General features: G+C 33.4%; 2 protein-coding genes, 2 long non-coding RNA genes and 1 pseudogene across 6 annotated transcripts; 3 read left to right on the forward strand and 2 right to left on the reverse strand.

Moving 5' to 3' along the window:
* Positions 1-6,984: 6,984 nt before the first annotated feature.
* LOC145046260 (uncharacterized) lies at positions 6,985-9,596 on the reverse strand (annotated as a pseudogene).
* A 16,519-nt stretch (positions 9,597-26,115) lies between these two features.
* Positions 26,116-27,832, forward strand: LOC144998296 (uncharacterized). 2 transcript variants are annotated; one of them, XR_013660235.1, is made up of 3 exons: positions 26,119-26,202; positions 26,958-27,073; positions 27,466-27,832. It is a non-coding gene; the product is annotated as an uncharacterized LOC144998296 (long non-coding RNA). The 2 variants fall into 2 exon arrangements; XR_013660236.1 differs by lacking the exon at positions 26,958-27,073 and having other exon boundaries at positions 26,116-26,202.
* A 2,445-nt stretch (positions 27,833-30,277) lies between these two features.
* Positions 30,278-31,173, reverse strand: LOC145046262 (uncharacterized). The gene is made up of 2 exons (XM_078994557.1): positions 30,688-31,173; positions 30,278-30,613 (listed from the first exon to the last, which is right to left on the reverse strand). Exons 1-2 carry the CDS (start codon positions 31,171-31,173, stop codon positions 30,278-30,280), a joined length of 822 nt encoding a protein of 273 aa, XP_078850683.1.
* Positions 31,174-45,417: 14,244 nt separating this feature from the next.
* LOC145044890 (threonine synthase 1, chloroplastic-like) lies at positions 45,418-47,151 on the forward strand. Its single transcript, XM_078993236.1, has one exon. The coding sequence runs from the start codon at positions 45,490-45,492 to the stop codon at positions 47,002-47,004; it is 1,515 nt and encodes a 504-aa protein (XP_078849362.1). The 5' UTR covers positions 45,418-45,489; the 3' UTR covers positions 47,005-47,151.
* Positions 47,152-69,377: 22,226 nt separating this feature from the next.
* Positions 69,378-71,286, forward strand: LOC145046950 (uncharacterized). Of its 2 annotated transcripts, none has more exons than XR_013682092.1 (4): positions 69,378-69,714; positions 70,227-70,342; positions 70,424-70,483; positions 70,857-71,286. It is a non-coding gene; the product is annotated as an uncharacterized LOC145046950 (long non-coding RNA). The 2 variants fall into 2 exon arrangements; XR_013682091.1 differs by having other exon boundaries at positions 69,379-69,714; positions 70,227-70,301.
* The last annotated feature ends 803 nt before the right edge of the window (positions 71,287-72,089 follow it).

Raw genomic sequence — 72,089 nt, forward strand, 5'->3', positions numbered from 1 at the left:
TTATTTTGTTTATCAGTTTTTCAACTTGTTTTTTAAAATTATAAAAAACTTGTTTTTTAAAATTATAAAATTGTCCCACGTCGACCATAACATGGTGTACTTTATTTTGTTTATCAGTTTTTCAACTTGTTTTTTTTAAATTCTAAAATTGTCTCACATTTTTCAGAACATGAAACATAACTCATATACATCTGTTATATAAACAACACAAGCTTCTCAATTCTCAACAAGTTAAACTTTCGAATGAGTTTGGGTTTAAACCCAAAACCGAGAAAACGAACCCATCGGTTTGGAATACCATTTTACTTTAACCCTGACACCGCCACATTTCATTACATTAACATATTCTTACATCCTAAAATGACATTTAAGCATGGCAAAGGATCTTTGTAACATACCTAGATAATATAACCTTGTGTTTTATTAATCAAGTTAACAAAGCCACGATGATCAAAAGAAGGCCTGAAAATTTTGCATGTCGTAGAACGTCATGCATGTTTATTGGGAGCCGTAGAAGGTATATTTTGGAGACAGTGACATCCAAACAATCAATGTGTGGTTAATTATACAAAAATACATATACATAGATACAACAGAAACATAAGTCACAATAATATATATATATATATATATATATATATATATATATATATATATATATATATATATATATATATATTTGGGAAGGTTCAATTGAGAAAAAAAAAATATTGAGAATGGGGGAATCATTCTCAGCCAATCATTTATTTTTGCCGCAAAATGCTCCAACGTACCGGCGGAAATGGGAAACGAATGCACATGTGTTTTCCAACATAACATATCTACTTAAACTATGCTAATCATTACCTTAATATATACAAAAACATAGTTTTTTTCATTTTTTTTATTTTTATAAGCTATTTTTATCAAAAAATGATTTTAAATATACCAAAATTCATAATTTTTTATTCTCTACAAATATACATCCATATTGATATAGTTTTAAGATAAAATAAAAAATTTATTTTTTTTATATTTTCAGCTATCGTTATTCATAAATGAAAAACAATGCATCAGGTTTTACTATAGTACATTCGTTATTCACTTATGAATAAAAAATATGATTTTTTTTGTTTTACAATTTAAGTATCATTCATATATGAATATCGCATATAATAAACATAGTATATTCATATTTTAATATTGGACGATGAATTCACTTGTGAATATTAACATAGTATATTCACTTCTGAATATTAGATGGTATATTCACTTATGAGTATTAAATGATATTTCATATGTGAATATTACATAGTATTACATGGTATATCACATGTGAATATTACAGAGTATATTCACTTGTGAATATTAGATGATATATTCTCTTATGAATATTACACAGTATATTCACATATGAATATTACAAGGTATATTCACTTATGAATATTTAAGGTATTTTGACAAATATATATAATTTTTATATGTTATTCACATATGAATAACATACAGACTTGCATATTTGTTTTGTGTTTTTAATAATCATATACTGATTCAGGTGAGAAAACATATTCATATGTGAATATAACGTGGTAATTTAGTTTATGCATTTCATCAAGCAGTTGGAGTTCAAACAAGTTAACTATTTTAAAAATGTTAAAAACATCAAGTTATCAATTCCAAATCATCATATACTTCCGATTTCGACTTCAGATTCGACATCCTATCTCTGATCGATTTCTCAATTTGATTTTGATTCCCGAAAATCCGATTGGGAACCTGTGAGTACGGATTCGAAGTCCCTCAATGTCGACTGTAATTGCGAGTCCAGAACTCCGATTCCAATTTCATGAACATCGAAAAAATTCTGGTTTAGTTGAAGAAATCTGGATGATTAGTGAAGGTTGGAGAAAATTTTTTGATGATGAACGAACAGTTATCGAATTCTCTATAGTTACGTATTTGAGATTGAAGGTTATTACGATATTTACAAGTTTGCCACCGTATCTTTTATGCTTAGATTAAATGAGTGGTTAAGAATGATTCCCCCATTCTCAACTTTTTTTATTTTCTCAATTGAACTCACATATATATATATATATATATATATATATATATATATATATATATATATATATATATATATATATATATATATATATATATATATATATATATATATATATATATAACGAACCAGATAATTATTTTGCTTACCTGAATTACATATTATTTTGAATGAATACTTTATAATGAATTAATGATGTATAGTTTGTTATGAATTAATAATAACATCTTTTTAATGAGGGATAAATGACTATCATTTTGAATATAGTTTTAATGGCCAACTAAAACAATTAAAATGGTGCAAAATGAGGATACGGACACAAATTAGGTCATAAAGTTTCGTAGATGTAAAGGGATAAAGTGAAACATAGAAAACCCTCGTCTAACAAAGGAAGGTTGCCTTTTTGCACATTGGGCCTATTAGAAGTAAAGCATTATAATGCCATGGCCCTCTTCAACCTAACATGCTTTTAAAGCGGTCATTTTCTATGGCCACTTTGTTGTCGATGTATATGAGCATACGCATTTTAATTACGTATGTTGGAGAAAATGGAAAGCATGGACTAACCCTTTATAAGTTTCTTTAAAAGGGTTCATCATGAATAAAAAAATATCTTTCCTTTTATAAAGAAACAAAGTTAGTATAAATTGACTCCATGAAAGTTTTGCATAAAATTCCAAATAAGTCATTGAACTAAAAAAAGTCGAAAGATACCCAATATTTAAATCCTTATAATTTATACCAATTGGGCCAAAATACTTTAACTACTCGAGATGCAAAATGTTTGATAATCAAAACATAAAATGTAAAGCTTTGATTGACAAAAGATTTTAATTAGAAATTTTAAATTTATTAAAAAGTTTAAAAAAAAATCATGCTAATAACCTGAAATGGATGCGTGGCTAGGTTTTCTTCAAAGTCCACTTGTAATAATGGTGGGACTTATTTAGGTTGTATTGTCCATATGTTAAATCATTATTTATTGTATTGAAATTGATCAAGTTTTTAATTATTATTATTATTTTTTCATAATAATTAGTTGTTTATCATTTGATGTTTCAATAATTTGGTAATCAATTGTAGCGATCGAAAAATTTGGACTATATTCATGGATTGATAAATACTCAGGATAAAATTTGTAATTTATTACTTCGAAATATCCTTATTTAGTAACTAGAGGTGAGATAGCCACATGAACAGTTGATCCTATTCTAGAACCACAACCAAACAAGGAACAAGAAAGAAAACTTAGATCAAGAGTTCACAAGCTACCCTACATGACCACATAGAGTCCCTAAGGCACACCACTAGATGATTACCAAGAAGTACATGTAGACATATAGATCTAAAGATCACTACTGCATAGCAACATCCTATATATCAGAATACAAATCTAACAAATCATTACAACATAGCAACGTCCTATATATCAGAATACAAATCTAACAAATCATTACAACATAGCAACGTCCTATATACCATGATATAGATCGAACAGATCATTATAACATAGTAACATACTAAATACCAACAATCCAAAAAACGAATAACCATATATACTCAGAGGTGAGATAGACATCTGGACAGGTGATCCTACTCTAGAGCTACAACCAAACAAGGAACATGCAAGAAAGCCTAGATTAAGAGTCCTAAGTGTATCCTACATGACACCCTTATACTAAAGATAACCAAAACTAATGGACCAGAATTGGTGCCTTCGACCCACGGTAGAATGAGCCCAAACTCACCTGAATCGAAGAACTTTGAAACACTGTGATATGATCTCTTTTCCGCTCTACTTGCCGCGAATCCACTAACACCAAAACCAGATAGAATCTCAATCAACAACCTAAAATCCTCAAGTTTAACCCAAAGTCAAAGTTGGTCAAAAAGTCTATGGACAATGAAAGTCATCAGTCAACAGATATTCACGACGTGACCATCTATGGCTCATGTCATGATCCACTACATGAGAAAAATAGTCGAGTCTCACAACCCTCACGACGTGACATGCATCTCCTAAGGTTGTGAGATCCATCTGAATGCCATTTTGATCCAAAAACTTCTTAATCCACTAAGCCACTAATCCATATTTTCCAGGAGGCTTGCTAACACTCCAAGGATCATAAAAATCGATGCTTTAAGGTCTTGTATGTCCAATACAAGACTCGGTCTCAAACTAGGCCACTCATGAAGAAAAAGAAGATAAATTCTCAAGCATGAACTCAAACATGATCCACACTTCGCATCTATAACATATAAGCACCAAGGGACCCTAAGGACCCATAAAGTTGCTAAATTTATTGAGTCCCAACACTATAACTCTTTATCCATGGCTAAACATGTATAAAACCTTAGATCTAGCAACCAGGAAACATAAAGTTTGGATCTTGGTTACTAACAATGGTCCAGAAGTGTAGGCAAAGGTTGCAAATGAAACTTCCATGCTGAAACTATGCTTCAATGGTGATATCTTCTCCTTCAAACCATTAAAACTCCTCCAAAAGTTCAAGAATCACAATGAGAGGCTAGGGTTACGGTTTTACTGAGCTTAGGGACGAAGGAGACTGTTTTGGAACCCAAAAATGAAGTTTATGAGGTTTAAATACGAAGAAAACCCTAAAAGATCATGGATTTGGGGTGCAACACATCTCACGTCGTAAGCTCTTATTGCTCCCGTCGTGAGTTCATCATAATTTGGCATCTTTATTTAATCACTCCTCATGTCGTGACCCTTCTATGGTCATGTCGTGAGCCTTGTTTTTACCCAAAAACCATGTCGTTGACTTCTTGAAGCCCTAAATCGATCCGATCTAGAAACCGGGTGTTACAATAACTTTTCATTTATCACATATACACAAAATTTATTTATTCTCTTTATTTTTTACAACTTTAGTACTTAAAATACTTAAGTGATAATGGGCGTGTTTAGCACGGAGCTTTTGGAAGCGTTTAGGAGCTTCTAGCTTTTAGCTTTTGACAAAAGCCTCTAATTTAAACAAAAAACTTCGTTTGACAGTACAAACTTTTAACTTTTAGTTTAAACAAAACGTTACAAATCTAAAAGCTACTTCATGTAATTTCATATATTTCAAAAGCTTCCAGCTACTTGTGTCAAACACTCATTTAACAAATAAAAATTACAGCTTCCCGCTACCAGCTACCCGCTACATGCTACCTGCTACCCGCTACCAGCTACTAGCTACTCGCTAACCGCTTCCAACTAACAACTACTTTTACCAAACCCGCACAATGTCTTACCAAATCATTTTAACTTTCAATGTTTCATTACCATTTTCAAACCACTTTATGTTTACATTAATAAGAACCTTAAAAATCTATTACCAATACTTTTTATAATTACTTCATTAAAACCCATGAAGTCAAAATATCCATTTTTATACCAAGTTAAGGATAATAAACATGTAATTATCAAATACATTCATGTTTCAAGTTATTTCAGAAAATCACCAAATATGATTTGACAATGTATAGTCATAATTTATGTAAAAATACAACTAATTCTTATCAAAATGAAATTATACTTTCATCGTTAATCCGTTAAAAATTCCTTACAAAAATCGGTTAATAAGAATTTATGCTATATTCATCGCTAATTCGGCTCTTTTTTTTTTGAACGGCAAATCAGACCTCCTTCTATATTTCTCTTGTTGATAGTGGGTATTGTTGTAGTAAAATCAAAATTATGAAAATTAAATATTCACATTTTATTTGGTGGTTTTAAGATGTAATTAATATACACAATGTCGGATATGAAACTAAATCATGGTTTTAGTCGTAACAACATATAAGTTACAACACTTATCGTGTAACAAAAGCTGTAGAATTGAAATTATCATCATTTGGATCTGATCTCTAAGCTTCTTAAAATTCCATCTTACTATCCACAAGTTCAAAACCAAATAAAAAACCATCAAAATTATCAAGATTAAATATTTACATTTTATTTCGTAGCTTTTAGATGTAATATCACAATGTGGGATATAAAATTAAATCATGGTTTTATTCTTAACAACATAAAAGTTACTAACACTTATCTTGTAACAAAAGATTGAAATTATCATCATTTGTCTGATCTCTACGCTTCTTAAAATTCAACGTTAGCGTGCACAACTTCAAAACGACATGAAAAAAACATAAAATAAAGCACTTCAAATGGTTTTCTTATGTTCAATTCTCACAAGCTTCAACTTTTTTTTTTTTCTTTTTTTTTTGGAAAACAATTCCATTCAAGAAAACAACCAATATATAGCAAAGAGCTAGAGGGATCGAGAGGACAAACACAGATCGCATGCTTCAACTTGTGAACATGATCGTTTGTAAGGTATTGCTTCAGCCCGGAATTCCTTTGCGAGTTTAACAAAAGTTGGCTCAGCTGACAGCTGGAGAGATTAATTATAAGCGTCATTGAATAAAAATTATCAGTGTCATGAACTTCAGGTAGAAAAGGGCAACCTTGGAAAGCTTTGGGACGGAAGCGACATATGTCTTATTTAGCGACCTAAAAGTGATAGGATAGACCCTCGATTGTCGCTAATCGCAAATAGCAAAAAAACTAGCGATAAGCCACAAATAATTTGATATCGATAACCTCCAACTAAACTCTTATATGGATGCAATTTCTGGCTATCTTTGTTTTAAAAAGTACCGTCGCTAATAAGTGACAGATAGCTTCCCTCGCTTAGTCTATTGTTTTTACATGCTTTTTCTAATAGTGTCATCGGCTCACAGTCATATACAAAATTAACGAACGTGCAACGAGATGAAGAAAGAATGTTTAACTTAATGACGGATGGAAGTTATATATATAGTTTCCGGTATCATGAAAGGTTCTTCATTTTCTTATTAATTCTTTATTACACCATTAACGACGTAGTAAAAATATAAGCATTGTAATAACAAGAACATGAAAATTAAGTCTATCTCTTGCATACGACACCTCGCCCTTCTATACCGTTTTCGCAGCTCAAGCTTGGCAACTGCAAGCTGAATGAGGAACCGTCTTCCTGGATACTCTTAAACTTTGCAACAGAACAATCAGTCGCAAATGAATTTGTACTCACAAACTTACTATCTCCTCCCATCACAGGCATTAACACCCCCATCTTCACCTTGCTCACATAGTCATTCCTATAAGTCTGTCCCAGAACTCCGTCCACTTGGTTACTCAAGGAGAAGAACTTGAACTTGAGATCAAGATGGGCAAAGCAATCATCGTTGGTCATATCATACTTATGGATTCTTGATTCTTCTTTTGTTATCGGAACCACTTTGGCTATGATCTTGTAGAGGTTTTCAACTTCAACAACGATATGATTGGTGTCATGTGTCCTAGTAATTGATGTCGTAGAAGATTGCCATTTGGCACCTTCGGTTTTTGGGAGATAGATGTTTTCCCCATCAAATGTAATAGAGATTCGGTCAACGGTGTCATCCCAAGAGGAAGTCTTTTGCGCACTGATTTGTACTTTGTGGTTGTCAAAAAGAACCCCAACAGATTGGACCCAGGTAAAGTCTCTACCCATGTTTTTGTTTCTCTTGCCAATGAAGTGGCCATTGATGTGGAGGTTGTTATCGGTAACAAGGCAGAAATCTTGATCCTTTTTTCCATGAAAGTAGAAAGTGATGCCGTCACCACCAACGAAACGAGGATCTTGACACACTGCTCCAGGCATATCGCAATCTGTAATTTACAAGACAAATATGCAAGCACTTGTGAGATTAAATGATAGCTGTGTTAACGTAATATTTAACCATAACATGCATTTGTAAATGATGGAATTAAATCTCAATAATTTGTTGTCAAGGTGACTAGAGTTATTTAACCATAACATGCATTTGTAAATGATGGAATTAAACCATAACATGAGCTTTTAGTATTTATAAATAAAATGAAAAAACTAGAGTTAATTAATTATGAAGAACTTACTGCAAACTGGCTTGCAAGTAACACAGTCAACTTCACACCGACCAGGACAAGAAGCAGCACAGACATGCTCCAAGGCATTGGGTAGTTGTGGTTTTTGCACTTGACTTTTTTTGGTTTAGAAGGTGGAGCAGACCATGTAGGAGGCGCTTGTGAGGATGGTGTTGGTGGTGTTGACTCTACAGGCGGTGCAGAGGTGGTGGGAGGTGGTGAGGATGGTGTTGTTGGTGTTGATTCTATTGGCGGTGTAGGGGTGGTGGGAGGTGGTGAGGATGGTGTTGGTGTTGTAGGTGTGGACTCTGTTGGTGGTGAAGGGGTGGTGGGAGGTGGTGTGGATGGTGTTGGTGTGGGAGGTGTGGACTCTGTTGGTGACGAAGGGTCGGTGGGAAGTGGTGAGAATGGTGTTGGTGTTGTAGATGTGGACTCTGTTGGTAGTGAAGGGGTGGTGGGAGGTGGTGTGGATGGTGTTGGTGTGGGAGGTGCGGACTCTGTTGGCGGCGAAGGGTCGGTGGGAGGTGGTGAGGATGGTGTTGGAGGTATGGAAGCTGGTGGTGAAGGGACGGTGGGAGTTGGTGTGTATTGTGTTGGTGTTGGAGGTGTGGACCCTATTGGTGGTGAAGGTGTGGTGGGAGGTGGTGAGGAATGTGCTGGTGTTGGTGGTGAAGGAGTGGTAGGAGGTGGTGTGGATGGTGTTGGTGCTGGAGTTATGGACTCTATTGGTGGTGAAGGGTGGGTGGGAGGTAGTGAGGATGGTGTAGGTGTCGGAGATGTGTATTCCGTAGGTGGTGAAGGGGTAGTGGGAGGTGGTGAGGAGGATGTAGGTGGTGAAGGGGTTGGTGGAAGTGGTGATGACGATGTTGGTGTTGGAGGTGTGAGCTCTATCGGTGGCGAAGAAGAGGTGGGTGGTGTGGACTCTGTTGGTGGTGAAGGGCTGGTGGGAGGTGGTGTAGGTGTCGGAGGTGTGTGTTTTGTAGGTGGTGAAAGGGCAGTGGGAGGTGGTGAGGATGTAGGTGGTGAAGGGGTTGGTGGAAGTGGTGATGACGGCGTTGGTGTTGGAGGTGTGTGCTCTGTCGGTGGCGAAGGAGAGGTGGGTGGTGTGGACTCTGTTGGTGGTGAAGGGCTAGTGAGAGGTGATGTAGGTGTCGGAGGTGTGTGTTCTGTAGGTGGTGAAGGGGCGGTGGGAGGTGGTGAGGATGTAAGTGGTGAAGGGGTTGGTGGAGGTGGTGATGACGGAGTTGGTGTTAGAGGTGTGTGCTCTGTAGGCGGAGAAGGAGAAGAGGGTGGTGTGGACTCTATTGGTAGTGAAGGTGTGGTGGGAGGTGGTGACGATGGTGTTGGTGTTGGTGACGGAGGTGTATACACCGGCGGTGATGGAGTAACAGTGGGAGGTGGTTCTATTTATGGTGGTGATGGTGCGGCGTCGCTACCACAAATAGGTTTGCACGATTGACAATGAACAGTGCAACTATCCGGACAAAACTTAGGACAAACATGCACCAAGTTGTGACATTCTTTGTAACTCGGGTCCTTACAAGTTGCATGGCTAGGATTGTTAGCGATTCCCGGTGGAGTTGTTGCCTCACCAAATTCCACAAGGACGAACATCACAAGTGTAACGCCCCAAATTTCAAATATAAATATAACTTAACATAGTCCCAAAACTTCCAAAAATCAAGATTCAAATACTAATGTAATTATTAATAATAATAGCGGAAGCAAATAGAAATTTAATTAAACACTTGGTGCGCTACGTCTTCCTCAAAACTTGTCGCCTTCTTCAAGTCTGAACTTTATCCTTTCCATTCCCGCTGCCACTTGCTACGTTATTTCCTGGGTTGCGTGCATTTAAAGATTCTAATGGGTAAGCCTAGGGCCTAGTGAGTTCGTGGTTTTCATGCATATTGACGTCAATAAAATAAAAATAATGCAACAATTTATCAATATAAATCTTTTCATTTCTTTCCACCCTTGATGACATATTAGGGAACTACTGTCATTTCCAGGGAACGAGTCCCTCCGCCGGGCACAACAAATATGCTTACGGCTAGATAAACAGAGCGTAAGCTCTCCGCCGCGTACTAACATCCTATACGACGACTAATAATAAGACCGTGTAAATACACCTGTTCCCTATATGTCACCCACCATTTTCACCCTTTTATATGAAATAATTCACAAAATTTCACACACATATTCATAGCAATAACAACGGTAACATATAATTGCAAATAATTTAGAATCAACTTTTCATGCAAGCAACCACAAAATTCACACGAAACTCACCTCGTTGGCGTTAGGTCTTAACCAAAGCTTGTCATGCTACACGCTCCCTACATTTAACCAACATATTTCTAAGGCAACAATCCTAGAAAAACATCCTATGCGATCATTTTGGTTCCGATATCCACATATCTTGTTCGACCCACTAATAGTTATTTACTAACATATTTACGACATTTGTAAAATCTTACTTAAATATATGCCAACATTGCATAAATCGAATATCTAAACATATGATGTCATATTTTGATTTAATTTGCTAAACTAATTGAATTCCACTCTCAGAAGAACATATAAAATAAATAAATACATAAATAAGTGAATAAAAATAAATAAATAAACTTTCACAGCGTTCAAAAATACGACCATGTGAAGTTGCCGTATTTAACTTTTGAATAAGATCCCAATTCATAAAAAAATACTTCAGGGACTAAAATTAAAGTTTCATGAACTTAACTTTTCTTTCAACAAATGCATGCTTATTAAGCACAAGGTTAGATTCAACAAACCTTTCAAAAGGTAAGGATCATTTGTGTAAATATCTTTTCAAGCAAGTAAAGGAACACCATTCATTTTGCCCAAAAAAAAAACTGAAATAAAAGGAGACGCGCCCAATGATTGATAACACGACCTTGAGTACAATCACCTTTATTGACCAGTAAGCTCCTACTATATTTTGGTTTTAAAATTGTAAATAATTTATTTTAAAACACTGAAAAACAATTCCGCCCACCCAAAAGAAATATACCCGGATAGTCATCTTCTTTACCCGCAAACAAATTTATATACTGCCATTTTTAGAATATAATGCATCTTCGAAAAAGTATGTAAAATATTTTTTTAAAATTACCACAAAGCATCTCCACCTTTTGTTGGCATATTCCCGTAAAAATTTAGCAATAATTCTATAAACATACGAGTTGCAGGTTTTATTTTCAAAAACTCTATTTTTAGATTTTTGTCAAATTACTATTAGTGTGGATCGAATCAAGACAACATGTGGAACCAAAATACACCTATCATGCATGTAAATCTATCCAAACAACAATATCAAACTTAAATCACGTAACTTTACCTCAATTTCAAGAACCACTCCGAAAATCTTCAAGAAATTCAACACTCGATTTCTCCCTTGATTCTTCGTCTTTTTCATAATTCCAATGGGGTTTCCACTTGATTTTTCATGCTATATATAATGCCTAAGTGTATAATCGAAACCCTTTCATTTGCTCGCATTTAACTAGCATAATCAAGGTGACGGTTTTGATCATTAAGCCTCATAATTTGTATATAATTAACCCATTAATTGTGAACTAATCCTCTTTCTTTTAAATTGATATAATCAAATTATATATATTACATATATTTTTTTGACACAAGTTATTACAACAAGTAACATAATATGACAAACCATTGACCGAGCCATTGCAGCCCAAACTTGGAAGAAACTCGAAAACTTTTGAACTGATATGTACTGCTAAGTTGTACTCAATTGTTACCTTATCTATGTATTGAATTGGTGTTTATTGAAACTCGTAGTGTCTGTATTTATATTAAAATGAATCCGTGAACCTCCAAAACCAGTAATGTAACAGTTAAGTAGCTTTAGTTCAAGGTATCTTTAAGACCCCCTTTATATTGCTTTTTGTGTAATTTTGGCATCTCTTGGCACATGCAACGTGTGGTTACTCTAGCAACTGTTTAACCAACATGCATATAGGATGTCACAATTGCGACTTGCATCGCAAAATAGCATTTAGTAAACAAACGTTTAAAGGGTGGTGAAAAGATGTTTTGAAAGGGAAACAAATGAAAGAATTGACAATGGAAAGTTAAAAGATGAAACAGGTAAGAAAAGTGTTGAAGTGTTGATTAAGCAGTGCAGCTTTACCCTTCCTCTTCGTCACCTTTACAATACATTACTTGAAGAGAAAAAAATGGCATATGAAGTATCATCACAAGTAACATAAGATGACTTAAAACCGAGTACTCCAAAAAGTATCAATAAAATGAAGTAAGTACTAAGTTGTATAAAGATACCCTTTTTTGTGTATGGTTTGACTTATATTAGTAGGGTCTCCAAGAACCGGCCATCCCATCTTATATTGATCATAAATTTTGTTCCTTAATTATAAGGCATCTTAGTTTCACGGACTCATCAAAGGCAAAGACTAGAAAAAGACAAACTATACATTTATTGACTTTTTTTTACTTTTACATAAGAAATATATTTGGCTAAAAATACAGTTAGATCACTCACAACTTATATTCACTACAACAAAAATTATACCCGGTTAAATCAATTAAATAAGAGGGTCTTATCGACAGAGAATTCTATGTGAAAAAAGAAATAGAAACCAGATCCTATAAAAAAAAAACAAGACATATAACGAGATTAGAATAGAAATAACAGGACCACATAAGAACATTGGGTTGCTGTTCTACCACACAAAACCAGATCATATAATTAAAATAGAGCCTGTTTCCTTTCAAAAAAACTGGGACGTATAAGGTTTGTAAAATACTGTGTTTTTGCAAACAACCGGACCTATAATATTTAGAAGACCACATCTTTATACACATATCAAGCCCACTTCATACACACAACACAGGTAACAAGATCCTTTTGCATACATACAAAGTATTATAAATATAAATCCTGTTTTAAAAATAATTGACGGAGCTAATTTTTGATAATTTTGTATTAAAATTAATTACAATTGTTATTTTTTGCATTTAAACTAGGTAAAGAAGCTGTGATGCTAAATTTTGTATACTCCTATATGATCTAATTAACATGAATTATTTGTTAAGGATTGCTAGAGTGTCATAAAAATCAAACTTCTATATTTGACTACTAGTAGATGTGCTGCTACAGATTAACATCGCCTCTTGGGCACACCGGTTGCTGAAGAAATAGATCCATGCACCTGTTCATGCATGGCTTTCTAACAAACATGTCTTCGTTTGATGCTCCAGAAATCTCCTTTGGCTGCACAACCACAAACATGATCAATAACCACAAGTTTGTCTCAATGTTCCTGAATACTAGCTAGTATTACGGATACTGGATCACCCAAATCCATTGGGCCAAATACTTCATTATAATCATGTTAATAATTAGTCAAAGATTGTTGTATGTAGATCCTATTATATCTCATGTAGAATAGATTTCAGTTGCTATTGTATAATTGCCTATTTAAAGGCACTCATCTAATAACATTACGCAGAGCATTCAAATCATATCTTCATAACTCTACATGGTATCAGAGCAGATTGTGCTCCTCTGAGTCCTTCGATCCCCACCAACTCACTCTATCATGTCTTCAATCATTGAAGTTACAACCCACACACACACTTCCCTATCAAACTAAATGCAACGAATTTTCCTGTCTGGCGCAAGCAAGTGATGGCAACTCTGATCGGCTTAGGTCTTGAAACCTATGTCGATGGCTCCACGACGGCTCCTTCCAAAACCCTAGCATCCGATGCTACCAAACCCAATCCTGAATATCGCCCTTGGCAGCGACAAGATCAAATCATCCTAGTTCATAGCCACAAATTACCAACAAAGGAAACAAGAAATTAATGTAGAACTAGAAGTGATTTGAGGAGATATTAAAAGCTAAAGTTAGGAATAAGTCTTTGTTGGGTAATCTTGAGTTAAGTCTATTGGATTTATATTTATCTTGATTGTGTTTTCTTTTATCTCCTACTTGCTATCTTATTATTCCTTTTGTTTATCAACCTATTTAAGGGCTTCTTTGTAATTGTATTCTTCAAGTTTTGTTTATCAGCCTATTTAAGGCCTTCGTCAAATATGCCAATACTGCTTCAGAAATCTTGTGAAAGATTCGAGAAGGAAAGCGCGCCCAGGGTTTATGAACTGAAGAACCAACTCACTATCATTCGCCAAGATGGAACATCATTCTCTGCATACTACACCCAACTTCGATCTTTATGGGATGAGATCCGATTTTTCTTTCCCACCTAATTAAGTGCACATGTAATGGTTGTACTTATGAATTCGGTAGACGGCTTATGGAACATCAAGAAAAAGAAAAGCTCTATGTCTTTCTCATAGCTAGGGATCGATAACCTACGACTTTAATATATGTCATCAAGACTCAAATCCTCGCTACAACTCCAACACCAGTGCTAGGAACAGGTTATCACCAGCTTGTTGTTGAGAAATGAGGATGAATGCCAAATAGCCGTCACTATTGATGAAAGACCCACCATAGAGACTATTGCTTTCAAGTTTCAAGGCCTTCGTGCCCACCAAGCGAAATGGAAACGAATCGCAACAGAAAGCCAAACTAAACCCAAAACTCATGAAACGTGATACCTTTTGTGATAGAGATGGTCACAATCATGACGGATAAAGTTTTTTAAAGCACATTGGAGAAGGGTCCAAGCTTGAAGATTGAGAAATGGTACCAACTGCAAACATCACACATAGATTGAATGATGAAGATGATTGGGTCATCGATTCAGGTGCCACTGATCATACAAATTATTGAGCCGACATCCTCACGAATAAAACGAAACATGCATACGAGAAAGCTGTCATGATTCCCAATGGAGATGCCATTCCGGTTTAAGGGAGAGGCTATTATCACTACCAGAATACAAAGCTAAGGCGACGACACCTATCCCGACGCCGGCAGTCGTCGCTACAAGTCAACCTATGCCGACGACAAGTTGTCACCATAGCTTTTGGAACGTTTGACCAACTTTCTTTAACCGCTATATCTGTGTAGACGACAAGTCGTCGCCATAGGTCTCGCGGGAACAACGAAAATATTCGCGGTAATATGAAAATATATACGGACGACGTGTCGTCGGTATAGGTAACAAAAAAAGGATTTTTCATTTATTTTTATTCTGGTATGAAATATTAGTTTGTGAATGACCATTGGATTCTCCATTTCTCCCATAACTCTCCATCATTATTTAGCATTAGTAACAACCATTTCAATGTGTTTTATGAATGTAATAATACACCATCATAATGTGCATTCATATTATAGCTCATCTTTCATCTTATTTAGATAGTATAAATAGTGAGCCATATGTATTAGGCACTTGATGATTTCATCACAAATATTGGAATACAAGTTCTCTTTATTCTCATGTCTTTCTTTACTCTATAATTTATTTTTTTATTTGATCATATTTTATAACACGTTATCAGCACGACTCTACCATAGAGCTATAACTCCTTATTGTTCTTGTCATTTTCAGGTATGTATTTTTTATAATTTTACATGTACAATGCTTTCAACTTATTTTATGGAATTTCTTAACTAACAATTCCTTAACATACAAGTCTTTATTTTGATTTCTATTTTCATTATGAAAAACTATGTTATGCTAGAGAAAATTTTCTCTACTTTCCAAGCCACCAACATGCTCCTGCAGCAGTAATATCACGAGAAAGATTTAAAAAGAATATATTATGAATTAATCTCATTTCTTCTTGTGGCTGAATAAAACTATGAACTATTGATGAAAAATCACCAATCAATCCCGACCGATCCTAGTGTATTCCCTGAAGTGAATGCAATATCATATAATCATAATAGTCATGGGTATAATCGAGGTTGTGGAGGTTATTATCATAAAAAATAACAAGATTACAAGCAACCACCAGAAGTTGGAAAATAGCAAAAATCCACATCCTAATGATAAAGTGGTGAAGGCCAAAACAAAAGAAAGTTGAAAATGTTTGTCATTGATGTGGAATGACCGATCATTGGTCTTGTACTTTCCGCTTATCAAAGCATTTTGTTGATCTTTATCAAACTTATCTAAAATCTAAAGAAAAATAAAATATCAAAACAAATTTTATTCAAAGTGATATCCATGAAGATCAACCAGAAATGACACATTTGGATGTTGTTGATTTTCTTGTCTACTCCGAAGGGACAAGTGGTGATATGGATGGTGATTGATCAGAATAAATGTGTAGTTTTGTTTCATGACATTTATTATGTTTTTATGTCGTATTCGTTTCATGAGAAATGATGACGTCACAATCTTCCCAAATTAATAAAATATGACTTTATTTCTCTAAGTCGAATATTTCTTGTATTTTATTTATTTATTGAAAAGAAATATAGATATTCGCAAAAGAAATAAGGAAGATATGTTTCTTGCAGACAATGCAATACCACATAGCATTTTTAATAATGAAAAGTGTTTTGCTTACTTATCAATTAGATAAGCAAATGTAAATATAATAACAGGTAATGCAAAAATGATTGAAGGCTCCGGAAGAGCGAATATAATATTACAACAATGGACACTAATTACAAATTAGTGATGCATTATTTTCATCTAAATCACCAAGAATGAAGGCTCCGGAAGAGCGAATATAGTATTACCACAAGTGGTAATAATTACAATTGGTGATGCATTATTTTTATTAAAATCACCAAGAAATTTATTAAGTTTTAAGGATATTCAGTCTAACGGATATCCTATTGAAACAACTAATGATGGTAATAAAAATTATCTCAACATTACAAAAATGATATCAGATAAGAAAAGTTTTTTGGAAAAATTACCTGTATTGTCCTCCGGATTGTACTATACAAATATTACAATGATTCATGCTATTGAAAATATTACAATAATTCATGATATTGAAAATAAAAAAGGTATGATATTACCTTCATAGTTTGGCATGACCGGTTGGGCCATCCCGAATCAATTATGGTATGTAGAATAAATGAAACTTTAAGTGGTCATTCCTTGAAAAACCAGAAGATTTTTCAAGATAATGAATTGTGTTGCATGCTCTCAAGGAAAATTAATTTCCAGTCCATCATTGAACAAAGTTGGGTATGAAAGTCTTAGTTTCTTACAAAGAATTCAAGAGGATATATATATGGACTAATTCATCCAACACCATGTGGACCATTTAGATATTTTATGGTTTTAATTGACGCGTCAACTAGATGGTCACATGTGTGCTTGTTGTTTAGTCATAATTTGGTTTTGCAAGATTACTTGCATAAATAATTTGCCTAAGGGCACATTTTCCTTATTACCCAATTATGAAAATTTAACTTGACAATGTTGGAGAATTTACATCATAAGCTTTTAATGATTATTCCATGTTGATTAGGACAACTGTTGAACATCATGTTGCATATGTTCATACACAAAAATGTTTTAGGTGAGTCGTTAATCAAACACCTTTAATTAATTGCAAGACCATTGCTAATGCATTATAAACTTCCTAATCAACATAAGGGCATGAAATTTTACATGCAACATCACTTATATGCATAATGACAACTAGTTATCATGAGTTCTCCCATATTCAACTGGTTTGCAGTCAGTAACCAATTATTTACCATCCAAGGATGTTTGGATGTATAATTTATGTACCCATTTCTCCACCTCACTTCACAAAAATGGGTCCTCAAGAAGAATGAGAATTTATGTTGGATATGAATCTCCATCTATAGTAAAATATTTAAAATCATCAATTGGAGATTTATTTACAGCTATATTTGATGATTATTATTTTTATGAATCATATTTTCCAACATTAGGGGGAGAAATAAAGAAGCTGGAAAATAAAATATCTTGAAAGGAATTGTCACTTTCAGTTTTAGATCCTCGTTCAAGTCAATGTGAACTTGAAATAAAAAAGATAATTCATTTACAAAATGTAGCAAATCAATTTCCAGAAGCATTTACTGACCCTAAGTGGGTAACAAAGTCTCATGTACCAGCTATACTTACTCAAGTTAGAATTGATATCCCAGAAGGAAAAAATACAACTACAAATGAATCAAAGGCACGCCTGAAGCGTGGAAGACCAACCGGTTCCAAAGATAAAAATCCTCGAAAACGAAAGGGAGCAAATATAATTGATGGTCCAAAAGAGAAAACATAATCTTTTGAAAAGATTAATGAAGCTCCAGAAGAGCCCAATAACATAACAAAAGAAACCGAGGTACCTAAAAATTATGAAAATGAAGAGATCTCAATAAATTATGTCATGACAGGAACAAGATGGAACCGAAATAAGATAGACGCCGACGATAATTTTTCATATCATGTTGCGTGCGAGATTATGGAAGAAAATGAGGATGTTGAACCTAAATCTATAGATGAATGTAGAAATAGAAAAGATTGGCCAAAAATGGAAAGATGCAATAAACAAAGAGCTTAATTCTCTTACTCAACGAAAAGTTTTTGGACCTGTAGTCCGTACACCAAACGGAGTAAGACCAGTGGGATATAAATGGGTATTTGTGCGCAAAAGAAATGAGAAGAATGAAGTTGTGAGATATAAAGCAAGACTTGTTGCACAAGGTTTTACCCAAAGGCCCGGAATTGATTATGAAGAAACATACTCTCTTGTGGTTGATGCAATTACATTCCGTTATCTAATAAGTTTGGCAACACATGAAAAATTGGAGATGCGTCTGATGGATGTAGTTACCGCCTATTTATATGGTTCACTTGAGAATGATATTTATATGAAAATCCCAGAAGGGTTTAAGGTGCCAGAAGCACAAACTCCTAATTCTCGTGAAGTATATTCGGTAAAATTAAATAAATCTTTGTATGGATTGAAACAATCTGGCCGTATGTGGTTCAAATGTTTAAGTACATTTCTTTTAAAAGATGGCTATAAAAAATGATCCATTAAGCCCATGTGTATTCATAAAAAGATCCGGATCAGAATTTGTGATAATTGCTATTTATGTAGATGATTTGAACATAACTGGAACTCCTGGAGAATTGGAAAATGTCACTTCTTGTTTGAAAGAAAATTTTGAAATGAAAGATCTTGGTAAAACGAAATTTTGTTTGGGTCTTCAAATTGAGCACACTAAAAATGAAGTTTTTGTACATTAATCTAGTTATCTAGAAAAGGTGCTTAAAAAGTTTTATATGGATAACTCACATCCATTGAGTACCCCGATGGTAGTAAGTCATTTAGATGCCAAAAAGGACCAGCTTCGGCCTTGTGAAAAACATGAAAAACTTCTTGGTCCTGAAGTACCATATCTTAGTGCTATTGGTGCACTAATGTATCTTGCTAATAATACGAGACCTGATATATCTTTTGCTGTGAACTTATTAGCAAGATATAGTTCTTGCCCAACAAGAAAACATTGGAATGGAGTCAAACACATTCTTCAATATTTTCGAGGTACAATGGATATGGGCTTATATTATTCAAATTCATCAAATACGGAGTTAATTGGTTATGCAGATGCTGGATATTTGTCTGATCCACACAAAGCTCGATCCCAAACAGGTTATTTATTCACTTGTGGAGGTACCGCAATCTCTTGACGTTCTGTTAAACAAACTTTAGTTGCTTCTTCTTCTAACCATGCAGAGATTATAGCAATTCATGAGGCAAGCTGTGAATGTATTTGGTTAAGAAATTTAACTCATCACATTCGTGAGTGTTGTGGTCTAACTTCTAACAGGGACGCTCCAACCATACTATATGAAGATAATGCGGCTTGTATAGCCCAATTCAAGGAAGGGTTTATCAAAGGAGACATAACCAAACATATATCACCAAAGTTTTTTTTATTCATGATCTTCAAAAAGAGCGTGACATCAACATCCAGAAAATTCAATCAAGTAACAACTTGGCAGATTTGTTCACTAAAGCGCTCCCTACATCCAAATTTGAAAACATGTTACGAAATATTGGAATGCGACACTTTAAGGAAATCAAGTGATGTGATGATCAAGGGGAGTTGGAAACATATTGTACTCTTTTCCTTAGCTATGTTTTTCCTACTGGGTTTTCTTAGCAAGGTTTTTAACGAGGCAATTGTTCCAAATATCTATTATTAATCATGTACTCGTTTTCCTTAATAAATGGTTTTTCCCATGAGGTTTTACCTATTAAGGTTTTAACGAGGCATGATACAATCGTCATTCAAGGGGGAGTGTTATGAAATATTTGTTTGTGAATGACCATTGGATTCTCCATTTCTCCCATAACTCTCCATCATTATTTAGCATTAGTAACAACCATTTCAATGTGTTTTATGAATGTAATAATACACCATCATAATGTGCATTCATATTATAGCTCATCTTTCATCTTATTTAGATAGTATAAATAGTGAGCCATATGTATTAGGCACTTGATGATTTCATCACAAATATTGGAATACAAGTTCTCTTTATTCTCATGTCTTTCTTTACTCTATAATTTATTTGATCATATTTTATAACATATTCCAAGTGCCAGAAAAAAAGAAAACGACGTAGTTTTTGAACACCCTATCCCGACGACATGTCGTCGGCACAGGGTTTTTAATTTACATTTATATTTTTATTACAGGATTAAATGATACGACGTCGTTTATGTCGACCCTATGCCGACGACATGTCGTCGGCATAGGGGTATACCCTAAACAGATACGCAGCTTTCTTTCATTTGCACACAACGACGATTTTTCTGCATCCTCTCCCCCCAAGCGACGAAATCGGCTACCCAGCTTCAATTTCCGATGATTAACCCAATCCAAGGTTGTTTCTACCCCTAATTTGTTTTTTTATTGTTTTTTGATATTGATTTTTACCCCTAATTTGGGTTTTTTTTGTGTGTAGCAACCGGTGGTGAAGCTCCACCGATCTAGTGACTGCCTCACCTTCCACCACCTAGTGTTGCCGCCTGAAATCACCACCAGCCACCACCTTGCTTCTTTGAGTAGCAAAAAAAACAGAACATCACAAGAACAAAAGGTTAGTTTTTTTTTCTAATTTTTTTTGAAATTGAATTTAAATTGTGTTGAAATTGTTTGTTGTTTGTATATATATATATATATATATATATATATATATATATATATATATATATATATATATATGTGTGTGTGTGTGTGTGTGTGTGTGTGTGTGATTGTGTTGTATATATATGTGATCGTGTTGTTGTTTGTTGTTTTTTTCTAATTGTATTATTTGTTTTATATCTTATCTTACTACTTTATAATATATACATCCTACATAATTTTAAGAGAGTCTTAAAAACAAGGAAATAACATCTTGACCTTTAATTTTCATCTTAACTAATCTTAACCTTTAAAATAGATGGATCCAAGTGAATAGATTTAGACCAATAAAAAGACTGGTTTTGAAATACAAACACAAGTAATATTGGTTTCCGATTGCGTCCCTTTCATTGCGTCTCTTGGTTTCCTACCACACTAACATAAACCTCCCACTGTACCTCTTTCACCCACTTTTTCTCTCTAAACCCTCACTCACAGCTCCATCACCACACTCATCCTCTGTTACAATCATATTTTACCACCTCTGCCACTACGCGATCACCCACGTTCTCAATCTCTCTTAATTTACGAATACATAATCAAACCATAGCCATCATCAGCCACCATGCTTCAAAAAGAATCCCAAAACCCCTAAACTTTCTTTGTTATTTTTAGCAAGACATATCAGATTTCCTTGGTGCTCACCGTTTCTAATGAAACCTTGGTTTCCTATCTGTTTTCGATATGGAACATGAGGAATGGTATGTTTTATTATAGCCTCCTATGTGTTGTTCTCGGTTTTTGTTGGTATCCTGTCAAGGTAAGTGATGATTCCTATACCCAAACCTTCCTCTCTATCTCTATTTCAATCTCTAAAACCAACTCTCAATCTTGATGTTGTGCATATAGGAGACACTGAGACAACCTACCGGTTCAAGTTCAAACCTCAACAGCGAGCCTTTTTTTTTTGTTTTACTGCCTTTATATATTCAAGGTACGTAACAACGATTTCAACCCCTAAATATAACTTGATAATGATTTTAAGCCCTAACCTCTTAAACAAAACTTGCAAATGGTTTGATTTCCTAATATGGTTGATTGAATAGTACAATGACAGATTCAAACACGTTTCAGGTTTTCCTGTATTCCACCACCTAACATCGGCACCAACTTCGCCCCATTCAACCACCAATCGATGAGTCGACTCTTCTTTTCTTTTGTGTTTCTATATCCTCATCTTATTTACTTTTTTTTTCTTTCTGAATTGCTGGTTTGAATCATTTGAATGCTTTGAAATGTCACAGTTATTCCAAATATAAAGTAATAGCTGACTAAAAGGAAAAACAATTATGCATAACCAGGGGTGTCTATTTTAATAAGCTGTGAGAATTTTTGTACCTGTTTTCATTTATCCATTTAATCTGAAGCTTTTATTGCATCAAATGTATATATGAGATCTGACATATATATTTGTTTGAAAAGCTTAACGTACTCTTTTCATACTGTTGTGTCATTTGAACTCAAATGATACAACCTATGTTATCCATACCACTACTTACCGACCACCGCTGTTGCTTGATATATAAGCCTTGTACCTGCGTTAATCTAAAAAAATTAAACAACCACCATCAATATCTGTTTCTCTAAACTCTCTCTAACTGTGTTTATGTGAATGTTTATATATTGTTATTGTATTTTTGTTTAGTTGTAGATTCTACGAGAAAACAGAGGATCTGTGACATCCCCAAAATCTCGGCCAGAAAAGACCGATTTCATTTATGCTTTTTAAAATAATTTTCAGAGTAAATCCTTTTAATTTTAAAAGAGATGCGGAATTTGTTCCCAAAAACAAAACATGATAAAATAGATATTTATCAAAACATTTCATAAAGAAATATGATTTCATTTCATAATCAAAAGACGGGATGTCATGTTCCGATACAGATCATAAAGCATAAACGATAGCATTACAAGTCATTCAACAAATATATACATATACAGACTTGTAAACAAAACAACTTGATGTTCGCCCATCTTAAGCTCTTGCGCCACTTCCTGTAAAATAAATCAACTGAGTGGGTCAGGCTTGGGAGCCTGGTGAGCATATAGGGTTTTCAACCCACAATAATTATATTTAATTTCAACAATCAACAATAAACCCGATTACCCATTCCCGTTATCCTCACCTTACGTTCCTAAAAATAACGTCTATTATAAGGAACTTATTTTAGGATTTTTCATCGGGACGGATATTACTGCAGAGGGGCTTCCTCAACAATAAGTATCCTAAAGGCAACCATGTGGGGGATAGAGTACACCGGTGAACACGTCGTTCACAACACCTACAGGTAATGAGCCTGCTAGTGTTCCACAGGACAGTCTAGAATAGTCCGTGGTCGTCATCCATACTCTGCTGAATGACTAGAATAACACCAATAACACCGAGGCCTCTCATCTATTTATTACACACCAATTATCTACCCATGTTCTACCCAACATATTAGTAGATAAAAATATACGTTTTTATACATAGTTTAAAAACCTGTATAACATGTTTTAATCAACACATATTCCACATAACAGATGAGGCATACACACATAACACGTATTTCATAGAGAATACATCAGATCTATAAGATAAAAGAGAGTGAATATACACTCACACGTATAACAACCAAATTTATACACATAACACATATTTTATATGAAATACTTCATAATATTGCGTTGGAATGAAAATAACTACACACTCACTTGATCAAAAGATGATCGGGCAGCACTACGGCTTGTAGAAGAGGTGTTTCTCCGTAGATCTGGAAGATCTTCACAAAACCGGGCTCCTCGCGGGCAGCGTTTCGGCTCGGGAATAACGCTCTTCGGGATCCTCGGGGCTTCGGATCTTACTTCGGGGCTCGGGAATATTACCGGGGCTTTGGGGTATGTTTGGCACGCAAATCGAGGCAAAACTTTGAGAGAGGGAAGAGTTTGAACAAGAGAAAATGGCTGAATTCGAGTTCTATTTATAGGCTGCTGGATCTGGGATTACGCGGGGCGTACTCAAATTACGCGGGGCGTACTCGGGTTACGCGGGGCGTACTTTGACGTCACTGCGTGCGTCGACTGGTGGCACTCGAGTATTGGTCAGACAAGTTGCATCCGACTGAGTACGCGGGGCGTACTCAAATTACGCGGGGCGTAATTGACTTGTCAAACTTCTAAATTGCGTAACTTTCACATACGAGCTCCGTTTTCGACGTTCTTTATATCCACGCGAAGGTCAGACCATACTCTACAACTTTCATTTAGACTCCGTCGGCTAATTTTGACTTTTATTTTTATTATTTATTTTTAGAAGGCCGGGACAGAAAAACTTCGTTATAAATTCATAACTTCTTCGTCTGACGTCCGTTCTCGCCTAACTTTTCATCGTTTCGCTACTAACAACAAGATCTTCGATTCTCATTTAGATTGTTTCGGCTAAAAACCGCTCGATCTCAAATCGAGTATTCGGGCTGCAAACTGCCACGTCGAAACTTCAGAAAATCATAACTTCCTCATACGAAGTCAGATTTGGGCGTTCCTTTTATGCATGCTCTCGGTTTAACGAAATATACGACTTTCGTTTAGATCGCTAAGGCTAAATATCGCTCTATCTTAAATTCATATTTTACGTCACTCAGCGTCGTACCGGTTCTGTCGCGAAACTTCGACAGGTCATAACTTCTTCGTTATAACTCGGATTTTGGCATTCCTTATATCTCCGGAATCCTTGTTTCGACCACTACAACTTTATGCAAAGATGTCGGGCTTATCTCACACTTAAATTTTGACGCTTATTTTATTCTTAATTCATTAAATTATAAAAATTAAGAAAATACACACATAAATCACATAATTCAAATAATTCACAAATAATACATTCTTATTATTTCAAGTTGAGTTACAAGGTTAACCTAGACTATTACATTGCTAAAAATGGCAAGCCTAGAAACACGGGCGTTACAGGATCGGATCAAATGTGTTGGAAAGATACGAACTCAAATGGGTAGATCTGGAATTTATGTTTCTTTGTCATAACACATTTTGCTTACGGATTCTTTGTTATAGATTAGTTGATTTTTTTTTTCATTTTTAATTTGGCTTATATTGTTTGTTTAGATTTTGTTCGATTCTCAATCTCTTTATTTATTGTTACACATTAGATCTTATTTTTAATTATTGTTTTACTGATGCTGTATTTGTATGGTTTTGAACAAATGGATTCAGTTATTGTACACTAGGTTATAACCCCGTGGGCATCACAGATTAGAAATTAATTTTTTTAATTAAATTGTACTTATTTATTTAAAATTAATATTAATTACTGTAATGATTAGATTTTATATGTTTTGCAATAATAAGATAATGACATAACTAATCATTAAAAATACGAACCGGTAGTGATTTGAATATGCAATTGTGATTTTGTATTTGTAGATATGCAATAAAAATATAATTTTATGAAATGAAATATAAATTTAACAAAAAACAAATAACTAAATTTATATTAATAATAAAAGTGTACATATTTTGTTACAAATTTCTAAAAACTTCTTTATACACAACATTAGAAGTTTTATTTGTTAGTCTACCATCTTTATCTAAAATCAACAGTTTTAATCCTTCTCTACTTTGAACTCTGGATAAAGCAACATACAATTGACCATATATGAAAACAGGTTCTTTGAGGAACAAACCAACCTTCGATAGAGATTGTCATTGGCTCTTATTAATTATTATTGCAAAACACACAGCTAATGAAAATTTTCTTCTTTGGAATTTGAATGGGACGATGATGAGATGATGATGTGGTGAATTGTTTTTTGGATTTTTTGTTATCTAAATATAACTTCCTGTTTTTTCTTCTCTCTCTAACGTCTGTTGCATTCATGTCCTTGTTTGGTATGTAATGAAAAAAAATGGAATATAGTTACAAATAAGATTAATAATTTAAACTAACTGTTACAGACGATAGATCATGTAATCATGTATAAAATTAGCAATAAAAATGTGTCCCGAAAGGGTTAAAGAGTATTTCGTGCGATTACAGGGTGAAAACGGGAACTTTTAGGTAATAGTGAACCGACGAAATGCTTCTTTACACGCGATTTCAACAGGTAACAAATTAGGGCTTTTTTAGATGAAGATTCGAATTGGTTGAAATCAGGTGGAATACTTTTTCGTTATTAAATTTTGAGGTCATAAGAGTTGTTTATGTATGTGAAAAAGTAAATCCCGAATATCTCTCTAAAAAATTTTACTTCCCGCTAGTGTAATTTCATCTCGTATTTCAAACATCCCAGTATTGTATTACCAATTTTAAAGGGGATTAGGAGAAGAGTGTGATGTTATTTGATATACATGTGTGTATGCAAATTACGAAAGGTAGAAAGTTTGATAAATCCGAGTAAATTTAAAAATGAAATGAATTATGAATTTACTGTTTAACCATAACTGATCAACCCTTTTTTTTAACGTTTTTTGTCGGTAGTAGAAGAGAAACAATTAAAGACATGGTTCTGTACACCTATTCAACAACATTTTTCAGAATCTTCAAAATACCGAAAACCATTTTTTCTTCCAATTGAAGGATTTGACCAACAATCAACATCTTTACATGTATTTTTTTACTACATAAGTCACAGGGCAACTTTACTTGAAGTTGCCCAGGTTGCTATTATGAAAAAACATTGGAATAGATTGGCAGTCAACATCAATTTCTTCATTATTGGAGGGTAGTTTGGACTTATGATAAATTTTCAGGATTTCATAATAATTGAATATTATTTTGTATATTTGGAGACAACCATATTTGTTTATATTTGATATTATAAAAAAAGACTAATGCTTTAGAATATCATATTACTTGCAGAATTGGTTGGAACGATATTTAGAATCGCAAAATGTTCTTAACCTACAAAAGCCACATGCTTCTATTGAAGTGCTTGAAAATTATGGAATGCTACATTTGTTAGTAATGAGAATCAGGTAATTTGCAACACACATAGATCAACATAGTGGTTTCTAGGATGCTATATGAAATTTGTAACAGAAGGAGAAGATGATAGAAATAAACAGAATAAAAGAAAGTATGATTATTTAGTTTTAACGTAACCTGATGGATTGAAATGTACTTCAGGAAGATGGTACTTTGCACTTTGCAGAGAGGAAGAAGCAGAAAGTCGTTAAAACATATAAAAATATTAAGGGGTTCGGTATTTATATTTTCAATGAATAGGAGAAGAGAATATTCTAAGCGTGATTTAATTCCTAATTTGATGGCTATAAATTTGGTAGAGATCAATTATTTCAAACTCATTGCTGATTATATGGGATATGATTAGATATGAAATTAAATTTGAAAATTTGTTTGAATGCAGGGAAAATAACGTAACTTCAGAGCTGATTTTTAGGATATATATGATTTACATTCCTGAAGTAGGAAATGGGCGGGAAAAGAAGTGGGAATAGAGGCAGAAGAATGACACGTGGAATTCTGGGGTTTAAGGAGGTGACACGTGGCATTTAGGAGAGACAATTATTAGAGATGTAGATATCTCCAGAAAACGTTTCATATATTGGTTTTATATGTATATATTTTGAGCAATTATTTTATTGTTTTCTGTTTGATTATTGTGAGTTTGTGTATGCATTTCAATGTAGGGAAAATGACTTGTAAGGGTAATGATGTTTTACTCGTGTTCACATTATACCATTAATGTTTTTTTTTTAATAAAAAATACCATTAAAATGTGTTTCCTGTACATATTTTACCATTGATAACCGGATACAGTAGGTATCCCGGTATTTTTTTTATTTTTTTTAAAAAAAAATATGTGGAAAATACGTGGCTCACCCCTCTCTCAATTAAACACCCTCACCCTCAATTAAACACTCTCAAAGCACGATTTCTTCTTCACTCTTCAAGACTGTAGCAGCTTTCTCAAATCCATGGCTTCCTCCTCTACGTACACCTACAGCACCAGATCGAAGAAAATCAAGTCAAAATTGAAACTTGATTTTGCAAATCCCTGTGATTGTGGCTACCCTTCTCGTATCTGGACTTCAATGACCAAAGATAATCCTGGAAAAGAGTTTAGGGTTTGCCCTAATTCAACGGTATGTCGGGTTTAATCTATATGTAGTAAGGTCTTTTCAATAATTTTCGTATATTTGTTTTAGGATAACCCAGAAATTAAATGCAAATTTTGGGAATGGGTTAATGAAGAAGATACAGTCAATAAGAAGAAAAGAGATGAAGTGGGAGCACAATCCTGTGAAGTAAGGGCACAATCTTGTGAAGTGAGGATTGCAATTATGGACCATGATTTCAATATTTACAAAAAGAAGATAGATGAAGAATTTGATAAGATAATTAGAAAAATTAGCAGTCTCAAAACATATGTAATTGTGTTGTTTATGTTGTTTGTAGGATCACTTTTAAGGGCATAAATGTCAAATTGTAATCGGATATTATGGTTGTTTTGCTGAATATGATTGAATGAACATGTTTTGCTTAAGTTTGAATATGATTTAATCTTAAGTACAAACAACATTGAATGAGCATTCATGCATTGTCTTGTTAGGGTAATAATGTGCAGAATGTTACCCATGTACAAACAACTTTGCAGAATTTTACCCCTTAATGTGCAGAAGGGCATAATGGTCAAAATGAAGGAATCCTAAGAGCATAATGGTCAAAAAGAATCTTATGTAAAAGCAACTTTGCAAACAACTTTGCAGAATCTTGTGTTTGAATATGTTTGAATATGATTTAATGTGAATAATGGTAAAAAATAATATGAAGGGCATAATGGTCAAAAACAAGGAATCATATGTAAAAGCAACATTGAACGATGTAGATTATATTTAAAGGGTAATAACAAACAAAAGCACAGTTTTTAATGTGCATATTTACATCAAAAGACAAGCATAGTTTTTAAAGACAAGCATAGTAATTTCTACCTTAAACAAACAAAAGCACAGTTTTTAATGTGCAGATTTACATCAAAGGGAATCATTCCAGTGTAACAGGTTTATTTACACTTAAACCACATCCATCCTTGGTGATGACCACCCTCCTTAATGCCACTTCAATGATCCTCTCTAAGTATTTCCTTTTCCTCTTCAATGGTTGTGCTCTTTGTTTAACTTCAACAACGGGTTGTGCAGCAGGTTCCTCAACAACAGGTCCATGAACTTGTTCCTGATCAGGTTCAACAACAGCTTCAACAGCAGGTTCAACAGCAGCTTCAACAACTTGTTCATCAACTTGTCCCTGATCAGGTTCATCACCATCTTCAGCCAGCTCTTCAATCTCAGATTCAGACTCAGATTCATACTCATCTTCAACTTTAGCCATCTCTTCAATCTCAAATTCAGACTCATCCTCAACATCAGGAACATGTTTACCCTTCTTCTTTTTTGGCTTTAGTACTTGGTCCTACATTAAAATTTATAATGCATTAATAGATGATACTTATATTTTTTTGTAAATGAATGATACTTGATATGAAAAAAAAAAAAAAAAACCTTCTTTGGACAGTGGACATGTTATTTTGTTGTGTCCTAGTTCTCTACAGATGCTGCATTTTGTAATAGCCCCTTTCTTTCTAATAGTATGTCGACCTTCTTTTTCTGAAGCAGCCTTCTTCCTGTTGACTTTAGGTCTACCAGGTAATCTTTTACGTTTCGGGGGCAACATAGGTTGATCTTCCCAAGATGGCCACATTTCACTTCCATTTAAAGGATTAATTGTATACTTATAGCAATTTCCAAACATTTCTGTTGTGAACCAAGTTGCCACATAGTCTTCCACATTCTCATTTAGATAACTAATAGCAGCCATGGCATGTATACATGGTATACCGCTTAGTTGCCATCCTCTACATGCACATGTTCTTTGGTTCAAGTACACATCATAAACCTCATGTACTGACCTCACCTCAAATTGTTGCACTCCACTGGGAATTACATACCAATACCTATAAAATAAAGGAATATAGTATAAAATTAGTACTTGGGAATTACATGCCAATATCTATAAAATAAAGTATATATACCTTAGATGTTTCCTCTTATCCACTATTTTCTTTCTAATAGATGGACATATGGCTAGATTCCATTTCTGCCCCTTCAATCTTTTACAATACATCCTATCCATCACAAACCTCCTAATTTCCTCTAACATTGTTATAATCGGTTTTTTCCAGCATGCACAATTGCAGCATTAAAAGATTCACAAATACCATTCTCAATGGCATCACAAGACCTGTCCAATACAAAAAAAGCCCTAGACCAGGATTTTGGATCTCTTTCCATCAAGTGATCATATGCTTGTATATCAATCACCCTAATCTCTTTCATTATACCTTCAAACCTCTGCACAGTTGTGGCCTTTGTAGCCCTCCAAAAAAGCTTCCTATATGCAGCACTCTTAAATTTTTTCTTGAAATTAGCATAGACGTGCCTAGCACATTGCCTATGCTTAGCATCTGGTAGTCTTTCTTTAACAGCCTCAATAAGACCCTAAACATGCAAGATAAACATAACATTAAGATAAATAAAACGGTAACCAATTAAAAAACAGTTAGGATAAATACCTTGTGTTGGTCAGAAAGTAAGGTTAATCCTGCCCCATTTCCCATGTTAATGTCCTTAAGTAGTAAGTTTAGAAACCACTTCCAAGTTTCTTTGTTCTCAATTGCAACTACTGCCCAAGCAATGGGGTAAATATGGTTGTTAGTGTCTCTACCTACAGCTGAAAGAAGCTCACCTCTGCAAATACCTTTTAAAAAGCAACCATCTACACCTATAACCCTCCTGCATCCTTCAATCCAACCATCCTTTACACCTTTGATACAAACATACATCCTAGAAAAATAAATTATGGAATCAGGCATTGTATCCATCCCAATTTTCACTGTTGACCCTGGATTAGCTCTTAATATCTCAGCTCCATAACTCCATAATTTTTCATAATGTGTGTTCAAACTGCCTTCGATCTCATTAAGTGCAAACTTCTTTGCATTCCTGCATTGTCCAACACTAACCTTCACATTGAAAATTTCCCCAACTTTATCCCTCATTTCCCTGCAACTCATTTTGGGATTTTTCTAAAATATCATTAACAAAATGTTTCCCTATCCATGAGTAAGTAACAACTGACCCAAACTTGAAGGTTCTAGCACAGTTATGCTCATTACGTAAGGACTTAATTTGGAATGACTTTTCACTGCTCATCCAAGTAGCCCATAGTCTAAAAGGACATGCTGCCTTTCCTTCACTAGTTTTACAACACTTGACTAGCAACCTAGTTTTATCATTTTTTTCATACCAAAGGTTAAAACCATTTGCTACTGCATAGTTTGAGACAAGCTATTTAAGTTCTTGAGGGTTACAAAACCTCATACCAAGGATGGGTTGCATTGTATCCCATTTCTGAGTTGAGTCATGAAAAGGATAAATTGGGGCTTCTTTGGTTCCATTATCTGAATCATCATCCTCATCAACAAAATCATCTTTAGGGACAACACTAATATAGTTAAGAAAGGGATCATCAGATTTAGTCAATGGTATTACCTCTTCATCGGGTTCATGATCAACAGATAGAGCATCAGACATGACCGAGTCTTTATCTTCATCAGAGCTTTCACTATCAACACTTTTTTCTTCCTTTTCTTCCTCTATCCAGTCAAGCACCGAATCGTTGTAGTGATCAATATATACATTAATCTTTCCCTCGTTACCATGTGCAGCATCAAGAAACCTCCTGTAGTCATCATCGTTTTTCAGTGGTGTCAACCCATCACGCATTGACTTATGCCCAAGACAGTAGTAGACAACAGGACACTTCCCCTTTGTGACATCCTCAAGAACATAAATGAACTCCTTGAAATTTAATCCACCAAAATCGACATCTGTAATTGACGTTTTTTGATTCAGGTAGTATATAAGATGAGGAATGGGGGAAAACATTCCATCGTAATGAACATCTACTTGAATGTAAGTTGATCCTTTTGCATTAGATGGACCAGCCATGATCGATCTCAAACAAACCTTCGACTGAGAAAACCCTACACAACGATCTTGGTATGAGGGTGTTTAATCGTGCTTTGAGAGTGTTTAATTGAGGGTGAGGGTGTTTAATGGAGAGAGGGGTGAGCCATGTATTTTCCACATAATTTTTTTTTAAAAATAAATAAAATACCGGGATGCCTATTGTATCCGGTTACCAATGGTAAAATATGTACAGGAAACACATTTTAATGGTATTTTCTGTTAAAAAAAACGTTAATGGTATAATGTGAACATGGGTAAAACATCATTACCCTTACAAGTCATTTTCCCTTCAATGTATTACTTCCTTTTATTTATATTTACTTAACAAAAACTTGATTCGTAAAGGTTTTGTGGTGAGAGAATTTTTCTAAAGAGTATTTATATTTCATTTTATATTAATGTATTATTGTGATGTATTTTATATTTATTTAATATTTGGTTTGTCATTTAAAAAATATAAGTCACTTAAATAATTGTAATATTTTTTATCAAGGTAACTATGTTAAAATGTATCGTAACCATTTTAATAAATTTATTCATTTGCGGTTTATATGCATACCTTACAAGTGAAATGTTTAGTAATATATTTATAAGTTATAACATTTTTATCATTTTCATGTATAATTCATAATTATTATCTAGAATAATGTGTATAAGGACACATGATAATGGTTTATTATATTTAATAAAATGAATTTTTTTATATTCACTATTGAATAATATTTTTGTATACAAAAAGATGAAAGAGTTATAAAGAAAGTTCTAATAATTCGAAGCTTTATTATAAAATGTGAATAATAATATAGTAACAACACATTTGATAAAAAACAGTGAAGAACAAGTATTTGCATTCATGTATAATAAACTAGGCGAATGTTCGCGCGTTGCGCAGGAACACCTATATAGTTGAAGTCTTTACAAATATATGATTTTTTGAATATAACAATAATATTGTTGTTAAATTTGATATAATAAATTGTATATACTAAATTGATATAATATATTGATTATTTTGAATTATATGATAATATATATATTTATTATAACTTCATAATCTCAATCGTTTGAATGACTTCTACCCGCAAGTTACACATGAATAAAATTAAATATAATATATGATTTGATGTTATTTATAGTTGTTTTTATTGTTGATTAATTTTTTAAAATTTATTTGCTTAATGTTTTAGTTTTTATCATTATAATTATTTAAAAAATCAAATATTGTTTCTTTATTTTAAAACTAACAATATAATCATTTATATAGAGTTGTTTTTAACTATTGTTATTGTAAATTATTTTAAGCTACTTATTTGGAAACTTTTAACGATTATAAAAAAATATTTAAGAAATATTAGTTAAATTGAAAGAAAATACTTTATTGTTCAAGTTTAGATTTCTTAACTTCTATTGTTCAAGTTTTTAAGGATTTCTAGAAAAAAGAAAATACTCAATTGATAGTAAACTTTTTATGAACTTCAAATTTAAATGATAATATATGAATAAAAATCTAAAATAGTGATAATAAAACATAAGACATTGTTAAATATGTCATATTAGTATAAATTTACAACCGATAAAGTAAGCATTAAAAGCTGTAATTAATGTGTTTGGTTACTTTACTGATTAATGTGTCATGTCCTATACTACTTATCCCTACATATTGAAAAAACAATCTAGGTTAATGTACCTAAAAACAAAAAATATAGGTTAATTAAAATCGTTGGCAAAAAGAAAAATTCACCGTCTATCTTAACCGTCCGCTGCATCGCGTGGGTATCCTATATATATATATATATATATATATATATATATATATATATATATATATATATATATATATATATATATATATATATATATATATATATATATATATATATAGTTGTAGTGAGTCCAAATATGTTATTTCAATATGACAATAATGAAATCTGTGCCGACGACATGTCATCGCAATAGAGCTAGCTATACCGACGACCTAACAGACCTATGCCGACGACTTTTTCCCGACGACTTGTCGTCGCTATACCCTATGCCGACGACTTGTCGTCTCCATAGGGTCTAAAATCGTCGTCTACACAGGGTCCGATTGTTGTAGTGTATACCTTACTGGGTGGCACCAGAAATGAAGGAATCTTGCACCTTCCTAATTCGTTGCAATCTTTTATTAGTGAGTCGTTTAACCAAAAATCTCTAATGCGCGATAATTTTTTTCCAAAATTTTGTGTTATGCATGGTCTCCGTTCAAGGAACTTGATTTTGAAGATGAAAGAAAGGCAATGCACGTTAAAGTTGAGAGATGATACAAGAGACTAGGGCAAGCCTCAAAGGGGAAGCTTTCAAAGTAGATTTTCTTAAAACTGTTTCCTTTAAACTCAAGAACAAATTTTGTGATTCATGTTCAAAAACAAGACATACCAGGTCTCCTTTTTCTTTAAATCAATTAAGAATTCCAAGGAATGTTTCAAGTTAATTCACTGTGATGTTAGGAGAAATATTGTACACCTTCACTTTCAGGGGCAAATTATTTCTTAACTATGGTTGATGATTACAATATGTTTGTGTGGATTTTCTTGATCAAACATAAAAATGATGTTTTTAAGTGTTTGATCAACTTTTGTAAACTGGTAGAAAACCAATTTGGGAAACGAATTTAAAAAAAAAATGATAATGGAGGTGAATTCACATCTCAAGTTATAACAGATTTTTTTTAATCAATATGGCACTACTACAAAAGTGGTAATACAATACGGTTAAAATAGGTAATACAGTACGGTTATAGCAACGTACTCTAAGGGGGGAGTTTCCTATTTAAAGACTAAATAGGGTACGGTTGTATAACCGTACTCTGTAAGTAATATAGAGTACTGTTTGTTAGAAACAATTGTACTCCATAACTAACAAATTTAATAAAAAAAATACAATTTAGTGGTTGATACAATGTTATTGAGTAACATTGCTATGACCACCAAATTGTTTCTTTGAGACACCAATTCTTACTCCAATTCATGGAGTTTAATTTATTTTACACTTTGAGACCAAACGGGTACGAGAAATCAAATAAATAATGCATGACTTGATATAAAACATAAAAAACCAAATACCTTATAGTGAGAAATGTGGAGACTCCATCATCAAACCATTATAATCATTATGTCTTTGGTAGCTTGACATATCATAACTTCTATGATAGAAGCAATGAGACCAATGGTGATCAATTTGAAGTGAGGGGGAGACCGGAATTTTTTTTGGGTTACCCACATGGAATAAAAGGATATAAAATATTTGATGTAGAGAAAAAAATCATTATGTCTAGAGATGTCAAATTCCATGAAGAATCCTTTCCTTTTCCATCCAAATTCGTTACAAAATAGTGAAGGAGTACTACTACAAAATGGTTAAAAGAACCATGTTAAAAGCTTAAAAGAACCTGGTTTTCAACCGGGTCTCTTATAGGCGAGTCATATATGAAAATAGTAATAAAACCCGGTTTTATAACCAGGACCTTATTATTGTGATATATCCCGGTTCTTATAAGCAAAACCGGGTCCTTTCATGGTAAACACGAGCAGTTTTATAACCGGGTCCTTTTCTGATTTTTATTTTTTCAGTACCTTTTATAAAATTTGTAATCCCACTACACTATGGTCACTATGGTTATGATTTACTACTATAAACAACAACACTTTTGTGTGATTTTCATTCTCATAATTCTCTTTCATCATTACTACAAAATGCTAAAATAACCCATTTTTGCAACAAGGTTTGTTGCAACCCTTAGTCCTTAAACATTTAAGCAAATAATTGCAAATGAAAAATGACTTATTATATAAAAACAAGAGTATAAAAAATACTTACATTACAAAAACACAAGGACATATCAGATTCTTACAACTTATCAACACTCATAATCAATGCTAGCAGCCTCAATCTTTTTATGCCTTTTTGGTGCTTTTTCAAATTTCCATCTACCAACTTTTCGTGAGACCTTTACTGCAATAAAATGGTGACAATGAGGTTCATAAGATTCCGTGCCTGTAGCCACTTATCGGGCTGAAAAGAAAAGTAGGATGGTACATCAACAAAAACAAGCCAAATATATTAAAAAACTAAACCAACAGTGGACACTATACTGGAAAGAAAATAGAAGCAGGATGCAATATTGAATAAATAAACCAAGATATAAATTGGAAAAAAATAATGTTACAACAAATATATTGAAAAAAAATAAGACAAAATAAATAGAAGTGAGAAACTACACTCGACACCATTGAAAGTGGAAGCCGAACAAACAACGTACCAATATACCAATCAGATTCTTTTCCAGAAGAATGCAGGGAAAATCTTGTTAAATGATTGCTGCAAAAATATGTCATGAGTTTGTTAAGACAGAAAATAAAAGTACGGAATCATAAACAAATATTAATTCATGAGTAAAACAAAGCAATTAATCAATCAACTTACACTATTTATATTTGTTTCCTTAAGGACCATAAATGATCAACCTTATTGCCATAAGATTTGGGACTCGCATTGCAAAAAAGTAAAAACTAATTAGAAGGCCACACATGTTTTTCTAATAAGTTTTCATTTGTTAAGATCTAGAGTTCATTACTAAAACATAATTAGCACTTGAACAATATCCAATTTAGACCAAAATGAAAGCTAAAAAAATGGCTCGCCTGATGATTTTGGCTTGTTGACATGAAATTTCACAAGGGTTTTTCCTGGAACTTTAACACATTGAACAAAGAAAAATTAGTTTGAGATTAAATTTATCATGGTTTAAGATGTATAGTTCATTGACAACACAAAATCCTGATCAATGACATGTAATAGTTTTCAAGATTTTGGTGTGGCTAAGAACATCATAAAAGTTATAAAAAAGAAATATGAGAACATCATATTTATTCTAATTTCTAGACAAAATTATAAAAAAGAAATATGAGAACATCATAAAAGTTGTGTATATACAAAAATAACAGAGTGAGGGTTTTTTGTTTAAATATTTGGAAACAAATTTTTGAATAATAACTTTTAACTAATTAGGTGAAATTGTGTGATCTCTGTACAACAACAAACCAAAACAAATTATAATGACTATTTAAAAGTTGTTATTCCCTGTGAGCATGGCTCTTTGATTCTCTGTTTCTGTATGGGTATATGTTTTGTGATTTTTAAAATGGAATCGTATTTAATTCAAAAGTCTTGTAGATTACTTGACTATCTTCAATAGTCAGATTAAACATGCCTAGCCGTAGGTGTATAATTGATTAGTGGAGAAACCCTAAAGTAAACACCTTAAGACTTTTAATAGCGTGGATAAAGATTAAACTAACTAAAGACAATTGCAAATTCGAAGCAGCCAAGAACCCATACAATCGCAAACTTAGGGAAGCTAATAACAAAATAGCAAAAAAAAACGAAGATGATTTGTATTAAAGACACAAAGTTAAATTATGAAGATTAAGGTAAAAGAGACAACCTTACACCAGATAGGTCTACTAGATAGGTCTACTGAAAGGGATGTGAGAGGACAAGCGACGGTAATTTTTCTTTGGTGGTGGTCGTCAAAAGGAGAGTAGATGGTGACCAGGGCTTTCTCCTCGATGTTTTTCGTACCGTAGGAGAGAATTAAGGTGTGAAATGGCGGTACCGAAATGATGCTACTTTTCAATTTTTTTCACGAATTTAGGCTGGCTGTAAATTGATTCATGTAACCTACTCCACCCCCATTTATTGCTTGAATCATTGCCAGCTATTCATAAAATGCATCCCCTAATATAACACGGTTGTATTTACAAAATGGGCCATATGACTCTGTACATAAAACATCCCGATTTTATCAATGAACCCGGGTTCTTTAACTTGATCATGTAGCCCTGTTCCTTACTAGAAATTGGGTCATATAATTCTCCCTTTTATATAACCCGGTTTCTACATAATAAACCCCGGTTTTTTGAATAACCGGGTCCTATGTGTTTTTTTGTAGTAGTCCTTTTGTTTTTTATCCAACTCATTACAGTCAAGATGATGATTGTGAAAGAGAACATACGGAAGAGGTTGAAGACACCCCTCCTAGCCCAATTATCGCAATCCCACAAGATCCTGATGAAACTAACAGCCAACAAGTTGAAGATGATGTCACTAGTCCAAAAATCTAGAATGTGACTGCTACACCCAAAAGGAATCATGTTCCTCCAAACCAAAAATGGTGGAGGCATGGTTCTTAGTTTATGTGTAAAGCCTTGTATATATATATATATATATATATATATATATATATATATATATATATATATATATATATATATATATATATATATATATATATATATATATATATATATATATATATTGATTACAAGTTAATGTATTAACAATTTAAATTAAAAACTTATGTACTGATTTTTTATTATTAATTTTTATATTATTTTCTTTTTAAGTTTTTATCATGTTTACTACTATTTTTATTTTACAAAAAAATTATAAATAAAATGGATAATATTTCCATTGATAACTGTAGCTTTACATAAACATTAGTTTCACCATATTAAAGAAAATTCATTTGACTTTATATAAATATTAGTCACACCATAACTATAGTATTTTATGTGGCTTTATATAAATGTTAGTCACACCAATTTATCTATAAATCAGTTATGGTTATTCTTAACTGATTGTCTATGTTGAAATGATATAAAATAGTCATAGTTACGTTTTTTATATGTCCGAATGATAGTATCAGTTATGATAAGTAATATAAACATGGTTGTAAGCTAATATTAAATCCATAATTTTAATAAAATGTGCTTCTTAATAATACTTATGATCATGTTTCACTTAATTGTGGGTCTCTATACGATAAGAAATAGTCACACTAAAAGATTGTTTTTGTGACTAATCGTTAGCAAATCATTATTTATGAAATCAATTGCATGTGGTCATTTAGTGAACATGGTCATGTTCACTATAATTGTATGTCTACAAAACATACCCAATAGCAATTTACTAGCAAAACGCCACATTGAAGCAACATGTATGTCGTCAATTGGTGATATACAGTTACCATAATTGATAACAAAGTGTGTCTACTGATGGTTTAACGCCACAATATTGGATAAAATTATTGATTATAGCAACAAAATTCCCTAGCCAATTGCCACACTTTTATGATACATCCACAATTTTTCATATCATACGTACATTACATTTTAAAGTGACCATAAGACCCATACGATGGCATCATCTTCTGTCACACTTTCAGTGAAAAATAAAATGTCACTATACGCATACGGTCACACTTTTATGGTGTGTTCGTAGGTCATTTTTGTACTAGTGATCGTTATTATTTACTAACACCTATAACGGCTATAATCTCATTTCTTATTGATATGTGTGCTGAATTAGTCAATGAAAGACTTAATCTCAACAGAGAATCATCTCAACCAGGAAAACGAGTTGGATTACCAAGTCAAACAACGTTTATATGCTGATTCTCAGAGGATCCCAGAATTATCAGACTTCTTGTTATTAGCATTAGACTATAAATAACATGTGTATTACACACACACAACACACAATTAGCTCATCTATTATACGTGTGCTTACATTTACACATTCATCTCTTTAATCAACATTTTTAATCAATAAAATCATCAAGTCATGTGATCATTATCACCTCCCAAGGTTTTATCACGGAGATCCCAACAAGGATCAAGAGCTTTCCTTGTAAACCCTCGTGTTGTCTTGATTACAATTTTCTGTTTACATCAATTCCAACACCACATCCTCTCATTCAATCTGGCTTAGTTTCACATGTGTAATTTTTGACCAAAACAGGCATCTACTTGAAAACATACGATGTTGGGCTTCGTCTTTCTCTGATTGAATTTCAAGAGGAGTTACTTCAGAAGAATGAGTCCAGTATCTAGATGCTCACCCTAAATTCTGTTAACAAAATGGTGGACTTCGAGATGATTTTTCAGGCCAATAATATCCTTCCCGATTTCTTTGTCTTCAAGTTCTTCTTTTGGTTTAGTGCTAATGGGGATAAGTACATGCTCTCCACTCATCATGGTGGATACATGCTAGTTATAGACAGTAAGACTCCCAAGAACTAGCAGGATATGTGGTTGTGGGTCAACCAGGAGCGGGTGGTCGCGAGCATTATCGGGCAAACAACATGTTAGATGTTACCCCCAGTTTTTTCCCTAAAAACCATATTAATGTCGACCTCTTAAGGTCGATCCAATTCATTCCCGACGAGTACTCGGATGCCATTCTTGTTGGTGTTGGGATCAGTCTGCCCTGGCGTGCACAGGGGAAGATGTCGATCTCCAATGTTGTTACTAATTGTAAGTGTTTATGTTTTTACTATCGTATCCTTCTCCCCTCCCCCCCCCCCTTTTTTTTTTTGTTATGCTTTTCTAATCCATATCAAGGGTTATGCATTTTGATTGAACTGAAAAGTGTGATGACTTTGATGCTGATGGATTTCATTCTTTGGTAGAGTTACCGGGGAAAGTGTGGTGTCTTTGATGCCGATGCCTCGCTATACTGAGCATCTGGCAGCTTTCACAACATCGGTATCTCAGCCGCATGAGGGTTCCTTTGCGATTGGTGGCGATCGCTTTTTGGACGTTCCACTAATTTTTTTCGTTGTGCCACTTATCTCCACTGAAGTAGTCAAATACAACAAAGATGGTGTATAATTCGATATTGTTTGTTTATAAAATGTTGTGGTCTTAACACCCAAAGACTGAGTACCAATGTATGTATGTTTCCGTGTTACCAAACTGTAAATGTATTCCGTAAATTTTATAATGGAGTTAATTTCTCTATGTGAGTCGTTATAACCATACTTGATAATGACTGATCCGCCTGTCATGACGTTTTTCAGACGCCAACTTGTTTAAGGTAAGGTTTGTCACCCTAGACTGGCCTAGTCTAACTGTAGCGAACAGCTCAAGTGTGGGGTGTCACCCCTGTATAGATTTATATACAAACTCTCGCTCTACCTCTAGGAGACTTTATTTATAACTACAGGTTACGATTATACACTCGATAGGTTTCAAACGAAATATCTCACAAGAGTCTTAACTGAATTTACACGAATATTGAATTGCACGGTGTGTATTGTTTCCGTGTATGTTTTAAGTTTACAAAGCCCAACGAGTATGTATGAGGCCCAACAAGCATGTAAAAGGACAACTAAGGCCCGCTAAATATGTGATGTATATTCCAGGCCCCAAAAAATGTAAAAGGACAACTAAGGCCTACTAAACATGTGATATATTCCAGGCCCAATAAGCATGCAAAAGAACAACTAAGGCCGACTAAGCAAGTAATGTATATTCCAAACTCAATAAGCATGTAAAAGGACAACTAAGGCCCACTAAACATGTGATATATTCCAGAACCAATAAGCATGAAAAAGGATAACTAAGATCCACTAAGCATGTAATGTATATTCTAGGCTCAATAAAAGTGAGTTTAACGTATTTGACTCATTTGTTATTGTAATGTTCATTCTTGTTCAATCGTTTGCCAAAATGACATAAAAAGGACCACTTTTTGTAATATTGACATCTTTGGTCCAATGGACTAAAAATTTACAACTTAGGCGTAATTTTGGTAAAAATGACACTTTAGGTCCCTTAAAACCAAAAATTTACATTTAAGGGCTAATTTCAAATAAAATATCATTTTTAACTAACTTTTGTCAAAGTTATCATTTTCGGTTCCATTTTTTTATAAAAATTGGTATTCTCGGCCCAATGGTACAAAAATTAATATTTTTGGCCAAATTGTATAAAAAATTACCTTTTCGGCCCAAAAGTATAAAATTTAACCTTTTTGGCCTAAGTTTGGTAAAATTATCATTTATAGCCCATATAACCAAAAAGAGTAAATTACACGAATGGTCCCTATGGTTTAGGGTAATTTGCGTGTTTGGTCCCTAACTTATTTTTTTAACTCGGAAGATCCCTACTGTTTGTTTTTGTTACACGGTTGGTCCCTATCTTACCTAAAAAGACTATTATGCCCTTGATTTTTTAAATTTATCTAAATAAACACACCCCTAATCCCACCCCCTCACCTTACCTCACCTACCCCCATCATTTTTTCCTCTTTAAATAATAGTCTTTTTAGATAAGACAGGGACCAAACGTGTAACAAAAATAAACAGTAGGGACCAAACGCGTAACAAAAACAAACCATAGGGACCTTCCGAGTTAAAAAAATAAGTTAGGGACCAAGCACGTAAATGACCTCAAACCATAGGGACCATTCGTGTAATTTACTCAACCAAAAAACAACATTTTTGCTCAACTTTTTTTAAAATGACACTTAAGCCCATGAAGTCCAAAAATTTATAAACTTAGCCCAAAAACCGTGAAAGCCCAATATGAGGCCCATTTGTGAAAATTTACACCTTTAGCCCTTTTAAAGTCATAAATACCATAAAGATCCATATTTGTCCAAAATAAATCCTTTTTGGTCCCTTAAAACCATGAGTTATATATAATAACTTCACTTTTGATTATTTTGTCATTTTTGGCCCTCTTATGCGATTTTATTTAGTTTTAAACAACCTTGAAATGTTTTAAACCTTTTCTTTGCATAATAAGTTGTATCAAGTGTTATGTTCTATAAATATCATCATATTTTAGCATATTTTTGAGTTTATGAAGTTTATAACACATAATTACAACTTATATCATGAAAAACACACATAATCATGCATATACTCATAGATCTACACAAAACAACTTGTATTCTACCCCAAAACATAGTAAAAACCGAAAATAAGGGGGGTAGGAACTCACTTTGGTTTGATGAATTTGGTTTTTGAAGAATCTGGGAAGAGTTTTTAGGCCCAGCTCACTTCTTTGAAGAGATCTTCGATTTCTAAGAGATTTTATGAGCATGGATCATGAAATAGAGTGTTAAGGAGTGAAGGAGTTCCATAATCTTACTTAGAAAGTAGCTTACCCATAAGTGATGATCTGTGATGAAGTGTTATTGGACACACACTCTAGAACACATGATTTCTTGGAAGGAAATGAAAGCTTTCTTGAGAATTATTAGAGAAGTTTAGAAGTGAAAGTGAAGTTTGAATTGAAAAAGGAGGTAGCCGAGAATAAGAAGGAGGAAAGTAGAGAGAAAAGAGAGGTGAAAAGAGATATGCATGGGAATATGAGATTTCATAGATAATTGTTATACAATGCATGGAAATCCTTTAGTTAAAGTTGAGGTGTCAAGATTTTATCCATCCTAGTTTTATACATACGTACACACACACACACACACACACACACACATATATATATATATATATATATATATATATATATATATATAATAATAATAAAACCGAGAATGGAGTAAGGAGGAAGAGACAAGAATTTTTTGGGCCATTTTTTAATATATTCGAAATTTCCAATATGAAAGTTTTCGGCCCGTTGGGCCCACCTATGGGTTTACGGCCCAAAAAGGGTGAACATAATGGGTTTTCAACCCATTTAAGTTCAAGAAGGTTGTTCACGGCCCATTAAGACCTATGAAAATGAAGTGAGTCATTTTAGGCCCAACATGGCCCAAACTACTATGTTTTAATGAATGTAGGTCTATTTAGAGCCCAAATGGGATTCCTTGGCCCAAAATACCCAAATTGAGAGTTTATTGGCCCGTTAGGCCCAATAAATGATTCCTGACCCATTAAAATGTTTGAACCGAGACATTAGGGTTACAACCCATAGTTGAATGTGTGAATTGTATTGAATAAGGTTTTGAACTTCACAAGTGAATTTTTAATTCAAATGATTGTTTTTTGAATGAGCATTTGTACATATAGATTACAACATATAAAAAGAGTTGATTACATAAAATTTTCTAGCCAAAAATGCTACTTGTGACAATATTTACCTTGACAAATTCAAGTTAAAAACACAAAACATAAACCATTAACAGCAAACATAAACATAAACCATTACTTTTAGGTTTCTCCTCATACTCATCCTCAGCAGCAACAAAATAATCCTATAATTATAAAAACCGTATGTCAAATATAGCTATAGCACTATGATAAATTAAAAAAAAAAAAAAAAAAAAAAAAAAAAAAATTAAATTAAATTTAGGATTCAAAATCATGTACAACTAAAGATATGTAGACCTCTTTTGAAAAATAATAATAAACATAAACTCAAACTTAGGGATGTTAACCGGACCAAACTGGAGCGGAAATAGTTGCCCCCTCTCCCGCCCCGAAATCAGTTTTTGCCTCCGCTCGCGGTCCCGCCCCCGGCTCCCCCGTTTACAAAGCCCCCGGTTACCTCCATCGCCCCCGGTCCCGCCCATGTTCCCCTAGTTTATAGGCTTAAAATTCGTTTTTTTTTTTTTTTTTTTTTTTTTTTGCTAAACAACTACTTTGGTTTAGGCTAAAAAGCTTATTTTTAATAAGTTTAAAAGTTTAAAACATAATCTTTTAGAAACTAAAAAGTTAAAAATCCAACATTACAAAACGATAATTTCAACAATCTTAAAAATATAAAATATAACAAATCCAATATTACAAATATAAAATACTTACATATTCAAAAATCTATGATTAATTTACTACCTCTTCAATATCTATTAATTGGAAACGGGAAAGTGAAACCTAACAAAAACCTAAAATTAGAAAATATATTTTGTATATATATTTTATATTAAATATAATTTTTTTTTAATAATTGTACAACCGGGGCCCCCGCGGGAGTACGGGACGGAAATACCAACTCCCGATCCCGGTCCCGAAAATAAACGGAGTTTAATTTTGCCCCCGCTCCCGATTTTTTTAAAAATTTAGTCCCGTACGAAATCAAGATCCCACGGGGATTTTTGACATCCCTACTCAAATCACTATTTCCCTCGTATCTTCAATGTTCTGCTTCACAACCCTAAGATCTAAAAAAAAAAAAAAAAAAAAAAAAAAAAAAAAAAAAAAAAAAAGATTACAATATGTAGTAGAAATAAAACAAGATAGTAGATATGTATTTTTTTTCTTTTGACTATCTCCACGACCGTGTAAGCATTCATCAATAAATAATCAATAAATAAGATAAACAAGTAACAAGTTAAATACACTCGATCAACTCCTAAAAGTGGGATTAGAATAACATATTTGTAATATAAAATTTAAAAATTAAATTATGGAAAACAAATATAAATTGAATAAATGAATATTTATTTATCATGTGATTCATATGTTCTTATATATTGAGTAATATCCGATATCCGATTTCAGATAAAAGTACGAGCACCTGAATCTTCACCACCACCCACTCCCCTTTCTCTCGAATATGGCTTCGGCTCCGGCCACCACCTTCTTCCCAAAACATCGCCACCCTCCACCACCTTGCCGCCACTTCCATAACCTCCGTTTGTCAAAATCCACCACCATCAGTTGTACCTCATCACCACCTATCATCACGACAACCACTTCCGGTAACAACCGTCAGTCGATCCCTTCTCTTCTTCCGTTCTCCGCCAAATATGTCTCCTTCAACGCCGTCACCGACGAATGCTACTCCCTCGACGATATTATCTACAGGAGCCGCTCCGGTGGCCTGTTGGATGTCCAACACGACATGGAGGCTCTGAAACAGTTCGACGGGAAATACTGGCGAAAACTCTTCGACTCACGTGTCGGCCGCACCACCTGGCCGTACGGCTCCGGCGTATGGTCCAAAAAAGAATGGGTGTTGCCGGAAATTGACAACGACGATATCATAAGCGCCTTCGAAGGCAACTCCAACCTCTTTTGGGCGGAGCGTTACGGAAAACATCATCTCGGCGGCATGAATGATATATGGGTGAAACACTGTGGTATTAGTCACACCGGAAGCTTCAAGGATTTAGGTATGACTGTTTTGGTTAGCCAAGTTAATCGCCTCCGTAAAATGAATAAACCATTGGTCGGCGTTGGCTGCGCTTCCACCGGAGACACCTCCGCCGCACTCTCCGCCTACTGCGCCGCTGCCGGAATTCCGTCAATAGTATTTTTACCAGCAAATAAGATCTCAATGGCGCAATTAGTTCAACCAATAGCAAATGGAGCTTTTGTATTAAGCATGGACACAGATTTCGATGGATGCATGAAGCTAATTCGAGAAATTACCTCTGAATTACCTATTTATCTTGCGAATTCACTGAACAGTTTGCGATTAGAAGGTCAGAAAACGGCGGCGATCGAGATTTTGCAGCAATTTGATTGGGAAGTTCCGGATTGGGTGATAATTCCTGGAGGAAATTTAGGTAACATTTACGCATTTTACAAAGGTTTCAAAATGTGTCAAGAACTAGGGTTAGTAGATCGGATTCCACGGCTTGTTTGCGCTCAAGCTGCAAACGCAAATCCGCTTTACCTCCATTACAAATCCGGTTGGAAAAACTTTTCTCCGGTGAAAGCTACCACCACATTCGCTTCCGCTATCCAAATAGGAGACCCTGTTTCCATCGACAGAGCAGTGTATGCCTTAACGAACTCCGATGGAATAGTGGAGGAGGCGACAGAGGAGGAGCTGATGGATGCGATGGCCGTTGCAGACTCAACCGGGATGTTCGTTTGTCCTCACACCGGGGTGGCACTGGTGGCTCTAATGAAGCTCCGGGAGAGAGGTGTGATTGGGAAGAATGATCGGACGGTGGTGGTCAGTACTGCCCATGGATTGAAGTTTACTCAAGCGAAGATCGATTATCATTCAAAGTCGATAAAAGATATAGCTTCCAAGTTTGCAAATCCGCCGGTGGAGGTGGCGGCGGATTACGAAGCTGTCATGGACGTCCTTAAGAAGCATCTTAAAAAGGTTTCATAGTAGTCGATGAGTATTGGACGTTGTACAACTTGCAATGGTGTATGTACAAGTAAAACTTGCAGGATGCTTGAACTCATGTAAGTCGTTTTTTGTAATTGGTATACTTTATGGCAAAATCTGGTATAATATATTACAGAAATTTTTTTTTTTTCGTTGTTAAAATATGTAAAACACAGTAACGAAAAAGTTAACGGAGTCAACGAGGCGTACGTAACGTGGTAATGACTAGTAACTGAGTCAAAGAGGGGTTTGGTGAATATCAATAACGGAGTCAACGAAATAAATTATTAATTATAAATTTACAGAAATATAAAATTATAAATTATAAACTTTAAAATTCAGACTTTGCTATTGGGGCTGTCTATAATTTTTAGTCAAAGAAACTCAAGGGATTTTTTTTGTATATAATGAGTATTTTTATATGTAAAATATACTTTCATAATAATAAGAATAAAGAAAAGAAGCCTGGAAAGAAAATAAATTTATGAATATCATATATTTGACAAATTCCTCTATCACGAGTCATTTTCTCGCTAACAAGAATTTGAAACGTTTAAATATATCCATGGGCTTAGGACAAAAAGGACTAATGGAGCGATTGCTTAAAATTTTGGTCTAATCGATAAATAGAAAAGCATAAACCCAACCCACTATACAAAAACAAGATGTTACTTTTCAAATTCGTAAGACAAGATTACAAAAATGTTCCCTTGTTTTGCAAAAAAAAATACCACATGTCCTCATCAAGAATTTGTTGCATGCATCGTTCTTAAGTTTGGAAAACAGTGCATCATAAAGTACTTATGGTTAACACCATTAAAACTAAACATTAAGTTTTTATTAATTTACTAATATACCTTACCCTCTATCACTTTTACATTTTTCATTATTTTACCATGATGATCTTGCAAGATATTTTTTGATGTGATATCGAGACAAAAGTTTAATAAGCATTTTTTTTCAATATGAATATATCAATCATATTTTGTGTCTACTGTTTTTACTGATCCCAAGCGAGCTTTTGAACCTGTATTTTTTGGTTTTGAAGATATTTAAAGGTATTTGTTAGGGTGATTTGAGGAATAAGTCCATTATAATTGTTTATGTTAATATTATCATATGATTATGATAAAGAGGGATTACAAGAGTCTCCAAAGAAAAGCATAAAGACTACAAAGAATAAAGCGGATATAAATACTAGCTAGACAGAAACCCTAATGGGCTAAAAACTAAAGGGTCCATAAACAAGCGGGCTAATAATATATAGACTAACATCCCCCCTCAAACTCACAATGCCGCAGCAATTAGCATTGAGAGTTTGTCACATAATAACCGAAATCGAGAAGCCGATAAAGTCTTCGTAAAAATATCCGCAAGTTGCAATGTTGATGAAACAAATGGAAGCGAAATGGTCCCAAGCTGCAGGTGATGACGGGTAAAGTGACAATCAATCTCAATGTGCTTTGTCCGCTCATGAAAAACAGAATTCTTTGCAATTTGTATTGCACTTTTGTTATCACAATGAAAGGGAGTAGATGAGGAAATGTAAATTCCCATATCCGCAAGCAGCCACCGTAACCAGATAATCTCACATATAGTTACAGCCATAGCACGATATTCAGCCTTTGTAGAAGATCTAGAGACAACATCCTGTTTCTTGCTCTTCCATGAAATGAGAGACTCCAAGAAATACACAAAATCCATTGGTGGACTTACGATCATGACGATCACCATCCCAATCAGCATCACTATAGGCACGTAACTCAAGAGAAGATGTCGAGGGAAACAAGAGAGTCTGAAACTGAGTGTCACGAAGATATCTCAGAATACGAAGAACAACTCCCCAATGAACAGAGGTAGGAACAGTAACAAACTGACTGACAACATGAACAACATGAGCAATATCTGGATGAGTAACTGTGAGATAAACCAAACTTCCCACAATAGTGCGATAAAGATTCGGATCGGACAAAGGAATACCATCAGTAGGAGAATATCGTGCATTGGTTTCAAGAGGAGTATCAACAGTCCGATTGTCAGAGAGGCTTACCCGTGTAAACAAGTCAGATATATATTTAGTCTGAGAAAGAAGGTACCCTTTCTTAGACTAAGTAACCTCAATACCCAAGATATAACGCAGCAAGCCCAAATCCTTCATAGCAAATCGATGAGCGAGATCATGCTTCAAAGACTCAATACCACCATCATCATCACCTGTAATAATCATGTCATCCACATATAATGACAGAAGAATCCGTCCCGCACTCGAGCATCTAACAAACAGAGCAAAATCATGATTACTCTGGACAAATCCAAGAGAGGTAATCACAGTAGAGAATTTCTCAAACCAAGCACCAGGGGGAGGAGTCATATAAACCTCTTCATGGAGGTCACCATTCAAAAAAGGCATTCTTGACATCCATTTGAAAGATCTTCCATTGTCGGACGGATGCAACTGCAATCATAGTACGAACTGTCGTCATCTTTGCAACAAGGGAAAATGTCTCCTCGTAGTCAAAACCATATTGTTAGGAATACCCTTTTGCTACAAGTCTAGCCTTGTACCGTTCAACAGAACCATCAGCTTTAGTCTTTATCTTGTACACCCAACGACAGTCTATCGTATGTTTCCCAGGAGGAAGAGAAACCAAATCCCATGTATGAGCCTGATGGAGAGCATTGAGTTCTTCACACATAGCATTCTGCCAAAAAGGATCTAAAACAACTTCTTTATATGATTCAGGTTCAGACGGATGATGAATGCTTGTTATAAATGAAGCAAACGGTCTTGAATATGTAGAGTAAGAAAAATCTGGTAGCTTGGTGGATTTGACAGGACGAGAAGATCTCCTGAGGGGTGGTGGTGGAGGTGGATCCTTGTGACATCCCCAAAATCACGGCAAGAAAAGACCGATTTCATTTATGTTTTTTTTTAAATAATTTCAGAGTAAATCCTTTTGATTTAAAAGTGTTGCGGAATTTGTTCCCAAAACAAAACATGATAAAATAATATTTATCAAAGCATTTCATCAAGAGATGCATTTTCATTATATAATCAAAACTCGGGATGTCATGTTCCGATACAGACCATAAAGCATAAACGATAACATTACAAGTCATTCAACAAATATATACATATACAGACTTGTAAACAAAACAACTCGATGATTCATCCATCTTACGCCCTTGCGCCACTTCCTGTAATACAAATAAAACTGAGTGGGTCAGGCTTGGGAGCCTGGTGAGCATATAGGGTTTTCAACCCACAACAAATATATTGTATTTAATTTCACCAACCAATCACTATCCCAATTACCCATTCCCGTTATCCTCATTTTACGTCCCTAAAACAACATCTATCTCAAGGGACCTAATCTAGGATTTTCATCGGGACAGACATTACTGATAAGGGGTTTCCTCAACAATAAATATCCTAAAGGCAACCATGAGGGGGATAGAGTACACCGGTGAACACATCGTTCACAACACCTACAGGTTATGAACCTGCTAGCGTTCCACAAGACTGTCTAAAAGGAGTCCGTGGTCGTTATCCATACTCCGCTGAATAACTAGGTCAACAACAACAACATCGAGGCCTCTCATCTGTTTATTACACATCAACTATCTACCCATGTTCTACCCAACATATTAGTAGATAAAAATATATATTTTTATACATAGTTTAAAACCTGTATAGCATTTTCATTCAATATATATTCCACATAACAGATGAGGCATACCCACATAACACGTATTTCATAGAAAATAAATCAGATCTATGAGATAGAAGAGAATGAATATACATTCACACATATAACAACAAAATTATACACATAACACGTATTTCGTATAAAATACTTTATAATTATGTGTTAGAAGAAAGTAACTATACACTCACTTGATCAGAAGATGATCGGACAGCACTACGGCTTGTAGACGTAGAAATCCTCAGCAGATCTGGAAGATCTCTACAAAAATCGAACTTCTTGCGGGCAGAGCTTCGGCTCGGGAATCGCACTTCTCGGGATCTTCGGGGCTTCGAAACTTGCTTCGGGGCTCGGGAATATTACCGGGGCTTTGGGGTACTTCTGGCACGCAAATCGAGGTAAAACGGGAGAGAGAAGAGAGAAAAAAAAGCAAATGAGCCGGCTGCCCTCACATCCTATTTATAGGAGGCTGAGCCTCGCACGTACGCTGGGTGTACGCGTCCGAAATCGTCATGGCGTTCGTCATCCGAAGAACTCGAGTGCGAGGGGAGTCACGCTTCTCTGTACGCTGGGCGTACCTTGGATAAGCTCGGTGACTCCTCTTCGGATAATACCGGATTTTATAATTAAATTTTAATATTAATTATTTAATAAACTTTGAAAATTCATATCTTCTTCATACGAACTCCGTTTTCGGCGTTCTTTATATCCACGCGTAGGTGAAACTACGCTCTACAACTTTCGTTTAGACTCTGTCGGCTAATTTTGACTTTATTTTTATTAATTATTTTTAATAGGCCGGGACAGAAAAATTCCGTTATAAATTCATAACTTCTTCATCCGACGTCCGTTCTCGCCTAACTTTTCATCGCTTCGATACCAACAACGAGATCTTCGATTATCGTTTAGATTGCTTCGGCTAAAAACCGCTCGATCTCAAATCAAGTATTTCGGGCTGCATACCGCTAAGTCGAAACTTCAATAAATCATAACTTCCTCATACGAAGTCAGATTTGGGCGTTCTATATATATTCGGAAACCTCGTCTCAACTACTACAACATTATGAAAAGATAACGAGTTTATTTTACACTTAAATTTTGACGTTTATTTTTATTCTTAATTAATCAAACCACATAATTAAGCAATTAAGCACAAAACACATAATACTCAAATAATACACTTCTATTATTTCAAAACGGGTTACAAAGGTTAACCTAGATTAATATATCAACATTAATGACAGGCCCAGATACACATGCGTTACAATCCTCGATTTCAATAACCAGAGGATCAGGATCAGGATCAGGAATAGGTGTAGACGAGGCACCCTCTGAAGAGGTGGGTGTGTCATGAGCTGAGGAATCATGTGACAGATGAATCGAGCCTCTATATATTCATCAAAAGGATCAATATGCAAAAGATCGGACTGTGTCACATTGTGGGTTGTAGCAGGGATTGAGTATAAAGGAATATGTTCCAAAAAAGTAACATGCCGGGAAACATATAACTTTTGACCCACAGGATCATAGCAACGGTATCCCTTCTGTCCAATACCATACCCCAAAAATACACAAATAGCAGATTTCGGCCTCAACTTGTTCCTTTCAACATGAGGACGAAGAACAAAACAAGTACATCCAAAAAGTCGTAAGGAAGAGTAATCTGGTATATGACCATACAACTTCTCAAAAGGAGGCATTCTTGAGTTCAATGAAGTAGGGATACGATTAATCACATACACATCAGTTAGGATTGCTTCTCCCCAAAAGGCACTAGGGACCTGTGCAGACAGAAGCAATGAGCGGGCAGTCTCAACAATATAACGGTGTTTTCGTTCTGCAACACCATTTTGCTAAGGTGTGTCAGTACACGAAGACTGGTGTATGGTACCATCAGAAGCAAGTAACTGAGTGAAATCATTAGAGGTATATTCACCCCCTAAGTCACACCTGAAGCACTTAATCACAGTTGAATGTTGAGTTTTAACAAGAGCTCTAAAATTGTTGTAAATATCAAATAAATCAGATCTGCGTTTCATAAGATAAACCCATGTATATCGAGTATAATCATATATAAAAGATACATAATAAGTTGACCCACCCTTTGTGGATACTGGTGCAGGACCCCACACATCAGAATGAATAATGTCAAAAGGAGCAGTAGAACAAGACATACTTTTATTGAAGGGTAAAGCAGAGAATTTTGCCAGTTTACAGTCACTACAATCAGAAATATCACAAGAGTTTAAATGACCCAAAACACCACTAGATGCTAAAAAATTCAAACGTGATACAGACACATGTCCCAAACGAGAATGCCAAAGATAAAACTCAGACGACAAAGGACTCAAACGAAAAGAAGATAAATCAATGCTGGAAGCAACAATAGCAGATACTTTGAGGACCTCCAAGACATATAGTTCTCACACCCTACGGCCGATCCCAATCACCTTTTGGGTGTGTTGATCCTGTATAACACAGACAGAATCAGAAAAGAACACCCAATTACCAGACTTACATACCTGGCTGACTGAGGCAAGATTCAAAGTAAGTTTGGGAATGTAATAAACATCAAGAAGAGTGATATGAGAAACAGAGACAGACCCAACACCCTCAACTAGCATAGATGTATCACTAGCAGACTTAACAGAAATAGATGACACTTGCGACACAGAAGCAAATGATGACAAATGAGGAGTCATATGATGAGTTGCACCAGAATCTAAAATCCACAAAGATGAGGGAATACCTAATGTATCAGATGAAGAAGGCCCAGAATAAGCCATAGATGCAGACATGGCAGTGGGATTAGAGGCCAAATATTGTCTTAAACTCTCAAACACTTTGGGATCCAATGCAGATGGTGGCATGTTTCCAACAGATTCTGTGTCAACTGGTGGCACAACAGCAGCAGCAAACTGCGGAGGATGAGAGGTCCATGGAGGAGTACCAAAGGAACGTGGCTGAAACTTCTGTTGACTAGACCTATTTTGTTTCCCTGACTGAGGTTGACCAGATTTACCCTTGTTGACTAACAATGGACATTGAGCTTTCCAATGATTTTTCTGTTTGCAGAATGCACACTCATCATGAGCAACCCTTGAACTTTGTCGAGACTGGTTGGAGGAAACAGCAAGCACAGCAGAAGCGGGAGTAGGAATAGAGGTTGTTTTAAAACCTTTATCTGCATGAGACTTGATACGAGTCTCTTCTGCAATTAACTCATGGACAACAGAATCCATTGAGGGAAGAGGAGAGCGATGAAGAATGGTTCCACGTAGGCCTTCAAAATCAGAACGCAAGGCCATCAAGAATTGGACCAAGTGTTGTTCTTCCCTCCTAGCAATGTAAGGCTGGAAATCTTTTAACTCTTTAGATTCAGTAAGAGCCAATTGATCCCACAGATCAAACATAGCAGCATAGAAATCTTGAATACTCTGGTCATTCTATTGAAGGGCACGAATATCATGTTCCAACTGATATTGTTTAGCAAAGGTGGACTGAGTATACAGTCTCTCCAAGTGATTCCAAACTTCTTTTGTTGTGTCATATTTAGCCAACTGCATACCAATAGACTGAGTAACAGAGTTATTGATCTAAGTAATGACCTTGGAGTTATCAGTCTCCCATGCATCAAGCAACAAATCATAATTCTCAGTTTGAGGCACTGAGGGTTTTGCTTTTTCTTTCCAGTGACATAGCCCCACAAGTTATTCATAACATAACTCCAATACGTATAATTCTTTTCATCCAAACGAGTACTGATTTACTGAAGGGAATCATCCTTTCTGGCCATGTTGACAATGAATAAATAACCACAATGACAGTATAAGAATATGAGAATAAGGAGTAACAAAACAGCGGAAGCAATTAATTGGATAACGAATGAACAGCAATGATGAATCAATAGCACTAACAAATCAACAATAGCAACGAATCAAAAGCAACAATCAATACCAGTGGAAGAAAATGAGGACAACATGCTACAGTAACAATGTATCGAACCTCCGCTCTTATACCATGTTAATATTGTCATATGATTATGATAAAGAGAGATTACAAGAGTCCCCAAAGAAAAGCATAAAGACTACAAAGAATAAAGCGGATATAAATACTAGCTAGACAAAAACCCTAATGGGCTAAAGACTAAAGGGCCCATAAACAAGCGTGCTAATAATATATATACTAACAGTTTCAACCATAAAAAAACATTTTGAACAATGGTGTGAGTATACTAGCGTAATGCTACAAGAACACACAAACACGTACAAGAGATGGATTTGCAATCATATCTACAAAAGTGAATATATAAAATGGATATTTTACATATTGTGAACGATGCACAAATTATATTGCAGGAAAATTCAAACGATCTTATGTGCCAACAATAAAAGTTCATCTACAAAAATGGAATAATTTGTCTTATACTTAATTGTTCTTCTTTGGCTGATCTTTTCTTATTCATATCCTTTAAAAATTAATGTATGTTAATTATGTCAGAATATGTATTCTTAATGTATGTTCTTTGAAATCCCCAATTTTACAGTCAGAAAATACCGATTTGTTTATACTTTATTTTGAAAATCAGAGTATCTTTTAAAGAAATATGTTGCGGAATTTGTTCCCGGAAAAACATGATAAATACATTATCATAGCATTTCCGAAAAATGTATTTTATTCCTTTTAAAATGTTGAGATGTCATCGTCAATACATAAACATAAGCATACCTTACATTCATTTACACTAGTGATTTACGTCTCCTTAATCTTTCAGTGTACTGTAGTTTCATATCGACACATGTGATACAAATAAACTGAGTGAGTCAGGTTGGGAAACTTGGTGAGTACATAGGGATTTCAATCCCACAATGTTATATATATATATATATATATATATATATATATATATATATATATATATATATATATATATATATATTAGAACTCACAAGTATACAATTTCACCATGTATAAACAACTCTTACCCCACCCCGTCAATCCTCTCAACGACACTGTCCATACTCTCGGATCTAAAATTCACCTTTTTACTTAATCCATACTCCCGGATCAAGTATGTCAAATCCATGCTCTCGGATCAATAATTGTGTCCATTCCATACTCTCGGACTAGGACAATTGACTATGCTTCAATCCATACTCCCGAATTAATGACAAATAACTATGTCCTATCCGTACTTTTGGACTAAGGACAATTGTCTATGTCTAAATCTATACTCCCGGATTAATGATAAATAACTATGTCTTATTCATACTCTCAGACTAAGGACAAATGGCCATGTCTAATCCATGCTCTCAGATCAATGACATATTTTAAAGTTCTATTCTCCGGGTATATCTCACTCGTACTCATAAGAAGATACTACCTAATATGCCTCATAATTAATTTATGTTTACTTTTTATCCTGAATCATCATATATTATCATATATGTTCTTTTAACACATATTTCTGGCAACATCAAATAATTTGCACATAAACATATATTTAATACTTCAATCAATACTTGTATTAAAATCATGTTCATGAAAGGGACTATGCACTCACATGTTAAAATGATGATTCCAAACTCGGGCAGCACTTCATTTCTAACGATTTTATTTTCTTTCAACGAAACCTAGAATTATTATTGCTATTTGTCTAATATTTATTGCGACTAATTATTAGTCTAGATTCATCATTAAATCAAAGTCTACTTTCATGATCTATCAAGTAATGAACAATTAGGTAGGATCATATCGGAGGTAGGGTCTGTTTGGCATACGAAGTATACTGTTTGGAAATCACACTTTAAGCACCTCACTAAATCACAGCCTAGACATCATCCCCTGAAATAGATCAATCAGTATAATGACTTGGAATTACTGATAAATCTTGTTTATAGGTTCATAATAACGATATTATATTTGAATATAAGCTATATTTAAAGTAGTGTAGGCATATCTCACTTACAGCGGACTTTGTTAAAAACCGAGCTTCACTGGAACAGAGTTTCTGAGCCGAAAAGCTCTTTTTTCTCAGAGTTGTCGGGCGTTCTAGAGCTTTCTTCTAGCGTTAAGGGAGTTTTCTAGGGCTTTAGGGGGTTTTGGGAGATTTAGAGAGAAGTTAGAGAGAAAGAGAAAGGCGGAGGTGTGAAGAAATGAGAGTGGAAGAGGTTCTATTTATAGGCTGAAATATGGCTCAATTTGGAGCCACATGTCACCATCTAGTGGCAAAACTTGGGTAGAAAGCAATGGCCTAGATTCAGCCACGTCACCCCCTTTGTAGCAACACCCTTGCGACTTCTAAACCCCGTAACTTTCTCATACAAGCTCCGTTTTCGACGTTCTTTTTATCCACGCGTAGGTGGAGATATAATATACAACTTTTGTTTAGACTCTGTTGGCTAATTCTCGATCGATTTTTAAATTTAACATTACGAGAATATTACATTGTTAACAACCGTGTAAAATTCATAACTTCTACATACGGACTCCGTTTTCGACTGTCTTTTTATTGTTGAGCTCCTATTAATGATATATTCAATTCTAATTTAGGTTGTGTCGACTAAAAATCACTCGATTTGAATATTCTAATTCTGGGTTGTGCACTGCTATGCTAAATCTTAGAAAAATCATAACTTCCTCATACGAAGTTAGATTTGGACGTTCTTTTTATGCATGTTCTTGGTTTAATGTATACTATGAATTTTGTTTAGATTGCTAAGGCTAAAAAGTAATTTATCAAAAATTCACTTTTTACATTATGAGGTGTCATGCCGGTTTAGCCGTAAGACTTCGACAGCTCATAACTTATTTGTTATAACTTGGATTTCAACATTCTTTATATGTACGAAACCCTTGTGACATATACTATAACTTAGTTAAGATTATTTACTCTAAATAATCTTCTATCAAAAAGCCATTTTTGACGTTTATTGTCTCCAAATTAAGTAGCCCGAATCTGCGGGCGTTACATGTTCGTTCTTTAAGAATAAATGTGTGTTCATTTTGTCACAATATGTATTCTTATTGTATTTTGATTATATCAGAATGTATATTCTTTTTTTTTCTACTAGTAAAACATTGTTCTTATATGTATATTTATTCTGTTAGAATATACATTCGTATTGTATGTTGATTCTTGTATAATACGACATTATTCATGATTTTTGAAAGAATATACAAGCATTCTTTAAGAATAGTTTCATAAGATCTTGTTCCATTTTAGATTAAATGAACAAAATTCTTAAAGAATATATGAAATGTGTCATTCTCAAAGAATACACGAATAAAATCGAAAGTAATATATATATATATATATATATATATATATATATATATATATATATATATATATATATATATATATATATATAATATTATGTTAAAATTGGAACTGAAAATAATTATATTTTTTAAATAAAGAGAACTAATTATCCCTAAAATCTGGGATTTTCCTTTTTTAAATATAACTTAATAGACGAAATGACCCTCCAATGAAATTTGTGTGATTATATTATACATGTTAGTCCATTATAATATTATAGACCCTTAAATCATAACCATTTATTATTTTCATCCATTGGTCTAGAATCATCCACATTATAATATATATATATATATATATATATATACACACACACACACACATACAAGGTTATAATCCATGGAAACCACGGTTATGAAATTAAAAGAATATTGTGATGGGTTTTGAGCATAACAAACAAAATCCCTATGTGTACATGCAACCCTAATTCTTGATCTATGTTTTCTCTAATTGAATATACAACTTTAAAAATCAAATAAGAAACTCTAGGGCACCTAGTATTTTTTGAAATTACTATCTAGGGTTAGGAAAAAAAACATACCTTGATTGTTATTGACAAATAACAAAATCCTTATGTTGTTGAAGCCTTGAGAGCAAACACCACAATGTTGTGCCTCTAATGGTTCACACCCAACATTAGTAAGAGGATGAGTGAGGAGAGAGGAGAAGGGTGCTAAGAATTTTGGTTATCTCTCTAGGGTTATGAGTGGCCGAAATTCCTTAGGGGTAAGGGTTTATTTATAGTCCAATAAGGATGCCCTAGATAACCCTAATCTGAATATAATAATAATACTTGAAATAGGTAATTATCCAACTTCTTATTTATCCAAATGGGATATTCTAGAAACCCTAGAATATCCATATAGAAATCGTCCGAGCGTTCCCTACGAAGGTTTTGGAGCCTCTTATTCAACTATTGAACAACTATACTTTAGACGCTGCACTTTTAACTAATTCTTTTAATCCCCAAATTAATTCAAATTAATTTCTGATTAAATATTAATTAAATACTACTATTTCTTATTAATATATTATTCACATAATATACTAACAAATTATTTATTTTTATTTATTAATCAAATAATAAATTCAACCTCTCTCTTAAAAAGTCATCATCTCCAGTTGCTAGTTTTGAAGGCAACCCAAAAGGATTGTGTTACCATCAATTCAAAGATATATCAATCATATTATAAGCTTGGATATCTAATCCAACATATTGATAGGTTAAATGCATAATAATTAATCAATATTTCCCAAGAGTTACTAATTTACATAGTTAAATGACTTGCGTATAACTTTATAATGGTTCAAATGCTATTAAAAATTTAAAATATAAAGTTTATTGATATTAAATTATTAAAAAATCATCATTCCTATATATTAATGAAGTACTGAGATACTTTTTATTTTTCATATTTTTTATAGGAACCATTTATAAAATACCATAATACTTATTGTTTATACTAAAATCATCGTACTTTTTTTTCCCTATTTTTTCCTTTGAATGTTTCTGAAATACCATAATACTTATTATTATTTTTTCTTATTTACTTTAAGATGGACTATTATTATTTTTTTTCATTTTTCTTAAAAAAATAACAACACAATAGCTATTTGATAAATGTCAAGCATATATCAATGTTTATAAATTATTTTGCTTAACCCGATATTGGTTTTAAAATTTTTGGTCTTTGTTATCATTTTTTGTCAGAGTAGATGATCAGTCATTAAAAAAGGTCCCTATACATAAGCACAATACACACATAAGCAATGCAAATAAATATAGAGCGAGATAATAGAATACATACTAGCTACAACATCTGGCGCTGCCCGAGCCTACTCGGTAGTCAGCTGAAATGCATGGCTCTTCACCGCTGAAGCATCCGCCTTAGCAGGGGGGATATCTTTGATCCTCAGTGTGGCGGGCGCAGACACCGTCACTGCTCCTCCCCCTCCCTGCAACCTCGGACAGTCGGCCCGCTTATGACCAGTCTGATTGCAATGAAAACAAATCAAGCCCTTCTTGGGACAATCCATGATCACGTAGCCTGATTGGCCACACTCGTAGCATCCCGAACCGCCCATTCGACAAGCTCCACTATTCAGTTTACCGCACTTGGCACACTGGCCCTGACCATGTTGGCCCTTACCAGAAGAATCTGAGGTCTTAGGCTTTTTGCCTGACCTACTACTGTTTGTGCTTACTCAGGCTTTCGCTTAATGAGGAAGTCCAACTCTATTTGCCGCTCATGGGTCTTCTCTACCATCCCGTTTAGGGTTTTGCACCCTGTGAAACTCACAAACTCACGGATATCATCCCTCAACATGGAATGATACCTTGTCCTCCTCATGTCCTCATCAATAGCATATTGTGGAATCAACAATGCCCGCTCCCGAAACTTAACGGTGATCTCTGCCACAGTCTCGGTGGTGTGCTGAAGCTCATGAAACTCCCTCACTAGTCGTTGCACCTCAATAGGTGGTGCAAACTCCAGATCAAATCACCGAACAAACTCGACCCGTGTCATCTCAGCCACACCGACTACTCCCACTGGCTAGTCACCTCTCCCCACTAGTCTCGGGGTCTGTCTCTCAGCATACATGAATCAAAACCCACCTTTGCTGCATCCAGACAAGAACTCATGCATTGGGTGTTCTCTATATCCGCCACCCAGCATCAGCTGACAATGGGGTCCCTGACCCCGAAGAACTTCGGCGCCCCACACACCTTGAATTCCCATAATGAGGGAGTTCGGGCCCGACTTGACCCGCAGCAATTTCAGCTCTGAATTCCCATAGCCTCTCCTCCATGATCTCCATAATACCCTCTTTAACCATCCGAAAGATAACTGAGGTAGCGTCAAGGATGCCCCTTGTAACCTCTGCTGCAATTAGCTCATACAACCTCTCGCAAATGAGCTCAATAGTGTTGCCTGGTCCAGACCCAGATCCTAATCCTCCTGCTCCAAATCGTGTCAACCACCATACTGCTCTCCAATATCATAAAATATAATGATCACGATGTTCCATAGAGGGGATCTTCCCACACCGGTCCTCCTTATGGATTCTAGGTCTAACATTGGCTCGAGTATAGGTCCTATGCTTTCAGTAGTACAGTCCCAATACTACCTTCCACACCTACCTGCATCTTTCCCAAGGCTATACCTGATAATTTTAATTCATCCCAAAACAAACCATATCTCATAGGCTACCGTATAGCTCAAATCCTAGGATGTCCTAAGATTTTCTCTACCCATATCAATCATAATAGGTTGCCTTATGCATGCAAATTATACACAGAAAAGGATCAAATAGACTTTTGAATAATATACTCTACCCTAAGACCACAACCGAACAAGGAACAAGAAATAAGGCTAAATCAATCATTCTGAGGCTATAAGACCCTAACCGTTTATAAATTTGAAAGCATACACATAGCAATATTCATACGATTATCATAACTCACATATAAGTATAACATGGCTAACATAATGGGGAAACTACTTGCTTGGCTCGGCCGATCACGCGCATTGCACTCTCCTCTTTTCTCATTATTTAAAAATTTTAACTTCCATTTTATTTTTGAAAACAATTACCATTTCCTTAGTTTGAGTCCTGACACACCCGAGGATGTGCCTGGATCCGTCAAACCAAGGCTCTAATACCAACTCATAATGACCCAAATTTCAAAATAATTTTTGTTCCATTTTTAATTAACCAAACATTTCCATAAAGTGTGAAGTAACATTAATCATCATTTTCAAAATTTATAACATTAACATTTTATTCAAAATATTAGAGTGTCCCATCTAAAACAAATACTTGAGAGTGCACGCCGCGCCATAAAGCCTTGCTCTTTTCCTTAGGCTTAGATGTACCTGAAACATAAGCCCTTTAAATAGGGTGGTAATCCCTGAAGATTAGGGTTTCTTTCTACAATGCCTACTCGAAGAGTCGGGCCTTCCAAATCGTCGAGTAGCATCCAAGTCTCGTGTCCTTATAATAGTCTCTACTAGATGAGTTGGAGCACCCAACTCACCGAGTCCATGCACAAAACCCTAAAAAATTAGATAAATTGATTAATACCTGGAATAGGTGTTACAAAAGGATCATGCTACTATCGAGTCAAGCACATGTCAATTATGGTTATGAGCTTAGACAGCTTATTCAACACATAAATCATAAATGATTACTCGATAATGAAATCGATTCCAACTTCAGTCCATAAACCTTAAAAATTAGAACATTAGAAATCAGAGGACTCAAAATTTAAACTTTGTATATATCAAAGAGATTCAGAGATTAGTGTTTATTGCTTTTCATTTTTAAAAGTGTTTACTAAGAAGGCACTATGTGAAAATAAAGGTAATAGGGGCCATTTCCTCCCTCCACTATCAACCGACAGTGCGTCGACATTGTGGGAACAATCAAGGTTGTTGTTAGAAGCGAGATGTTCATAAGAAAGGGGATCACCGAGAAGACGAGGCGTAGGAGATCAGTGGGTAGAAGCAAGGAAGAAGAATCACAATAGCAGGTTTTCTAAAGAATAAGAATTGGGCAGAAGGTGTTTGGGGCGAAGGATGGTGGTGGCGGCTTTGTATCAGTGGTTAGGGCTTGTAGTCGAGGATGATTGATCGATTAAAGAAAAAAAACAAGTTTATTAAAAGAAAGAAAAGCTTAATAATTGATTGGAGAAGGATAATTACCTGATCATGGATCGATTGTAGAAAAAGAAGAAGAAGAAGAAGAAGAAGCGATGGATCAGAACGATGATGAGTTCGATTAAGGGCTAATGTTCTAAATTTATCTTTGCTTCTTGCGCCTTACAAGGAATTTAGCTATTATCTTATTATAACTATTTTATACCATAATTAATTAGTAATAAGATTACAATAATACCCTTATATATTTTATTAAATGATTTAAATTATTTAAAATCTGATTAGTGCATACATTCACATAATAAATAATGAGAAATGAACATTGCTATCACTCTCTCTCTCTCTCTCAATCTTTATCTCTCTCTCTCTCTCTCTCTCTCTATATATATATATATATATATATATATATATATGGGACTTTATGAGATGGTGTTCCTTAATCCTCCTTAATAAATGAAGGTTTTTTTGCCATTTGTCAATCTCTCATAAGTTTTGACACTTGTTTTTTTGTGGTAATTTTGAAATAAATATTATCCACTTGTCAATTTTTGGTTTGTTTTAATTTTTAATTAAAATCATATACTTATATATGTAAAATATTAAATATCATATACATGATATTAAATTGTAATAAATACGTTTTTTTCTTCTTATTTTAAAGTTATACATTAAAAAATATTTCCTTTGTATACTTTAAGTTTAATCATTTTTTAAATCCACCCGTATAATATACGGATCTCACACCTAGTTATTAATGTATCTATGTTCTAACATCATATCTAATAATAAAGGCACCAAATAATTTATGATATTTTTGCTTGGAAATTTCTTGACATTCCAATTATTTAACATGATATGAGTTGGTATATATTTTGTAATTGAGTACCACGAATAATTAAATGAGTTTTCTATAAGAACCCTTTCATTTTCCAATCTCACATTCAATTTGATTTTTTGTATTTTGTTGTTTTTTTTTTTTCTGATTTTTGTTCTATTTTTTGTTGTTTTTAATTTTTTAAATTATTATTATTATTATTATTATTATTATTATTATTATTATTATTATTATTATATTTTAATATTATTGTTATAAATTTCACATAAAGTTTTAACATTCGGATGACATTATATATTCGAACGGCTATATAAAATCGGTTTTAAATATTTTTTTATATATTAATATTAATATTAGTATTGTTATTATTATTATAAATTTCGAACAACATTTTATACATCAGACATTATAAATTCGAACGGCTATATAAAATCGGAACAAAAACAAAGTTTGTCCCTATTAATTACGGATATCAATTGGTACATTATTATAATTGTGGTGCGTTATGCGGATTGAACACATTTAATCGAGAACCATACAATGTTTTTCATGCAACTGTTCTGATCCATAATTAATAGGGACAAACTTTGCTTTTGTTCCGATTTTATATAACAATGCGAATTTATAATGACTGATTTATAAAATATTGTTCGAATTTTATAACAACAATGTAAATAATAATACTAATATTAATATATAAAAAATATTTAAAACCGCATTTATATAACCGTTCGAATTTATAATATAATCTGAATGTTAATTTTTTTCGAAGTTTATAATAATAATAATAATAATAATAATAATAATAATAATAATTTGTGTTTTAAAAAAATATCAAATCAAATTTCAAAATTTTGATTTAATTGACTTCAAAAGTAAATATAGATAACAAATACTTATAACACGACCCATAATTAAAAAGGGACGAACATTTGCGTGAGTTGCATTGGTGGATTCATATCGACAAAGATTGGCATGATTTGCATGCATGCATGAAATTTGATGAAAATCATGATTTACATGATTTGGATTATTAGCATGGAATATTGCATAATCATATTATTTTGGTTGGTCGGCCTCATTAGTCCACCTACGATAGAAGTTGTCAATGTTTAATGATGTGGTCGTGATTATCTCTTAGCCTTGTAGATATGAACCAAAAGAGTGACGGAGTCAAGATCAAAGTAAAAGGTATTTCAATTTTTCTTAGGGTAACCCCCAAAATTTTTTCCCGGGGTGCTTGGGTTTCCCCAGTTCAGTTTTAAACTCAAATCTTAATCAAATTCTTAGCTAATCTCAAATCTTGTTATATAAACATGAAGTTGAAGTATATTTTGATACTTGAATCGATGTGGGACTCAAAGTAGATATCAAATAAAACATGAGGTTTATATAATAGAAATCAAAGTAGATATCAAATAAAACATGAGAATAACAGGTTTATATAATAGAATAAAATGGCCGAGTTTACATGTGTGATAGAATAGCTGGGAAAATAAAACAAAAGATAACAAAGAATATGTAAGAAGAAAAAATTGATCTTGAGACTTTTACTTCAATAAGCCAACACCTTAACCAATAAACCAACTGTTTGTTTGTGTTTATAAGTGGATGGATGCGTATATATACACTATCCGAATTTTTTTTTGAGGGATAAGTAAACAAAAATTACACTACCGAAATTTTTTTGAGGGGTATCCCGGGCTACCCCGGGATCCCCTTGGATCCACCCCTGAACCAAAAAGAGTATGCAGGGATATGTGGCACCTCCACGACGGCGACGTAACCGTTGGAATACTCTCCCAATTACGGATGAAACTGAAACTTCGCAATTGATGAACGGTCATATATATATATATATATATATATATATATATATATATATATATATATATATATATATATATATATATATATAATTTAAACAATTTGATAATTTCTTTTTTATCTTTTTGACATTATGTTTTCTATTTTTATTTTATAGTTTTAGTTATTTATGAGATTTTGTTATATTTTTATTTATTTTGAATCAAGTAAATAAACTTAAATTCGATAAATCATGTCGAAATTATTTTTTATTTAATTTTTCTTATTTGTGAATTGAAGCGTGATGTTTTGTTTTTGTTTTTTTTAATTTTATGTCGTTACTGTTCATGTTTTTTTTACGCTCAATAGTTAATATTGTTAGCAACTTTATGTTTGCATTTATCATTATCATTATTTGGCCTTTTATTTTCGATGTTTGTTATAATTTTAATTATTTATTATTCTTCTATTGTTTTTATTTATGTTGATTCAAGTAATGAATAATAGAAAAACAAAAAACAAAAACTCAAACACCAAATTCTAATATACTCTAATATATTAATATATTTTACATTTTCATTTTTTTTGGTTTTTTCGTATTTTTTTTTAATTTTTTAGTATTATTTTTTATTTTTTTCATAGTATTTTTTTTAATTATTTCCTATTTTTATTTTTTTTCGTTGTTTCGTTTTATTTTTCATCAACTTGATAACTTTTTTTTGACTTTTTTTAAAAAGTGTAAAAATGCATGAATATATTAGAGTATATTACAATTTTGGTGTTTGAGTTTTTTTGGTTTTTTTTTTTTAATAATTTTGGTTACTTATGGTTTTTTAACTTTTTTTTTGTTTGTATTTTGATTCGTGTAAATAAAATAGTTATATTTAAAATATAAATAAAGAAAATAAACATAACTTTTGATTTACACAAATCAAAATAAAAAAAAGCTACGCAAACCGTAAATAATCAAAATTAATAAAAAATGCAAAAATAACCAAAAAATATGAAAAGTGTAAAATGTATTAATATATTAGAGTATTTTACAACTTTGGGGTTTGAGTTTTGTTTTTTTGTTTTTCTATTTTTCATTACTTTAATTAAAATAAATAAAAACATTAGAAGAATAATAAATAGCTAAATATATATAAAAAACTACAAAATATGAAATAATGATAATGATAAATGCAAACATAAAGTTGCTAACGAAATTAACTATAGAACATCAAAGTAAAAAAAATAAAAAATAAAAATAAACCGTAACAAAAAAACATTAATGTTTTATTTGATAATTAAGAAAAAAAAGGTTTCGATATGATTTATCGAACTTAAGTTTATTTACTTGAATAAAAATAAATAAAAACATTAAAAAACCATAAATAGCTAAAATTATAAAAAAATTATAGAAAATAAAATGTCAAAAAGATAAAAAAAATTATCAAGTTGTTGAATATATATATATATATATATATATATATATATATATATATATATATATATATATATATATATAGAGAGAGAGAGAGAGAGAGAGAGAGAAAGAGAGAGAGGATCAAATGAGAACACCTAAAAAGTTGAGAACGCAAAAACAATTGTAAACCAATCATTCTATAAAGGCGTAAAATTTTTTTACAATGTAATTAAATATGGATAATTAATGATTTCCTAAAATCATGGGATGCTGTCTAATTAATTATTTTTTTACCTAAATATTATAAATGAATTTAATCTATCTTTAATCAAATAAACTTTAAAAAAAAAAAAAAAAAAAAAAGAAAAAGAAAACTTTTTTAGCATGATTAAAAAACGTTTTTTTATTTTATTTTTTTACCAGTATATCAAAAAGATTGATGAATTTATCATTTCAACCGAATATGTGTAATCATACAAAAATAAAACATATTTGTATATATATGAATCCGCTGTAATCGTGAATGAATAGATGAATTAAGTTGTAATAATAAACGAATATAACGCAATTTATAGAGAAAAATTACAATACAACTATAATCATAAATAAATAAAAACATATTGGATATATATATCTAGATTATACATCTATTCATAAATAATAATAACACAAAAAGTTACAATGTAATACATATCTATTTTTCTATAATCACATATGAATACAACATAAACAAAAATTCGAATAAAAATAATTAACTATTATTATATAATCATAAATGAATAAGGTGATATATTTTCCACTTTGTATTGTTTTGTTGTATAATAGCAGTCCAACATCCCGTTTGTAGATGCATCTCGATTTCCTCTACACATTGTCAAATAAAGAAATAAATAACATTAACAATCAATTAAATGAAAAGGATTTAGAAAAACACATATGACATCAAATTATAAATGAAGAGATATGAACAAAATAAAAAATACATATAAATTCCTATAACTGTAATTATATTCATACATGAATATATCACATATGAATACACTTCTAATCATAAATTAATATAAGACATGAACAAAAATAAAATACATATGAATTCCTATACTTGTAATTATATTCTTACATGAATATATATATATATATATATATATATATATATATATATATATATATATATATATATATATCATTAACAAAAAATGAATACACTTCTAATCATAAATTAATATCATAGTATAAATTACATTTGGTTCTAAAATTGTTTGATTCCCATAAATCTTTATATCATTCGAGAAACAACTGGGAAAACAAAAAATAAAACACCTACAGAAGCAATGCATAGAGCAGTTAAATTGGAATGAATACCTTAACTGGCACACAAAGAAATTACATGATTCAGGAAAATCTAAATCAAATATAAACAAGTACTCAATCAAGTAAAGTAAATTGGAATGAATACCTTAACTTGCTCACATATTTCATCGAACGCCTTATAGGCATGTGTAATGGAGAAAATAGAGAGTTATTCTTCACAAACATAAATGAACCAAATAGCATACAAGGAACTGAGATGAAGTTAATAAGTGAGGAAACAATGACCAGTGACAAACAAAAGAGCTGCTAACGGAGAGAGGTGTTGTTGACGGAATACAAAGCACATGAGCGGATCGATTAATCCCAACATTGAAATCAAGAAAGCAAGAATGTGATAAATCACACAGTTAAAAATGGGGAAATACAGAATCGATGTACTTTTGAAGTTGTGAGTGTGATGATGACGTCGAAGACGTGTGGTGGTAGAGGGATAGAAAAAAGGGGAGAGACTCGTGGTGCAAGAAAGGGGAGCGTCGGAGATCTCAACGGGCATGGAAGGCTTCCAGAGGAGAGAATGAAGTCAGCGTCGATCGATATATGCATCCACTGTCGTCGATGTCGGTGCAGGGGTCCTTCCGCTACCACTTTCTTTCCCGAATTGGGGAAAAAGTGATTGTGAGTCGGTTGGATTGATTCGAAGGAGATGAAGCATGGATGAGCCGATGAGGAGGCGGAACTAACCATGAAGCCCCACGTATCCAAGGGAGAAAGAAAAAGATGTGAATATGAAAGGAAATAGACGAGAATTGAGAAATTGTAGGAGTTAGCTAAAGTTTTAATTACTGTTGTACCCTTATGATAATTTGAAAGTTACACTTTAATTTCTTTAATTTTAAGTATTTACATAAATGGCCCATTCGATAATAACCTTAGATTTAGTTTTTTAAATGGTTCAGATCTGTTCTCGCGTTCTCAACTTTTTAGGTGTTCTCATTTAATCCTAATATATATATATATATATATATATATATATATATATTATTTTATAAATAAAAGAAATCTTACTATTTTTATAAATAGATTGAATATAATAATAATAATAATATTTTTTTAAGACGATTAAGTGTCTAAGCATAATGTACAACAAACATATAATATAATAATAATAAATTTCAATAGTTCAAACTTTCAAATTAAATGTACAATCTATATTGCAATATATACAACCATTTTATGCCTTAAAATCTTATATGATCAAGAAAAAGTCAAAAAGTCAAAACCAAAGGCGGATAATCTCTTAAGTATATCATCGGAACAAACTCTTCTAAAATAAGAATCAGTCAAAATTGAATCGGGATTTCCTCACATTATTCAGCCGATTGAATCGGTAAACAGGAGATACACTCTATATGACATCTCCTCTCTCAGTTCCGTCGACATGGTGTTGCCTTCAACTACTCACCATCACCATCTCTCTCAAAAAAAACCCTAAAATCCATCACCACGTTTCTATCCCTCACATTCTGTCAAAAAAATCATCTTAAACCCTAGATGTTGTTGCCTTCTCTGCCACTAGGTACCCCTACTTCCTCGATCGTTCTGAAAGTCTTCCAAAAACTACCTTCGCCGTCACCACCGCTTCACCACTGGTAAATCAGGTTTGTTCCTTTTCCCCTTGGCCATCTTCCTTACAATTGTCTTCATACTCTGTATCTACATTTCAGTACATACAAAGGTTAACCATATTTTACCACCACCATGGAAGCACTACCACTCATTTAACCGTCAGCCACCACCTACATCTCTGGATACCTAAAATCGAGAGATACTCCTCTTGCTCTTCTCCTATATCGAAGAATGAGTTACTTCTATCACCGCCTTTTGTTTCTCTCTCTACATCTCTATTGCCTTAAATTTTGTTTACTCTTTAAAATTGATGATTGATTCAACTGGTGTAATTAGATTTGGTAAAAGGAGTACTGTACGCTGTTTTTTCCTGTACTTTGCCTTTATTAAATTGATATGTTAGTAGTTAGTTTGATTAGTTTAGCAATTTGATTGGTTGTATGTGTTACTCTCATGGTGAATCAGCAAAGAACCTTACTATAAATATATGTTACTTCCAATACTTAATTTGATAATGATATATATCTTATTTGGCTTTCTACAGAACATCAAGATCGTACTCATGGCTACAGCCAAGACAATTGTTACTATTTTTCATGGCCATTTTTTAAAATAGCAGGTTCCAAGACTATAAAACAACAAGTTTTACTATTTTCCATGGTTTGTTTTTATTTAATGTCTTATTTATATGTCTATGATTCCTATAATATGACTCTTTTGTCCTATTATTTGTCTGTGCAGTAACTCAAGAGTTTAGAAGAGCTCGAAGAAGAAATGATGGCCAAAATCCCAAAATTCAAGGTTTGTCCGGTTAACAAAAATATAATAATAAAAAAAAATATATCCATTTTATTCATATTGTGACCTTCAGTAAATAGAAATGAAGTTTTTTTTTTTGTGAGTTGCTTTAAACAAAATCAATTTGTTTTTTTTTTTTATTTTGTGACTTGCTGTAAGTAACAACAAACTTTCTAAATTTCTTCTTTTGCTTAGTATTTTAACTCCATATTGATGGAATCTAAGCTACATATGCTTACAGTTTTTCATATTTGTAGTTCTTCATGAAGTAAATTTTATAGAATAAGTGTAACTAATCTTCAAATTCGTTACAACCAAAGAAGTTAAGATTTTATATTTCCATTATTTTGTTTGTTAAATTTGTGTCTTGCTGTAGTAACAATGCAAGCTCAGAATGATGCCCCTTCTTACATGCAATGCGAAGACAAACTTCTCCTTCGGAAGGGTAATTGTAATCCCATGAGCAACCCCTAAGGACATAACCCCTAAAACAGTAAGTAAGAAACCTGACTTGGACATGCAAGGAGTTTCAAGTTTGGTATTGAAAAGTGTATGCAATTTAGGTCCTTAATCTTTTCTTGTGTTTGAAATTTATGTACATGTAGTTGTGAGTCATCTCTTATTATGACCATGTATCCATTCATATTACATTTATATTCTAGGTTCTAGGTTCAATAAATATATTCTTAAATGAGATGTGGAAGCTGATTACACTGTTTCTTTGCACGATTCTTACTATTAGGATGTCTTTGGTGTTTTTGGATTCCTACGGATTATGTCGAATAGAGCTCTAATTTGAATGGTGAGCAAGATGCATAACTGCTGCTTTTTTTTTTTTTTTTGAGCTTTTAATTGGATGATGGGTAAAAAAACATAGTTCTTGATCAATGGTTGTCATTTTTTAATTGCTTTTTTAAACCATTGTTAGAACTAGCGATTAAGTAGAAATTTGTTGCTATTAAATGATGCGATGTCTTTAAACTTGTGGGCTTTTTTTTGGTAACGTATAACAGTTTTTGATAAAAAAAAAGAGCCGTGAGGTCATGGATCTTACACATGGGATTATGATGATGCTTTAAAATAGATTTTCTATGAAGTAACGTAATGATAAACATTTAACTATAACGTATATAAGAAAAATATATATATTTGTAAAGCAATCATCTAGAATACATATCATGGCATTTGGTTTTTCTGTGTGATTTCACCCCCTTAAATGTTATTTTGTAAGAATATTTTGAGTTATATGAGATATTGTATAAAAGAATGCAGGCATTTTTGTTTAGATTTGTTGAAAAATGTGACCCGTAATTTTTGTTTTTTTATTTCATCAAAAGTATGATAAGAATAATATTGCATAAATAACCACAATTACTTTTTCATTTATTAATAGATATTACACATAAAATATATATTTCATATTTATATTATTTCGTAATTTGTAGTTTAGTTTTTTTTTTTTTTTTTTGACAAAATTACAAAAATGGTCCCTATGGTTGTCAAAATTATACGGTCTTGGTTCAAAAATGTTTGGTAGTGCACCGTGGTCCAATTTTGGATACCTTGTGCGGATTTGGTCTTATTGTTGTTAACTTTAACATGCTAACTG

Source organism: Lactuca saligna, chromosome 5 (genome assembly GCF_052625555.1).
Source record: "Lactuca saligna cultivar CGN05327 chromosome 5, ASM5262555v1, whole genome shotgun sequence".
Lineage (NCBI taxonomy): Eukaryota > Viridiplantae > Streptophyta > Magnoliopsida > Asterales > Asteraceae > Lactuca > Lactuca saligna.

Coding starts and splice junctions, on each gene's coding strand:
- LOC145044890 (XM_078993236.1), top strand. CDS start 45,490: ATGGCTTCGGCTCCGGCCACCACCTTCTTCCCAAAACATCGCCACCCT.
- LOC145046262 (XM_078994557.1), bottom strand. CDS start 31,173: ATGAGGGATAAAGTTGGGGAAATTTTCAATGTGAAGGTTAGTGTTGGA. Junction 30,614..30,687: donor TACTTTCTGACCAACACAAG/GTATTTATCCTA, acceptor TTGCATGTTTAG/GGTCTTATTGAGGCTGTTAA.